The sequence below is a fragment of the Somniosus microcephalus genome, chromosome 8, assembly GCF_052327205.1.
Source record: "Somniosus microcephalus isolate GS21.2 chromosome 8, FLI_Smic_1.0, whole genome shotgun sequence".
NCBI classification, from domain to species: Eukaryota; Metazoa; Chordata; class Chondrichthyes; order Squaliformes; family Somniosidae; genus Somniosus; species Somniosus microcephalus.
The window spans coordinates 188,258,248-188,330,336 of NC_140994.1; positions in this window are offsets into that span (position 1 = coordinate 188,258,248).

The following is a 72,089-nucleotide window of genomic DNA, read 5'->3' on the forward strand; positions in this document are numbered from 1 at the left end:
ATTCTCCATGTCCCTCACTGATTCTCCATGTCCCTCACTGATTCTCCATGTCCTTCACCGAATCTCCATATTCCTCACTGATGCTCCATGTCCCTCACTGATTCTCCATGTCCCTCACTGATTCTCCATGTCCTTCACCGAATCTCCATATTCCTCACTGATTCTCCATGTCCCTCACTGATTCTCCATGTCCCTCACTGATTCTCCATGTCCTTCACCGAATCTCCATATTCCTCACTGATTCTCCATGCCCCTCACTGATTCCCCATGTTCCTCACTGATGCTCCATGTCCCTCACTGATTCTCCATGTTCCTCACTGATTCTCCATGTCCCTGACTGATTCCCCATATTCCTCACTGATTCTCCTTGTCCCTCACTGATTTTCCATATTCCTCAATGATTCTCCATGTCCCTGACTGATTCTCCATGTCCCTCACTGATTCTTCATATTTCTCACTGATTCTCCATGTTCCGCACTGATTCTCCATGTCCCAAACTGATTCTCCATGTTCCTCACTGATTCTGCACAACTCTCACTGATTATCCATGTCCCTCACTGATTCTCCATGTCCCTCACTGATTCTCGAAGTCCCTCACTGATTCTCCATGACCTTCACCGATTCTCCATATTCCTCACTGATTCTCCATGGTCCTCACTGATTCCCCATATTGCTCACTGATTCTCCATGTCCCTCACTGATGCTCCATGTTCCTCACTGATTCTCCATGTTTCTTGCTGATTCTCCATGTTCCTCACTGATTCTCCAGGTTGCTCACTGATTCTCCATGTCCCTCACTGATTCTCCATATTCCTCACTGATTCCCCATATTCCTCACTGATTCTCCATGTCCCTCACTGATTCTCCATGTTCCTCACTGATTCTCCATGTTCCTCACTGATTCTCCATGTTCCTCACTGATTCTTCACGTCCCTCACTGATTCTCCACGTCCCTCACTGATTTTCCACGTCCCTCATTGATTCTCCATGTTCCTGACTGATTCTCCACGTTCCTCAGTGATTCTCCATATCCCTCACTGATTCGCCATGACCCTCACTGATTCTCCATATCCCTCACTGATTCTCCATGTCCCTCACTGATTCTCCATGTCCCTCACTGATTCTCCATGTCCTTCACCGAATCTCCATATTCCTCACTGATTCTCCATGTCCCTCACTGATTCTCCATGTCCCTCACTGATTCTCCATGTCCTTCACCGAATCTCCATATTCCTCACTGATTCTCCATGCCCCTCACTGATTCCCCATGTTCCTCACTGATGCTCCATGTCCCTCACTGATTCTCCATCTTCCTCACTGATTCTCCATGTCCCTGACTGATTCCCCATATTCCTCACTGATTCTCCTTGTCCCTCACTGATTTTCCATATTCCTCAATGATTCTCCATGTCCCTGACTGATTCTCCATGTCCCTCACTGATTCTTCATATTTCTCACTGATTCTCCATGTTCCGCACTGATTCTCCATGTCCCAAACTGATTCTCCATGTTCCTCACTGATTCTGCACAACTCTCACTGATTATCCATGTCCCTCACTGATTCTCCATGACCCTCACTGATTCTCGAAGTCCCTCACTGATTCTCCATGACCTTCACCGATTCTCCATATTCCTCACTGATTCTCCATGGTCCTCACTGATTCCCCATATTGCTCACTGATTCTCCATGTCCCTCACTGATGCTCCATGTTCCTCACTGATTCTCCATGTTTCTTGCTGATTCTCCATGTTCCTCACTGATTCTCCAGGTTGCTCACTGATTCTCCATGTCCCTCACTGATTCTCCATGTCCCTGACTGATTCTCCATGTCCTTCACCGATTCTCCATATTCCTCACTGATTCTCCATGTCCCTCACTGAAACTCCATGTCCCTCACTGATTCTCCATGTCCTTCACCGATTCTCCATATTCCTCACTGATTCTCCATGTCCTTCACCGATTCTCCATATTCCCCACTGATCTCCATGTCCCTCCCCGATTCTCCATGTCCCTCACTGATTCTCCAGATTCCTCACTGATTCCCCACATTCCTCACTGATTCTCCATGTTCCTCACTGATTCTCCATGTCCCTGACTGATTCCCCATATTCCTCACTGATTCTCCTTGTCCCTCACTGATTTTCCATATTCCTCAATGATTCTCCATGTCCCTGACTGATTTTCCATGTCCCTCACTGATTCTTCATATTTCTCACTGATTCTCCATGTTCCGCACTGATTCTCCATGTCCCAAACTGATTCTCCATGTTCCTCACTGATTCTGCACAACTCTCACTGATTATCCATGTCCCTCACTGATTCTCCATGTCCCTCACTGATTCTCGAAGTCCCTCATTGATTCTCCATGACCTTCACCGATTCTCCATATTCCTCACTGATTCTGCATGGTCCTCACTGATTCCCCATATTGCTCACTGATTCTCCATGTCCCTCACTGATGCTCCATGTTCCTCACTGATTCTCCATGTTTCTTGCTGATTCTCCATGTCCCTCACTGATTCTCCATGTTCCTCACTGATTCTCCATGCTCCTCACTGATTCTCCATGTCCCTCACTGATTCTCCATGTTCCTCACTGATTCTCCATTTCCCTCACTGATTCTCCATGTCCCTCACTGATTCTCCATGTCCTTCACCGATTCTCCATATTCCTCACTGATTCTCCATGTCCCTCATTGATTCTCCATGTCCCTCACTGATTCTCCATGTCCTTCACCGATTCTCCATATTCCTCACTGATTCTCCATGTCCCTCACTGATTCTCCACGTTCCTCACTGATTCTCCATCTCCCTCACTGATTCTCCCTGTCCATCATTGATTCCCCATCTTCCTCACTGATTCTCCATGTTCCTCACTGATTCACCATGTCCCTGACTGATTCTCCATGACCCTCACTGATTCTCCATGTCCTTCACTGATTCTCCATTTTCCTCACTGATTCTCCATGTCCCTCATGGATTCTCCATGTCCCTCACTGATTCTCCATGTACCTTACTGATTCTCCATATTTCTCACTGATTCCCCATGTCCCTCACTGATTCTCCATGTCCCTCACTGATTCTCCAAGTCCCTCACTGAATCTCCATGTTCCTCACTGATTCTCCACAACTCTCACTGATTATCCATGTCCCTCACTGATTCTCCATGTCCCTCACTGATTCTCCATGTTCCTCACTGATTCTCCATGTCCCTGACTGATTCTCCATGTCCCTCACTGATTCTCCATGTTCCTCACTGATACTCCATGTCCCTCACTGATTCTCCATGTCCTTCACCGATTCTCCATATTCCTCACTGATTCTCCATGTCCTTCACCGATTCTCCATATTCCCCACTGATCTCCATGTCCCTCCCCGATTCTCCATGTCCCTCACTGATTCTCCATATTCCTCACTGATTCCCCATGTTCCTCACTGATTCTCCATGTCCCTCACTGATTCTCCATGTTCCTCACTGATTCTCCATGCTCCTCACTGATTCTCCATGTCCCTCACTGATTCTCCATGTTCCTCACTGATTCTCCATGTCCCTCACTGATTCTCCATGTCCCTCACTGCTTCTCCATGTCCTTCACCGATTCTCCATATTCCTCACTGATTCTCCATGTCCCTCACTGATTCTCCATGTCCCTCACTGATTCTCCATGTCCTTCACCGATTCTCCATATTCCTCACTGATTCTCCATGTCCCTCACTGATTCTCCATGTTCCTCGCTGATTCTCCATGTCCCTCACTGATTCCCCATGTTCCTCACTGATTCTCCTTGTCCCTCACTGATTCTCCATATTCTTCAATGATTCTCCATGTCGCTGACTGATTCTCCATGTCCCTCACTGATTCTCCACAACTCTCACTGATTATCCATGTCCCTCACTGATTCTCCATGTCCCTCACTGATTCTCCATGTTCCTCACTGATTCTCCATCTCCCTGACTGATTCTCCATGTCCCCCACTGATTCTCCATTTTCCTCACTGATTCTCCATATTTCTCACTGATTCTCCATGTCCCTCACTGATTCTCCATGTTCCTCACAGATTCTCCACGTCTATCACTGATTCTCCATGTTCCTCACTATTTCTCCACAACTCTCATTGATTATCCATGCCCCTCACTGATTATCCCTGTCCTTCACCGATTCTCCATATTCCTCACTGATTCTCCATGTCCCTCACTGATTCTCCATATTCCTCACTGATTCCCCATATTCCTCACTGATTCTCCATGTTCCTCACTGATTCTCCATGTTCCTCACTGATTCTCCACGTTCCTCACTGATTCTCCACGTTCCTCACTGATTCTCCACGTCCCTCACTGATTCTCCACGTCCCTCACTGATTATCCACGTCCCTCATTGATTCTCCATGTTCCTGACTGATTCTCCACGTTCCTCAGTGATTCTCCATATCCCTCACTAATTCTCCATGACCCTCACTGATTCCCCATCTTCCTCACTGATTCTCCATTTTCCTCACTGATTCACCATGTCCCTGACTGATTCTCCATGTCCCTCACTGATTCTCCATGTTCCTCACTGATTCTCCATGTCCCTCACTGATTCTCCATGTCCCTCACTGATTCTCCATGTCCTTCACCAATTCTCCATATTCCTCACTGATTCTCCATGCCCCTCACTGATTCCCCATGTTCCTCACTGATGCTCCATGTCCCTCATTGTATCTCCATGTTCCTCACTGATTCTCCATGTCCCTGACTGATTCCCCATGTTCCTCACTGATTCTCCTTGTCCCTCACTGATTCTCCATATTCCTCAATGATTCTCCATGTCCCTGACTGATTCTCCATGTCCCTCACTGGTTCTTCATATTTCTCACTGATTCTCCATGTTCCGCACTGATTCTGCACAACTCTCACTGATTCTCGAAGTCCCTCACTGATTCTCCATGTCCTTCACCGATTCTCCATATTCCTCACTGATTCTCCATGGTCCTCACTGATTCCCCATATTGCTCACTGATTCTCCATGTCCCTCACTGATACTCCATGTTCCTCACTGATTCTCCATGTTCCTTGCTGATTCTCCATGTTCCTCACTGATACTCCATGTTCCTCACTGATTCTCCATGTTCCTTGCTGATTCTCCATGTCCCTCACTGATTCTCCATGTCCCTCACTGATTCTCCATGTCCCTCACTGATTCTCCATGTCCCTGACTGATTCTCCATGTCCCTCACTGATTCTCCATGTTCCTCACTGATTCTCCATGTTCCTCACTAATCTCCATCACCCTCACTGACTCTCCATGTTCCTCACTGATTCTCCACGTTCCTCACTGATTCTCCATATCCCTCACTGATTCTCCATGTCCATCATTGATTCCCCATCTTCCTCACTGATTCTCCATGTTCCTCACTGACTCACCATGTCCCTGACTGGTTCTCCATGACCCTCACTGATTCTCCATGTCCCTCACTGAATCTCCATCTTCCTCACGGATTCTCCATGTTCCTCACTGATACTCCATTTTCCTCACTGATTCTCCACGTCCGTGACTGACTCTCCATTTTCCTCACTGATTCTCCATGACCCTCACGGATTCTCCATGTCCCTCACTGATTCTCCATGTACGTTACTGTTTCTCCATATTTCTCACAGATTCCCCATGTCCCTCACTGATTCTCCATGTCCCTCACTGATTCTCCAAGTCCCTCACTGAATCTCCATGTTCCTCACTGATTCTCCACAACTCTCACTGATTATCCATGTCCCTCACTGATTATCCATGTCCCTCACTGATTCTCCATGTTCCTCACTGATTCTCCATGTCCCTGACTGATTCTCCATGTCCCTCACTGATTCTCCATGTTCCTCACTGATTCTCCATATTTCTCACTGATTCTCCATGTCCCTCACTGATTCTCCATGTTCCTCACAGATTCTCCACATCTATCACTGATTCTCCATGTTCCTCACTATTTCTCCACAACTCTCATTGATTATCCATGCCCCTCACTGATTATCCATGTCCTTCACCGATTCTCCATATTCCTCACTGATTCTCCATGTCCCTCACTGATTCTCCATATTCCTCACTGATTCCCCATATTCCTCACTGATTCTCCATGTCCCTCACTGATTCTCTATGTTCCTCACTGATTCTCCATGTTCCTCACTGATTCTCCATGTTCCTCACTGATTCTCCACGTCCCTCACTGATTCTCCACGTCCCTCACTGATTTTCCACGTCCCTCATTGATTCTCCATGTTCCTGACTGATTCTCCACGTTCCTGTGATTCTCCATATCCCTCACTGATTCGCCATGACCCTCACTGATTCTCCATATCCCTCACTGATTCTCCATGTCCCTCACTGATTCTCCATGTCCCTCACTGATTCTCCATGTCCTTCACCGAATCTCCATATTCCTCACTGATTCTCCATGTCCCTCACTGATTCTCCATGTCCCTCACTGATTCTCCATGTCCTTCACCGAATCTCCATATTCCTCACTGATTCTCCATGCCCCTCACTGATTCCCCATGTTCCTCACTGATGCTCCATGTCCCTCACTGATTCTCCATGTTCCTCACTGATTCTCCATGTCCCTGACTGATTCCCCATATTCCTCACTGATTCTCCTTGTCCCTCACTGATTTTCCATATTCCTCAATGATTCTCCATGTCCCTGACTGATTCTCCATTTCCCTCACTGATTCTTCATATTTCTCACTGATTCTCCATGTTCCGCACTGATTCTCCATGTCCCAAACTGATTCTCCATGTTCCTCACTGATTCTGCACAACTCTCACTGATTATCCATGTCCCTCACTGATTCTCCATGTCCCTCACTGATTCTCGAAGTCCCTCACTGATTCTCCATGACCTTCACCGATTCTCCATATTCCTCACTGATTCCCCATGGTCCTCACTGATTCCCCATATTGCTCACTGATTCTCCATGTCCCTCACTGATGCTCCATGTTCCTCACTGATTCTCCATGTTTCTTGCTGATTCTCCATGTTCCTCACTGATTCTCCAGGTTGCTCATTGATTCTCCATGTCCCTCATGGATTCTCCATGTCCCTCACTGATTCTCCATGTCCCTCACTGATTCTCCATGTCCCTGGCTGATTCTCCATGTCCCTCACTGATTCTCCATGTTCCTCACTGATTCTCCAGGTTGCTCACTGATTCTCTATATTCCTCACTAATCTCCATCACCCTCACTGACTCTCCATGTTCCTCACTGATTCTCCACGTTCCTCACTGATTCTCCATATCCCTCACTGATTCTTCCTGTCCATCATTGATTCCCCATCTTCCTCACTGATTCTCCATGTTCCTCACTGATTCACCATGTCCCTGACTGATTCTCCATGACCCTCACTGATTCTCCATGTCCCTCACTGATTCTCCATCTTCCTCACGGATTCTCCATGTTCCTCACTGATTCTCCATGTACTTTCCTGATTCCCCATGTCCCTCATTGATTCTCCATGTCCCTCACTGATTCTCCATGTTCCTCACTGATTCTCCATTTTCCTCACTGATTCTCCAGGTCCGTGACTGACTCTCCATTTTCATCACTGATTCTCCATGTCCCTCGCGGATTCTCCATGCCCCTCACTGATTCTCCATGTACCTTACTGAATCTCCATGTTCCTCACTGATTCTCCACAACTCTCACTGATTATCCATGTCCCTCACTGATTCTCCATGTCCCTCACTGATTTTCCATGTTCCTCACTGATTCTCCATGTCCCTGACAGATTCTCCATGTCCCTCACTGATTCTCCATGTTCCTCACTGATTTCTCCATATTTCTCACTGATTCTCCATGTTCCTCACTGATTCTCCATGTCCCTGACTGATTCTCCATGTCCCTCACTGATTCGCAGTGTCCCTCACTGATTCTCCACGTTTCTCTCTGATTCTCCACGTTCCTCTCTGATTCTCCATGTTCCTCACTGATTCTCCATGTCCCTCACTGATTCTCCATGTTGCGCACTGATTCTCCACGTCTCTCACTGATTCTCCAGGTTGCTCATTGATTCTCCACGTTCCTCCCTGATTCTCCATGTTCCTCACTGATTCTCCATGTCCCTCACTGATTCTCCATGTTCCTCACTGATTCTCCATGTCCCTCACTGATTCTCCACGTCCCTGACTGATTTTCCATACTTCCCACTGATTCTCCATATGCCCCACTGATCTCCATGTCCCTCCCCGATTCTCCATGTTGCTCACTGATTCTCCATGTTCTTCACCGATTCTCCATATTCCTCACTGATTCTCCATGTCCCTCACTGATTCTCCATATTCCATCACTGATTCCCCATATTCCTCACTGATTATCCATGTCCCTCACTGATTCTCCATGTTCCCTCACTGATTCTCCATGCTCCTCACTGATTCTCCATATCCCTCACTGATTCTCCCATGACACTAAGTGATTCCGCATCTTCCTCACTGATTCTCCATTTTCCTCACTGATTCACCATGTCCCTCACTGATTCTCCATGTCCCCTCTCTGATTCTCCATGTTCCTCACTGATTCTCCATGTCCCTCACTGAATCTCATGTCCCTCACTGATTCTCCATGTTCCTCACTGATTCTCCATGTCCCTCACTGATTCTCCATGGCCCTCACTGATTCTCCATGTCCTTCACCGATCCTCCATATTCCTCACTGATTCTCCATGCCCCTCACTGATTCTCCATGTCCCACACTGATTCTCCGTGTCCTTCACCGATTCTCCATATTCCTCACTTGATTCTCCATGTCCCTCACTGATTCTCCATGTTCCTCACTGATTCTCCATGTCCCTCACTGATTCCCCAGTTCCTCGCTGATTCTCCTTGTCCCTCACTGATTCTCCATATTCCTCAATGATTCTCCATGTCCATGACTGATTCTCCATGTCCCTCACTGATTCTTTATATTTCTCACTGATTCTCCATGTTCCGCACTGATTCTCCATATCCCAAACTTGTTCTCCATATTCCTCACTGATTCTGCACAACTCTCACTGATTATCCATGTCCCTCACTGATTCTCCATGTCCCTCACTGATTCGCGAATTCCCTCACTGATTCTCCATGTCCTTCACCGATTCTCCATATTCCTCACTGATTCTCCATGGTCCTCACTGATTCCTCATATTGCTCACTGATTCTCCATGTCCCTCACTGATACTCCCATGCTTCCTCACTGATTCTCCATGTTCCTTGCTGATTCTGCATGTTCCTCACTGATTCTCCAGGTTGCTCACTGATTCTCCATGTCCCTCACTGAATCTCCATGTCCCTCACTGATTCTCCATGTCCCTAACTGATTCTCCATGTCCCTGACTGATTCTCCATGTCCCTGACTGATTCTCCATTTTCCTCACTGAATCTCCAGGTTGCCTCACTGATTCTCCATGTTCCTCGCTAATCTCCATCACCCTCACTGACTCTCCATGTTCCTCACTGATTCTCCATGTTCCTCACTGATTCTCCATATCCCTCACTGATTCTCCATGTCCATCATTGATTCCCCATCTTCCTCACTGATTCTCCATGTTCCTCACTGATTCACCATGTCCCTGACTGATTCTCCATGACCCTGACTGATTCTCCAAGTCCCTCACTGATTCTCCATCTTCCTCACGGATTCTCATGTTCCCTCACTGATTCTCCATGTTCCTCACTGATTCTCCATTTTCCTCACTGATTCTCCACGTCCGTGACTGACTCTCCATTTTCCTCACTGATTCTCCATGTCCCTCACGGATTCTCCATGTCCCTCACTGATTCTCCATGTACCTTACTGATTCTCCAGTATTTTCACTGATTCCCCATGTCCCCTCACTGATTCTCCATGTCCCTCACTGTTTCTCCAGGTCCCTCACTGAATCTCCATGTTCATCACTGATTCTCCACAACTCTCACTGATTATCCATGTCCCTCACTGATTCTCCATGTCCCTCACTGATTCTCCATGTTCCTCACTGATTCTCTCATGTCCCTGAATGATTCTCCATGTCCCTCACTGATTCTCCATGTTCCTCACTGATTCTCCATATTTCTCATTGATTCTCCATGTCCCTCACTGATTCTCCATGTTCCTCACAGATTCTCCACATCTATCACTGATTCTCCATGTTCCTCACTATTTCTCCACAACTCTCATTGATTACCATACCCTCACTGATTATCCATGTCCTTCACCGATTCTCCATATTCCTCACTGATTCTCCATGTCCCTCACTGATCTTCATATCCTCACTGATTCCCATAATCCTCACTTATTCTCCCATGTCCCTCACTGATTCTCCATGTTCCTCACTGATTCCCATGTTCCTCACTGATTCTCCGTGTTCCTCACTGATTCTCCAGGTTCCTCACTGATTCTCCCATGTCCTTCACTGATCCTCCACGTCCCTCACTGATTTTCCACGTCCCTCATTGATTCTCCATGTTCCTGACTGATTCTCCACGTTCCTCAGTGATTCTCCATATCCCTCACTGATTCTCCATGAGCCTCACTGATTCCCCATCTTCCTCACTGATTCTCCATTTTCCTCACTGATTTCACCATGTCCCTGACTGATTCTCCATGTCCCTCACTGATTCTCCATGTCCCTCACTGATTCTCCATGTTCCTCACTGATTCGTCCATGTCCCTCACTGATTCTCCATGTCCCTCACTAATCCTCATGTCTTCAACGATTCTCCATATTCCTCACTGATTCTCCATGCCCCTCACTGAATCCCCATGTTCCTCTCTGATGCTCCATGTCCGTCACTGATTCTCCATGTTCCTCACTGATTCTCCATGTCCCTCACTGATTCCCCATGTTCCTCACTGATTCTCCTTGTCCCTCACTGATTCTCCATATGTCCTCAATGATTCTCCATGTCCCTCACTGATTCTCCATGTCCCTCACTGATTCTTTCATGTCCCTCACTGATTCTCATATTCTCACTGATTCCCCATATTCCTCACTGATTCTCCATGTCCCTCACTGATTCTCCATGTTCCTCACTGATTCTCCATGCTCCTCACTGATTCTCCATATCCCTCACTGATTCTCCATGACACTAAGTGATTCCGCATCTTCCTCACTGATTCTCCATTTTCCTCACTGATTCACCATGTCCCTCACTGATTCTCCATGTCCCTCACTGATTCTCCATGTCCTTCACCAATTCTCCATATTCCTCACTGATTCTCCATGCCCCTCACTGATTCCCCATGTTCCTCACTGATGCTCTATGTCCCTCATTGTATCTCCATGTTCCTCACTGATTCTCCATGTCCCTGACTGATTCCCCATGTTCCTCACTGATTCTCCTTGTCCCTCACTGATTCTCCATATTCCTCAATGATTCTCCATGTCCCTGACTGATTCTCCATGTCCCTCACTGATTCTTCATATTTCTCACTGATTCTCCATGTTCCGCACTGATTCTGCACAACTCTCACTGATTATCCATGTCCCTCACTGATTCTCCATGTCCCTCACTGATTCTCGAAGTCCCTCACTGATTCTCCATGTCCTTCACCGATTCTCCATATTCCTCACTGATTCTCCATGGTCCTCACTGATTCCCCATATTGCTCACTGATTCTCCATGTCCCTCACTGATACTCTATGTTCCTCACTGATTCTCCATGTTCCTTGCTGATACTCCATGTTCCTCACTGATTCTCCAGGTTGCTCACTGATTCTCCATGTCCCTCACTGATTCTCCATGTCCCTCACTGATTCTCCATGTCCCTCAATGATTCTCCATGTCGCTGACTGATTCTCCATGTCCCTCACTGATTCTCCATGTTCCTCACTGATTCTCCATGTTCCTCACTAATCTCCATCACCCTCACTGACTCTCCATGTTCCTCACTGATTCTCCACGTTCCTCACTGATTCTCCATATCCCTCACTGATTCTCCATGTCCATCATTGATTCCCCATCTTCCTCACTGATTCTCCATGTTCCTCACTGACTCACCATGTCCCTGACTGATTCTCCATGACCCTCACTGATTCTCCATGTCCCTCACTGAATCTCCATCTTCCTCACGGATTCTCCATGTTCCTCACTGATACTCCATTTTCCTCACTGATTCTCCACGTCCGTGACTGACTCTCCATTTTCCTCACTGATTCTCCATGACCCTCACGGATTCTCCATGTCCCTCACTGATTCTCCATGTACGTTACTGTTTCTCCATATTTCTCACAGATTCCCCATGTCCCTCACTGATTCTCCATGTCCCTCACTGATTCTCCAAGTCCCTCACTGAATCTCCATGTTCCTCACTGATTCTCCACAACTCTCACTGATTATCCATGTCCCTCACTGATTCTCCATGTCCCTCACTGATTCTCCATGTTCCTCACTGATTCTCCATGTCCCTGACTGATTCTCCATGTCCCTCACTGATTCTCCATGTTCCTCACTGATTCTCCATATTTCTCACTGATTCTCCATGTCCCTCACTGATTCTCCATGTTCCTCACAGATTCTCCACATCTATCACTGATTCTCCATGTTCCTCACTATTTCTCCACAACTCTCATTGATTATCCATGCCCCTCACTGATTATCCATGTCCTTCACCGATTCTCCATATTCCTCACTGATTCTCCATGTCCCTCACTGATTCTCCATATTCCTCACTGATTCCCCATATTCCTCACTGATTCTCCATGTCCCTCACTGATTCTCCATGTTCCTCACTGATTCTCCATGTTCCTCACTGATTCTCCATGTTCCTCACTGATTCTCCACGTCCCTCACTGATTCTCCACGTCCCTCACTGATTTTCCACGTCCCTCATTGATTCTCCATGTTCCTGACTGATTCTCCACGTTCCTGTGATTCTCCATATCCCTCACTGATTCGCCATGACCCTCACTGATTCTCCATATCCCTCACTGATTCTCCATGTCCCTCACTGATTCTCCATGTCCCTCACTGATTCTCCATGTCCTTCACCGAATCTCCATATTCCTCACTGATTCTCCATGTCCCTCACTGATTCTCCATGTCCCTCACTGATTCTCCATGTCCTTCACCGAATCTCCATATTCCTCACTGATTCTCCATGCCCCTCACTGATTCCCCATGTTCCTCACTGATGCTCCATGTCCCTCACTGATTCTCCATGTTCCTCACTGATTCTCCATGTCCCTGACTGATTCCCCATATTCCTCACTGATTCTCCTTGTCCCTCACTGATTTTCCATATTCCTCAATGATTCTCCATGTCCCTGACTGATTCTCCATTTCCCTCACTGATTCTTCATATTTCTCACTGATTCTCCATGTTCCGCACTGATTCTCCATGTCCCAAACTGATTCTCCATGTTCCTCACTGATTCTGCACAACTCTCACTGATTATCCATGTCCCTCACTGATTCTCCATGTCCCTCACTGATTCTCGATGTCCCTCACTGATTCTCCATGACCTTCACCGATTCTCCATATTCCTCACTGATTCCCCATGGTCCTCACTGATTCCCCATATTGCTCACTGATTCTCCATGTCCCTCACTGATGCTCCATGTTCCTCACTGATTCTCCATGTTTCTTGCTGATTCTCCATGTTCCTCACTGATTCTCCAGGTTGCTCACTGATTCTCCATGTCCCTCATGGATTCTCCATGTCCCTCACTGATTCTCCATGTCCCTCACTGATTCTCCATGTCCCTGGCTGATTCTCCATGTCCCTCACTGATTCTCCATGTTCCTCACTGATTCTCCAGGTTGCTCACTGATTCTCTATATTCCTCACTAATCTCCATCACCCTCACTGACTCTCCATGTTCCTCACTGATTCTCCACGTTCCTCACTGATTCTCCATATCCCTCACTGATTCTTCCTGTCCATCATTGATTCCCCATCTTCCTCACTGATTCTCCATGTTCCTCACTGATTCACCATGTCCCTGACTGATTCTCCATGACCCTCACTGATTCTCCATGTCCCTCACTGATTCTCCATCTTCCTCACGGATTCTCCATGTTCCTCACTGATTCTCCATGTACTTTCCTGATTCCCCATGTCCCTCATTGATTCTCCATGTCCCTCACTGATTCTCCATGTTCCTCACTGATTCTCCATTTTCCTCACTGATTCTCCAGGTCCGTGACTGACTCTCCATTTTCATCACTGATTCTCCATGTCCCTCGCGGATTCTCCATGCCCCTCACTGATTCTCCATGTACCTTACTGAATCTCCATGTTCCTCACTGATTCTCCACAACTCTCACTGATTATCCATGTCCCTCACTGATTCTCCATGTCCCTCACTGATTTTCCATGTTCCTCACTGATTCTCCATGTCCCTGACTGATTCTCCATGTCCCTCACTGATTCTCCATGTTCCTCACTGATTCTCCATATTTCTCACTGATTCTCCATGTTCCTCACTGATTCTCCATGTCCCTGACTGATTCTCCATGTCCCTCACTGATTCACAGTGTCCCTCACTGATTCTCCACGTTTCTCTCTGATTCTCCACGTTCCTCTCTGATTCTCCATGTTGCTCACTGATTCTCCATGTCCCTCACTGATTCTCCATGTTGCGCATTGATTCTCCACGTCTCTCACTGATTCTCCAGGATGCTCATTGATTCTCCACGTTCCTCCCTGATTCTCCATGTTCCTCACTGATTCTCCATGTCCCTCACTGATTCTCCATGTTCCTCACTGATTCTCCATGTCCCTCACTGATTCTCCACGTCCCTGACTGATTTTCCATACTTCCCACTGAATCTCCATATGCCCCACTGATCTCCATGTCCCTCCCCGATTCTCCATGTTGCTCACTGATTCTCCATGTTCTTCACCGATTCTCCATATTCCTCACTGATTCCCCATGTCCCTCACTGATTCTCCATGTTCCTCACTGATTCTCCATGCTCCTCACTGATTCTCCATATCCCTCACTGATTCTCCATGACACTAAGTGATTCCGCATCTTCCTCACTGATTCTCCATTTTCCTCACTGATTCACCATGTCCCTCACTGATTCTCCATGTCCCTCACTGATTCTCCATGTTCCTCACTGATTCTCCATGTCCCTCACTGAATCTCCATGTCCCTCACTGATTCTCCATGTTCCTCACTGATTCTCCATGTCCCTCACTGATTCTCCATGGCCCTCACTGATTCTCCATGTCCTTCACCGATTCTCCATATTCCTCCATGATTCTCCATGACCCTCACTGATTCTCCATGTCCCACACTGATTCTCCGTGTCCTTCACCGATTCTCCATATTCCTCACTGATTCTCCATGTCCCTCACTGATTCTCCATGTTCCTCACTGATTCTCCATGTCCCTCACTGATTCCCCATGTTCCTCGCTGATTCTCCTTGTCCCTCACTGATTCTCCATATTCCTCAATGATTCTCCATGTCCCTGACTGATTCTCCATGTCCCTCACTGATTCTTTATATTTCTCACTGATTCTCCATGTTCCGCACTGATTCTCCATATCCCAAACTGATTCTCCATATTCCTCACTGATTCTGCACAACTCTCACTGATTATCCATGTCCCTCACTGATTCTCCATGTCCCTCACTGATTCGCGAAGTCCCTCACTGATTCTCCATGTCCTTCACCGATTCTCCATATTCCTCACTGATTCTCCATGGTCCTCACTGATTCCCCATATTGCTCACTGATTCTCCATGTCCCTCACTGATACTCCATGTTCCTCACTGATTCTCCATGTTCCTTGCTGATTCTGCATGTTCCTCACTGATTCTCCAGGTTGCTCACTGATTCTCCATGTCCCTCAGTGAATCTCCATGTCCCTCACTGATTCTCCATGTCCCTCACTGATTCTCCATGTCCCTGACTGATTCTCCATGTCCCTGACTGATTCTCCATTTTCCTCACTGAATCTCCAGGTTGCTCACTGATTCTCCATGTTCCTCGCTAATCTCCATCACCCTCACTGACTCTCCATGTTCCTCACTGATTCTCCACGTTCCTCACTGATTCTCCATATCCCTCACTGATTCTCCATGTCCATCATTGATTCCCCATCTTCCTCACTAATTCTCCATGTTCCTCACTGATTCACCATGTCCCTGACTGATTCTCCATGACCCTGACTGATTCTCCAAGTCCCTCACTGATTCTCCATCTTCCTCACGGATTCTCCATGTTCCTCACTGATTCTCCATGTTCCTCACTGATTCTCCATTTTCCTCACTGATTCTCCACGTCCGTGACTGACTCTCCATTTTCCTCACTGATTCTCCATGTCCCTCACGGATTCTCCATGTCCCTCACTGATTCTCCATGTACCTTACTGATTCTCCATATTTCTCACTGATTCCCCATGTCCCTCACTGATTCTCCATGTCCCTCACTGTTTCTCCAGGTCCCTCACTGAATCTCCATGTTCATCACTGATTCTCCACAACTCTCACTGATTATCCATGTCCCTCACTGATTCTCCATGTCCCTCACTGATTCTCCATGTTCCTCACAGATTCTCCATGTCCCTGAATGATTCTCCATGTCCCTCACTGATTCTCCATGTTCCTCACTGATTCTCCATATTTCTCATTGATTCTCCATGTCCCTCACTGATTCTCCATGTTCCTCACAGATTCTCCACATCTATCACTGATTCTCCATGTTCCTCACTATTTCTCCACAACTCTCATTGATTATCCATACCCCTCACTGATTATCCATGTCCTTCACCGATTCTCCATATTCCTCACTGATTCTCCATGTCCCTCACTGATTCTTCATATTCCTCACTGATTCCCCATAATCCTCACTTATTCTCCATGTCCCTCACTGATTCTCCATGTTCCTCACTGATTCTCCATGTCCCTCACTGATTCTCCATGTCCCTCACTAATCCTCCATGTCCTTCACCGATTCTCCATATTCCTCACTGATTCTCCATGCCCCTCACTGATTCCCCATGTTCCTCACTGATGCTCCATGTCCCTCACTGATTCTCCATGTTCCTCACTGATTCTCCATGTCCCTCACTGATTCCCCATGTTCCTCACTGATTCTCCTTGTCCCTCACTGATTCTCCATATTCCTCAATGATTCTCCATGTCCCTCACTGATTCTCCATGTCCCTCACTGATTCTTCATGTCCCTCACTGATTCTCCATATTCCTCACTGATTCCCCATATTCCTCACTGATTCTCCATGTCCCTCACTGATTCTCCATGTTCCTCACTGATTCTCCATGCTCCTCACTGATTCTCCATATCCCTCACTGATTCTCCATGACACTAAGTGATTCCGCATCTTCCTCACTGATTCTCCATTTTCCTCACTGATTCACCATGTCCCTCACTGATTCTCCATGTCCCTCACTGATTCTCCATGTTCCTCACTGATTCTCCATGTCCCTCACTGAATCTCCATGTCCCTCACTGATTCTCCATGTTCCTCACTGATTCTCCATGTCCCTCACTGATTCTCCATGGCCCTCACTGATTCTCCATGTCCTTCACCGATTCTCCATATTCCTCACTGATTCTCCATGCCCCTCACTGATTCTCCATGTCCCACACTGATTCTCCGTGTCCTTCACCGATTCTCCATATTCCTCACTGTTTCTCCATGTCCCTCACTGATTCTCCATGTTCCTCACTGATTCTCCATGTCCCTCACTGATTCCCCATGTTCCTCGCTGATTCTCCTTGTCCCTCACTGATTCTCCATATTCCTCAATGATTCTCCATGTCCCTGACTGATTCTCCATGTCCCTCACTGATTCTTTATATTTCTCACTGATTCTCCATGTTCCGCACTGATTCTCCATATCCCAAACTGATTCTCCATATTCCTCACTGATTCTGCACAACTCTCACTGATTATCCATGTCCCTCACTGATTCTCCATGTCCCTCACTGATTCGCGAAGTCCCTCACTGATTCTCCATGTCCTTCACCGATTCTCCATATTCCTCACTGATTCTCCATGGTCCTCACTGATTCCCCATATTGCTCACTGATTCTCCATGTCCCTCACTGATACTCCATGTTCCTCACTGATTCTCATGTTCCTTGCTGATTCTGCATGTTCCTCACTGATTCTCCAGGTTGCTCACGGATTCTCCATGTTCCTCGCTAATCTCCATCACCCTCACTGACTCTCCATGTTCCTCACTGATTCTCCACGTTCCTCACTGATTCTCCATATCCCTCACTGATTCTCCATGTCCATCATTGATTCCCCATCTTCCTCACTGATTCTCCATGTTCCTCACTGATTCACCATGTCCCTGACTGATTCTCCATGACCCTGACTGATTCTCCAAGTCCCTCACTGATTCTCCATCTTCCTCACGGATTCTCCATGTTCCTTACTGATTCTCCATGTTCCTCACTGATTCTCCATTTTCCTCACTGATTCTCCACGTCCGTGACTGACTCTCCATTTTCCTCACTGATTCTCCATGTCCCTCACGGATTCTCCATGTCCCTCACTGATTCTCCATGTACCTTACTGATTCTCCATATTTCTCACTGATTCCCCATGTCCCTCACTGATTCTCCATGTCCCTCACTGTTTCTCCAGGTCCCTCACTGAATCTCCATGTTCATCACTGATTCTCCACAACTCTCACTGATTATCCATGTCCCTCACTGATTCTCCATGTCCCTCACTGATTCTCCATGTTCCTCACTGATTCTCCATGTCCCTGAATGATTCTCCATGTCCCTCACTGATTCTCCATGTTCCTCACTGATTCTCCATATTTCTCATTGATTCTCCATGTCCCTCACTGATTCTCCATGTTCCTCACAGATTCTCCACATCTATCACTGATTCTCCATGTTCCTCACTATTTCTCCACAACTCTCATTGATTATCCATACCCCTCACTGATTATCCATGTCCTTCACCGATTCTCCATATTCCTCACTGATTCTCCATGTCCCTCACTGATTCTTCATATTCCTCACTGATTCCCCATAATCCTCACTTATTCTCCATGTCCCTCACTGATTCTCCATGTTCCTCACTGATTCTCCATGTTCCTCACTGATTCTCCGTGTTCCTCACTGATTCTCCAGGTTCCTCACTGATTCTCCATGTCCCTCACTGATCCTCCACGTCCCTCACTGATTTTCCACGTCCCTCATTGATTCTCCATGTTCCTGACTGATTCTCCACGTTCCTCAGTGATTCGCCATATCCCTCACTGATTCTCCATGAGCCTCGCTGCTTCCCCATCTTCCTCACTGATTCTCCATTTTCCTCACTGATTCACCATGTCCCTGACTGATTCTCCATGTCCCTCACTGATTCTCCATGTCCCTCACTGATTCTCCATGTTCCTCACTGATTCTCCATGTCCCTCACTGATTCTCCATGTCCCTCACTAATCCTCCATGTCCTTCACCGATTCTCCATATTCCTCACTGATTCTCCATGCCCCTCACTGATTCCCCATGTTCCTCACTGATGCTCCATGTCCCTCACTGATTCTCCATATTCCTCACTGATTCTCCATGTCCCTCACTGATTCCCCATGTTCCTCACTGATTCTCCTTGTCCCTCACTGATTCTCCATATTCCTCAATGATTCTCCATGTCCCTCACTGATTCTCCATGTCCCTCACTGATTCTTCATATTTCTCACTGATTCTCCATGTTCCGCACTGATTCTCCATGTCCCAAACTGATTCTCCATGTTCTTCACTGATTTTCCGCAACTCTCACTGATTATCCATGTCCCTCATTGATTCTCCATGTCCCTCACTGCTTCTCGATATTCCTCACGGATTCTCCATGGCCCTCACTGATTCCCCATATTGCTCACTGATTCTCCATGTCCCTCACTGATTCTCCATGTTCCTCACTGATTCTCCATGTGTCTCGCTGATTCTCCATGTTCCTCACTGATTCTCGAAGTTGCTCACTGATTCTCCATGTCCCTCACTGTTTCTCCATGTCCCTCACTGATTCTCCATGTCCCTCACTGATTCTCCATGTCCCTCACTCATTCTCCATGTTCCTCGCTGATTCTCCATGTTCCTCACTGATTCTCGAAGTTGCTCACTGATTCTCCATGTCCCTCACTGTTTCTCCATGTCCCTCACTGATTCTCCATGTGCCTGACTGATTCTCCATGTCCCTCACTTATTCTCCATGTTCCTCACTGATTCCCCATGTTGCTCACTGATTCTCCATGTCCCTCACTGATTCTCCATGTACCTCAATGATTATCCATGTCCCTCACTGATTCTCCACGTAACTCACTGATTCTCCACGTCTCTCACTGACTCTCCACATTCCTCCCTGATTCTCCATGTTCCTCACTGATTCTCCATGTCCCTGACTGATTCTCCATGTCCCTCAATGATTCTCAGTGTCCCTCACTGATTCTCCACGTCTCTCTCTGATTCTCCACGTTCGTCCCTGATTCTCCATGTTCCTCACTGATTCTCCATGTCCCTCACTGATTCTCCATGTTGCTCACTGATTCTCCACGTCTCTCACTGATTCTCCACGTTCCTTCCTGATTCTCCATGTTCCTCACTGATTCTCCATGTCCCTCACTGATTCTCCATGTTCCTCACTGATTCTCCATGTCCCTCACTGATTCTCCACGTCCCTTACTGATTTTCCATACTTCCCACTGATTCTCCATATTCCCCACTGATCTCCATGTCCCTCCCCAATTCTCCATGTTCCTCACTGATTCTCCATGTTCCTCACCGATTCTCCATATTCCTCACTGATTCTCCATGTCCCTCACTGATTCTCCATATTCCTCACTGATTCCCCATATTCCTCACTGATTCTCCATGTCCCTCACTGATTCTCCATGTTCCTCACTGATTCTCCATGTTCCTCACTGATTCTCAATGCTCCTCACTGATTCTCCACGTTCCTCACTGATTCTCCACGTCCCTCACTGATTCTCCACGTCCCTCACTGATTCTCCATGTCCCTCACTGATTCTCCATGTTCCTGACTGATTCTCCACGTTCCTCACTGATTCTCCATATCCCTCACTGATTCTCCATGACACTAAGTGATTCCCCATCTTCCTCACTGATTCTCCATTTTCCTCACTGTTTCACCATGTCCCTGACTGATTCTCCATGTCCCTCACTGATTCTCCATGTCCGTCACTGATTCTCCATGTTCCTCACTGATTCTCAATGTCCCTCACTGATTCTCCATGTCCCTCACTGATTCCCCATGTTCCTCAATGATTCTCCATGTCCCTCACTGATTCTCCATGTCCATCACTGATTCTTCATATTTCTCACTGATTCTCCATGTTCCGCACTGATTCTCCATGTCCCAAACTGATTCTCCATGTTCCTCACTGATTCTCCATGTCCCTCACTGATTCTCGAAGTCCCTCACTGATTCTCCATGTCCTTCATCAATTCTCCATATTCCTCACTGATTCTCCATGGCCCTCACTGATTCCCCATATTGCTCACTGATTCTCCATGTCCCTCACTCATTCTCCTTGTTCCTCACTGATTCTCCATGTTCCTTGCTGATTCTCCATGTTCCTCATTGATTCTCCATGTTGCTCACTGATTCTCCATGTCCCTCATTGATTCTCCATGTCCCTGACTGATTCTCCATGGCCTTCACCAATTCTCCATATTCCTCACTGATTCTCCATGGCCTCACTGATTCCCCATATTCCTCACTGATTCTCCATGGCCCTCACTGATTCCCCATATTGCTCACTGATTCTCCATGTCCCTCACTCATTCTCCATGTTCCTCACTGATTCTCCATGGTCCTTGCTGATTCTCCATGTTCCTCACTGATTCTCCATGTTGCTCACTGATTCTCCATGTTCCTCACTGATTCTCCATGTCCCTGACTGATTCTCCATGTCCCTCACTGATTCCCCATGTTCCTCACTGATTCCCCATGTTCCTCACTGATTCTCCATGTTGCTCACTGATTCTCCATGTCCCTCACTGATTCTCCATGTCCCTCACTGATTCTCCATGTTCCTGACTGATTCTCCACGTTCCTCACTGATTCTCCATATCCCTCACTGATTCTCCATGACACTAAGTGATTCTCCATTTTCCTCACTGATTCACCATGTCCCTGATTGATTCTCCATGTCCCTCACTGATTCTCCATGTCCCTCACTGATTCTCCATGTTCCTCGGTGATTCTCCATGTCCCTCACTGATTCTCCATGTCACAGAATCACAGAATCACAGAATCTACAGTGCAGATAGAGGCCATTTCAGCCCATCGAGCCTGCACCGACACATATCCCACCCTATCCCCGTAACCCCATGTATTTAATCCCCTAACACTCAGGGCCAATTTATCATAGCCAAATCAACCTAACCTGCACATCTTTGGACTGTGGGAGGAAACCGGAGCACCCGGAGGAAACCCATGCAGACACAGGGAGAATGTGCAAACTCCACACAGACAGTCGCCCGAGGCCAGATTTGAACCCGGGTCCCTGGCGCTGTGAGGCAACAGTGCTAACCACTATGCCACTGTGCCCCCCGCCTCACTGATTCCCCATGTTCCTCACTGATTCTCCATGTCCCTCACTGATTCACCATATTCCTCAATGATTCTCCATGTCCCTCACTGATTCTCCATGTCCCTCACTGATTCTTCATATTTCTCACTGATTCTCCATGTCCCTCACTGATTCTCCATGTCCCAAACAGATTCTCCATGTTCCTCACTGACTCTGCACAACTCTCACTGATTATCCATGTCCCTCACTGATTCTCCATGTCCCTCACTGATTCTCGAAGTCCCTCACTGATTCTCCATGTCCTTCACCAATTCTCCATATTCCTCACTCATTCTCCATGGCCCTCACTGATTCCCCATATTGCTCACTGATTCTCCATGTCCCTCACTGATTCTCCATGTTCCTCACTGATTCTCCATGTTCCTTGCTGATTCTCCATATTCCTCACTGATTCTCCATGTTGCTCACTGATTCTCCATGTCCCTCACTGATTCTCCATGTCCCTCACTGATTCTCCATGTCCCTCCCTGATTCTCCATGTCCCTGACTGATTCTCCATGTCCCTCACTGATTCTCCATGTTGCTCACTGATTCTCCATGTCCCTCACTGATTCTCCATGTCCCTCACTGATTATGCATGTCCCTCACTGATTCTCCACGTAACTCACTGATTCTCCACGTCTCTCACTGATTCTCCACGTTCCTCCTGATTCTCCATGTTCCTCACTGATTCTCCATGCCCCTGACTGATTCTCCATGTCCCTCACTGATTCTCAGTGTCCCTCACTCATTCTCCACACCTCTCACTGATTCTCCACGTTCCTCCCCGATTCTCCATGTTCCTCATGATTCTCCATGTCCCTCACTGATTCTCCATGTCCCTCACTGATTCTCCATATTCCTCCCTGATTTTCCATGTCCATCACTGATTCCCCATATTCCTCACTGACTCTCCATGTTTCTCACTGATTCCCGATGTTCTTCACTGATTCCCCAGGTCCTTTACTGATTCTCCATGTCCCTCACTGATTCTCCATATTCCCCACGAATTCTCCATGTCCCTCACTGATTCTCCATGTTCCTCACTGATTCTCCACGTCCCTCACTGATTCTCCATATTCCTCATTCTCCATATTCCTCACTGATACTCCATGTCCCTCACTGATTCTCCATATTCCTCATTCTCCACATCCCTCACTGATTCTCCATGTTCCTCATTAATTCTCCATGCTCCTCACTGTTTCTCTACATCACTCACTGATTCTCCATGTCGCTCACTGATTCTCCATGTCAGTCACTGATTCTCTATGACCCTCACTGTTTCTCTATGTTCTTCACTGATTTTCACTGTTCCTCACTGTTTCTCCATGTTCCTCATTGATTCCTCATGTCCCTCACTGATTCTCCATGTCCCTCAATGATTCTCAGTGTCCCTCACTGATTCTCCACGTCTCTCTCTGATTCTCCACGTTCGTCCCTGATTCTCCATGTTCCTCACTGATTCTCCATGTCCCTCACTGATTCTCCATGTTCCTCACTGATTCTCCATGTCCCTCACTGATTCTCCACGTCCCTTACTGATTTTCCATACTTCCCACTGATTCTCCATATTCCCCACTGATCTCCATGTCCCTCCCCAATTCTCCATGTTCCTCACTGATTCTCCATGTTCTTCACCGATTCTCCATATTCCTCACTGATTCTCCATGTCCCTCACTGATTCTCCATATTCCTCACTGATTCCCCATATTCCTCACTGATTCTCCATGTCCCTCACTGATTCTCCATGTTCCTCACTGATTCTCCATGTTCCTCACTGATTCTCCATGCTCCTCACTGATTCTCCACATTCCTCACTGATTCTCCACATCCCTCACTGATTCTCCACGTCCCTCACTGATTCTCCATGTCCCTCACTGATTCTCCATGTTCCTGACTGATTCTCCACATTCCTCACTGATTCTCCATATCCCTCACTGATTCTCCATGACACTAAGTGATTCCCCATCTTCCTCACTGATTCTCCATTTTCCTCACTGTTTCACCATGTCCCTGACTGATTCTCCATGTCCCTCACTGATTCTCCATGTCCGTCACTGATTCTCCATGTTCCTCACTGGTTCTCAATGTCCCTCACTGATTCTCCATGTCCCTCACTGATTCCCCATGTTCCTCAATGATTCTCCATGTCCCTCACTGATTCTCCATGTCCATCACTGATTCTTCATATTTCTCACTGATTCTCCATGTTCCGCACTGATTCTCCATGTCCCAAACTGATTCTCCATGTTCCTCACTGATTCTGCACAACTCTCACTGATTATCCATGTCCCTCACTGATTCTCCATGTCCCTCACTGATTCTCGAAGTCCCTCACTGATTCTCCATGTCCTTCACCAATTCTCCATATTCCTCACTGATTCTCAATGGCCCTCACTGATTCCCCATATTGCTCACTGATTCTCCATGTCCCTCACTCATTCTCCATGTTCCTCACTGATTCTCCATGTTCCTTGCTGATTCTCCATGTTCCTCACTGATTCTCCATGTCCCTCACTGATTCTCCATGTCCCTGACTGATTCTCCATGTCCCTCACTGATTCCCCATGTTCCTCACTGATTCTCCATGTCCCTCACTGATTCTCCATGTCCCTCATTGATTCTCCATGTCCCTCAATGATTATCCATGTCCCTCACTGATTCTCCACGTAACTCACTGATTCCCCACGTCTCTCACTGATTCTCCACATTCCTCCCTGATTCTCCATGTTCCTCACTGATTCTCCATGTCCCTGACTGATTCTCCATGTCCCTCACTGATTCTCAGTGTCCCTCACTGATTCTCCACGTCTCTCTCTGATTCTCCACGTTCCTCCCTGTTTCTCCATGTTCCTCACTGATTCTCCATGTCCCTCACTGATTCTCCATGTTGCTCACTGATTCTCCACGTCTCTCACTGATTCTCCATGTTCCTTCCTGAATCTCCACGTTCCTTCCTGAATCTCCATGTCCCTCACTGATTCTCCATGTCCCTCACTGATTCTCCATGTTCCTCAGTGATTCTCCATGTCCCTCACTGATTCTCGACGTCCCTTACTGATTTTCCATACTTCCCACTGATTCTCCATATTCCCCACTGATCTCCATGTCCCTCCCCGATTCTCCATGTTCCTCACTGTTTCTCCATGTTCTTCACCGATTCTCCATATTCCTCGCTGATTCTCCATGTCCCTCACTGATTCTCCATATTCCTCACTGATTCCCCATATTCCTCACTGATTCTCCATGTCCCTCACTGATTCTCCATGTTCCTCACTGATTCTCCATGTTCCTCACTGATTCTCCATGCTCCTCACTGATACTCCATGTTCCTCACTGATTCTCCACATCCCTCACTGATTCTCCACGTCCCTCACTGATTCTCCATGTCCCTCACTGATTCTCCATGTTCCTGACTGATTCTCCACGTTCCTCACTGATTCTCCATATCCCTCACTGATTCTCCATGACACTAAGTGATTCCCCATCTTCCTCACTGATTCTCCATTTTCCTCACTGATTCACCATGTCCCTGATTGATTCTCCATGTCCCTCACTGATTCTCCATGTCCCTCACTGATTCTCCATGTTCCTCGGTGATTCTCCATGTCCCTCACTGATTCTCTATGTCACAGAATCACAGAATCACAGAATCTACAGTGCAGATAGAGGCCATTTCAGCCCATCGAGCCTGCACCGACACATATCCCACCCTATCCCCGTAACCCCATGTATTTAATCCCCTAACACAAAGGGCCAATTTATCATAGCCAAATCAACCTAACCTGCACATCTTTGGACTGTGGGAGGAAACCGGAGCACCCGGAGGAAACCCATGCAGACACAGGGAGAATGTGCAAACTCCACACAGACAGTCGCCCGAGGCCAGATTTGAACCCGGGTCCCTGGCGCTGTGAGGCAACAGTGCTAACCACTATGCCACTGTGCCCCCCGCCTCACTGATTCCCCATGTTCCTCACTGATTCTCCATGTCCCTCACTGATTCTCCATATTCCTCAATGATTCTCCATGTCCCTCACTGATTCTCCATGTTCCTCACTGATTCTTCATATTTCTCACTGATTCTCCATGTTCCGCACTGATTCTCCATGTCCCAAACAGATTCTCCATGTTCCTCACTGACTCTGCACAACTCTCACTGATTATCCATGTCCCTCACTGAATCTCCATGTCCCTCACTGATTCTCGAAGTCCCTCACTGATTCTCCATGTCCTTCACCAATTCTCCATATTCCTCACTGATTCTCCATGGCCCTCACTGATTCCCCATATTGCTCACTGATTCTCCATGTCCCTCACTGATTCTCCATGTTCCTCACTGATTCTCCATGTTCCTTGCTGATTCTCCATATTCCTCACTGATTCTCCATGTTGCTCACTGATTCTCCATGTCCCTCACTGATTCTCCATGTCCCTCACTGATTCTCCAGATCCCTCCATGGTTCTCCATGTCCCTGACTGATTCTCCATGTCCCTCACTGATTCTCCATGTTGCTCACTGATTCTCCATGTCCCTCACTGATTCTCCATGTCCCTCACTGATTATCCATGTCCCTCACTGATTCTCCACGTAACTCACTGATTCTCCACGTCTCTCACTGATTCTCCACGTTCCTCCTGATTCTCCATGTTCCTCACTGATTCTCCATGCCCCTGACTGATTCTCCATGTCCCTCACTGATTCTCCATGTCCCTCACTGATTCTCCATGTTCCTCAATGATTCTCCATGTCCCTCACTGATTCTCCATGTCCATCACTGATTCTTCATATTTCTCACTGATTCTCCATGTTCCGCACTGATTCTCCATGTCCCAAACTGATTCTCCATGTTCCTCACTGATTCTGCACAACTCTCACTGATTATCCATGTCCCTCACTGATTCTCCATGTCCCTCACTGATTTTCGAAGTCCCTCACTGATTCTCCATGTCCTTCACCAATTCTCCATATTCCTCACTGATTCTCCATGGCCTCACTGATTCCCCATATTCCTCACTGATTCTCCATGGCCCTCACCGATTCCCCATATTGCTCACTGATTCTCCATGTCCCTCACTGATTCTCCATGTTCCTCACTGATTCTCCATGTTCCTTGCTGATTCTCCATGTTCCTCACTGATTCTCCATGTTGCTCACTGATTCTCCATGTCCCTCACTGATTCTCCATGTCCCTGACTGATTCTCCATGTCCCTCACTGATTCCCCATGTTCCTCACTGATTCTCCATGTCCCTCACTGATTCTCCATGTCCCTCACTGATTCTCCATGTCCCTCAATGATTATCCATGTCCCTCACTGATTCTCCACGTAACTCACTGATTCTCCACGTCTCTCACTGATTCTCCACATTCCTCCCTGATTCTCCATGTTCCTCACTGATTCTCCATGTCCCTGACTGATTCTCCATGTCCCTCACTGATTCTCAGTGTCCCTCACTGATTCTCCACGTCTCTCTCTGATTCTCCACGTTCCTCCCTGATTCTCCATGTTCCTCACTGATTCTCCATGTCCCTCACTGATTCTCCATGTTGCTCGCTGATTCTCCACGTCTCTCACTGATTCTCCACGTTCCTTCCTGAATCTCCACGTTCCTTCCTGAATCTCCATGTTCCTCACTGATTCTCCATGTTCCTCACTGATTCTCCATGTCCCTCACTGATTCTCCATGTCCCTCACTGATTCTCCATGTTCCTCAGTGATTCTCCATGTCCCTCACTGATTCTCAACGTCCCTTACTGATTTTCCATACTTCCCACTGATTCTCCATATTCCCCACTGATCTCCATGTCCCTCCCCGATTCTCCATGTTCCTCACTGATTCTCCATGTTCTTCACCGATTCTCCATATTCCTCGCTGATTCTCCATGTCCCTCACTGATTCTCCATATTCCTCACTGATTCCCCATATTCCTCACTGATTCTCCATGTCCCTCACTGATTCTCCATGTTCCTCACTGATTCTCCATGCTCCTCACTGATTCTCCATGCTCCTCACTGATTCTCCATGTTCCTCACTGATTCTCCACATCCCTCACTGATTCTCCACGTCCCTCACTGATTCTCCATGTCCCTCACTGATTCTCCATGTTCCTGACTGATTCTCCACGTTCCTCACTGATTCTCCATATCCCTCACTGATTCTCCATGACACTAAGTGATTCCCCATCTTCCTCACTGATTCTCCATTTTCCTCACTGATTCACCATGTCCCTGATTGATTCTCCATGTCCCTCACTGATTCTCCATGTCCCTCACTGATTCTCCATGTTCCTCGGTGATTCTCCATGTCCCTCACTGATTCTCCATGTCACAGAATCACAGAATCACAGAATCTACAGTGCAGATAGAGGCCATTTCAGCCCATCGAGCCTGCACCGACACATATCCCACCCTATCCCCGTAACCCCATGTATTTAATCCCCTAACACTAAGGGTCAATTTATCATAGCCAAATCAACCTAACCTGCACATCTTTGGACTGTGGGAGGAAACCGGAGCACCCGGAGGAAACCCATGCAGACACAGGGAGAATGTGCAAACTCCACACAGACAGTCGCCCGAGGCCAGATTTGAACCCGAGTCCCTGGCGCTGTGAGGCAACAGTGCTAACCACTATGCCACTGTGCCCCCCGCCTCACTGATTCCCCATGTTCCTCACTGATTCTCCATGTCCCTCACTGATTCTCCATATTCCTCAATGATTCTCCATGTCCCTCACTGATTCTCCATGTTCCTCACTGATTCTTCATATTTCTCACTGATTCTCCATGTTCCGCACTGATTCTCCATGTCCCAAACAGATTCTCCATGTTCCTCACTGACTCTGCACAACTCTCACTGATTATCCATGTCCCTCACTGATTCTCCATGTCCCTCACTGATTCTCGAAGTCCCTCACTGATTCTCCATGTCCTTCACCAATTCTCCATATTCCTCACTGATTCTCCATGGCCCTCACTGATTCCCCATATTGCTCACTGATTCTCCATGTCCCTCACTGATTCTCCATGTTCCTCACTGATTCTCCATGTTCCTTGCTGATTCTCCATATTCCTCACTGATTCTCCATGTTGCTCACTGATTCTCCATGTCCCTCACTGATTCTCCATGTCCCTCACTGATTCTCCAGGTCCCTCCTTGGTTCTCCATGTCCCTGACTGATTCTCCATGTCCCTCACTGATTCTCCATGTTGCTCACTGATTCTCCATGTCCCTCACTGATTCTCCATGTCCCTCACTGATTATCCATGTATCCTCACTGATTCTCCACGTAACTCACTGATTCTCCACGTCTCTCACTGATTCTCCACGTTCCTCCTGATTCTCCATGTTCCTCACTGATTCTCCATGCCCCTGACTGATTCTCCATGTCCCTCACTGATTCTCCATGTCCCTCACTGATTCTCCATGTTCCTCAATGATTATCCATGTCCCTCACTGATTCTCCATGTCCCTCACTGATTCCCCATATTCCTCACTGATTCTCCATGGCCTCACTGATTCCCCATATTGCTCACTGATTCTCCATGTCCCTCACTCATTCTCCATGTTCCTCACTGATTCTCCATGTTCCTTGCTGATTCTCCATGTTCCTCACTGATTCTCCATGTTGCTCACTGATTCTCCATGTCCCTCACTGATTCTCCATGTCCCTGACTGATTCTCCATGTCCCTCACTGATTCTCCACGTCCCTCACTGATTCTCCATGTCCCTCACTGATTCTCCATGTCCCTCACTGACTCCCCATGTTCCTCACTGATTCTCCATGTCCCTCACTGATTCTCCATGTCCCTCACTGATTATCCATGTCCCTCACTGATTCTCCTCGTAACTCACTGATTCTCCACATCTCTCACTGATTCTCCACGTTCCTCCTGATTCTCCATGTTGCTCACTGATTCTCCATGTCCCTCACTGATTCTCCACGTCCCTCACTGATTCCCCATGTTCCTCACTGATTCCCCATGTTCCTCACTGATTCTCCACGTCCCTCACTGATTCTCCATGTCCCTCACTGATTCTCCATGTCCCTCAATGATTATCCATGTCCCTCACTGATTCTCCACGTAACTCACTGATTCTCCATGTCCCTCACTGATTCTCCAGGTCCCTCCATGGTTCTCCATGTCCCTGACTGATTCTCCATGTCCCTCACTGATTCTCCATGTTGCTCACTGATTCTCCATGTCCCTCACTGATTCTCCATGTCCCTCACTGATTATCCATGTCCCTCACTGATTCTCCACGTAACTCACTGATTCTCCACGTCTCTCACTGATTCTCCACGTTCCTCCTGATTCTCCATGTTCCTCACTGATTCTCCATGCCCCTGACTGATTCTCCATGTCCCTCACTGATTCTCCATGTCCCTCACTGATTCTCCATGTTCCTCAATGATTCTCCATGTCCCTCACTGATTCTCCATGTCCATCACTGATTCTTCATATTTCTCACTGATTCTCCATGTTCCGCACTGATTCTCCATGTCCCAAACTGATTCTCCATGTTCCTCACTGATTCTGCACAACTCTCACTGATTATCCATGTCCCTCACTGATTCTCCATGTCCCTCACTGATTTTCGAAGTCCCTCACTGATTCTCCATGTCCTTCACCAATTCTCCATATTCCTCACTGATTCTCCATGGCCTCACTGATTCCCCATATTCCTCACTGATTCTCCATGGCCCTCACTGATTCCCCATATTGCTCACTGATTCTCCATGTCCCTCACTGATTCTCCATGTTCCTCACTGATTCTCCATGTTCCTTGCTGATTCTCCATGTTCCTCACTGATTCTCCATGTTGCTCACTGATTCTCCATGTCCCTCACTGATTCTCCATGTCCCTGACTGATTCTCCATGTCCCTCACTGATTCCCCATGTTCCTCACTGATTCTCCATGTCCCTCACTGATTCTCCATGTCCCTCACTGATTCTCCATGTCCCTCAATGATTATCCATGTCCCTCACTGATTCTCCACGTAACTCACTGATTCTCCACGTCTCTCACTGATTCTCCACATTCCTCCCTGATTCTCCATGTTCCTCACTGATTCTCCATGTCCCTGACTGATTCTCCATGTCCCTCACTGATTCTCAGTGTCCCTCACTGATTCTCCACGTCTCTCTCTGATTCTCCACGTTCCTCCCTGATTCTCCATGTTCCTCACTGATTCTCCATGTCCCTCACTGATTCTCCATGTTGCTCGCTGATTCTCCACGTCTCTCACTGATTCTCCACGTTCCTTCCTGAATCTCCACGTTCCTTCCTGAATCTCCATGTTCCTCACTGATTCTCCATGTTCCTCACTGATTCTCCATGTCCCTCACTGATTCTCCATGTCCCTCACTGATTCTCCATGTTCCTCAGTGATTCTCCATGTCCCTCACTGATTCTCGACGTCCCTTACTGATTTTCCATACTTCCCACTGATTCTCCATATTCCCCACTGATCTCCATGTCCCTCCCCGATTCTCCATGTTCCTCACTGATTCTCCATGTTCTTCACCGATTCTCCATATTCCTCGCTGATTCTCCATGTCCCTCACTGATTCTCCATATTCCTCACTGATTCCCCATATTCCTCACTGATTCTCCATGTCCCTCACTGATTCTCCATGTTCCTCACTGATTCTCCATGCTCCTCACTGATTCTCCATGCTCCTCACTGATTCTCCATGTTCCTCACTGATTCTCCACATCCCTCACTGATTCTCCACGTCCCTCACTGATTCTCCATGTCCCTCACTGATTCTCCATGTTCCTGACTGATTCTCCACGTTCCTCACTGATTCTCCATATCCCTCACTGATTCTCCATGACACTAAGTGATTCCCCATCTTCCTCACTGATTCTCCATTTTCCTCACTGATTCACCATGTCCCTGATTGATTCTCCATGTCCCTCACTGATTCTCCATGTCCCTCACTGATTCTCCATGTTCCTCGGTGATTCTCCATGTCCCTCACTGATTCTCCATGTCACAGAATCACAGAATCACAGAATCTACAGTGCAGATAGAGGCCATTTCAGCCCATCGAGCCTGCACCGACACATATCCCACCCTATCCCCGTAACCCCATGTATTTAATCCCCTAACACTAAGGGTCAATTTATCATAGCCAAATCAACCTAACCTGCACATCTTTGGACTGTGGGAGGAAACCGGAGCACCCGGAGGAAACCCATGCAGACACAGGGAGAATGTGCAAACTCCACACAGACAGTCGCCCGAGGCCAGATTTGAACCCGAGTCCCTGGCGCTGTGAGGCAACAGTGCTAACCACTATGCCACTGTGCCCCCCGCCTCACTGATTCCCCATGTTCCTCACTGATTCTCCATGTCCCTCACTGATTCTCCATATTCCTCAATGATTCTCCATGTCCCTCACTGATTCTCCATGTTCCTCACTGATTCTTCATATTTCTCACTGATTCTCCATGTTCCGCACTGATTCTCCATGTCCCAAACAGATTCTCCATGTTCCTCACTGACTCTGCACAACTCTCACTGATTATCCATGTCCCTCACTGATTCTCCATGTCCCTCACTGATTCTCGAAGTCCCTCACTGATTCTCCATGTCCTTCACCAATTCTCCATATTCCTCACTGATTCTCCATGGCCCTCACTGATTCCCCATATTGCTCACTGATTCTCCATGTCCCTCACTGATTCTCCATGTTCCTCACTGATTCTCCATGTTCCTTGCTGATTCTCCATATTCCTCACTGATTCTCCATGTTGCTCACTGATTCTCCATGTCCCTCACTGATTCTCCATGTCCCTCACTGATTCTCCAGGTCCCTCCCTGGTTCTCCATGTCCCTGACTGATTCTCCATGTCCCTCACTGATTCTCCATGTTGCTCACTGATTCTCCATGTCCCTCACTGATTCTCCATGTCCCTCACTGATTATCCATGTATCCTCACTGATTCTCCACGTAACTCACTGATTCTCCACGTCTCTCACTGATTCTCCACGTTCCTCCTGATTCTCCATGTTCCTCACTGATTCTCCATGCCCCTGACTGATTCTCCATGTCCCTCACTGATTCTCCATGTCCCTCACTGATTCTCCATGTTCCTCAATGATTATCCATGTCCCTCACTGATTCTCCATGTCCCTCACTGATTCCCCATATTCCTCACTGATTCTCCATGGCCTCACTGATTCCCCATATTGCTCACTGATTCTCCATGTCCCTCACTCATTCTCCATGTTCCTCACTGATTCTCCATGTTCCTTGCTGATTCTCCATGTTCCTCACTGATTCTCCATGTTGCTCACTGATTCTCCATGTCCCTCACTGATTCTCCATGTCCCTGACTGATTCTCCATGTCCCTCACTGATTCTCCACGTCCCTCACTGATTCTCCATGTCCCTCACTGATTCTCCATGTCCCTCACTGACTCCCCATGTTCCTCACTGATTCTCCATGTCCCTCACTGATTCTCCATGTCCCTCACTGATTATCCATGTCCCTCACTGATTCTCCTCGTAACTCACTGATTCTCCACGTCTCTCACTGATTCTCCACGTTCCTCCTGATTCTCCATGTTGCTCACTGATTCTCCATGTCCCTCACTGATTCTCCACGTCCCTCACTGATTCCCCATGTTCCTCACTGATTCCCCATGTTCCTCACTGATTCTCCACGTCCCTCACTGATTCTCCATGTCCCTCACTGATTCTCCATGTCCCTCAATGATTATCCATGTCCCTCACTGATTCTCCACGTAACTCACTGATTCTCCACGTCTCTCACTGATTCTCCACATTCCTCCCTGATTCTCCATGTTCCTCACTGATTCTCCATGTCCCTGACTGATTCTCCATGTCCCTCACTGATTCTCAGTGTCCCTCACTGATTCTCCACGTCTCTCTCTGATTCTCCACATTCCTCCCTGATTCTCCATGTTCCTCACTGATTCTCCATGTCCCTGACTGATTCTCCATGTCCCTCACTGATTCTCAGTGTCCCTCACTGATTCTCCACGTCTCTCTCTGATTCTCCACGTTCCTCCCTGATTCTCCATGTTCCTCACTGATTCTCCATGTCCCTCACTGATTCTCCATGTTGCTCGCTGATTCTCCACGTCTCTCAATGATTCTCCACGTTCCTTCCTGAATCTCCACGTTCCTTCCTGAATCTCCATGTTCCTCACTGATTCTCCATGTCCCTCACTGATTCTCCATGTCCCTCACTGATTCTCCATGTTCCTCAGTGATTCTCCATGTCCCTCACTGATTCTCGACGTCCCTTACTGATTTTCCATACTTCCCACTGATTCTCCATATTCCCCACTGATCTCCATGTCCCTCCCCGATTCTCCATGTTCCTCACTGAGTCTCCATGTTCTTCACCGATTCTCCATATTCCTCGCTGATTCTCCATGTCCCTCACTGATTCTCCATATTCCTCACTGATTCCCCATATTCCTCACTGATTCTCCATGGCCCTCACTGATTCTCCATGTTCCTCACTGATTCTCCATGTTCCTCACTGATTCTCCATGCTCCTCACTGATTCTCCATGTTCCTCACTGATTCTCCACATCCCTCACTGATTCTCCACGTCCCTCACTGAGTCTCCATGTCCCTCACTGATTCTCCATGTTCCTGACTGATTCTCCACGTTCCTCACTGATTCTCCATATCCCTCACTGATTCTCCATGACACTAAGTGATTCCCCATCTTCCTCACTGATTCTCCATTTTCCTCACTGATTCACCATGTCCCTGATTGATTCTCCATGTCCCTCACTGATTCTCCATGTCCCTCACTGATTCTCCATGTTCCTCGGTGATTCTCCATGTCCCTCACTGATTCTCCATGTCCCTCACTGATTCTCCAGGTCCCTCCCTGGTTCTCCATGTCCCTGACTGATTCTCCATGTCCCTCACTGATTCTCCATGTTGCTCACTGATTCTCCATGTCCCTCACTGATTCTCCATGTCCCTCACTGATTATCCATGTCCCTCACTGATTCTCCACGTAACTCACTGATTCTCCACGTCTCTCACTGATTCTCCACGTTCCTCCTGATTCTCCATGTTCCTCACTGATTCTCCATGCCCCTGACTGATTCTCCATGTCCCTCACTGATTCTCCATGTCCCTCACTGATTCTCCATGTTCCTCAATGATTCTCCATGTCCCTCACTGATTCTCCATGTCCATCACTGATTCTTCATATTTCTCACTGATTCTCCATGTCCCAAACTGATTCTCCATGTTCCTCACTGATTCTGCACAACTCTCACTGATTATCCATGTCCCTCACTGATTCTCCATGTCCCTCACTGATTCTCGAAGTCCCTCACTGATTCTCCATGTCCTTCACCAATTCTCCATATTCCTCACTGATTCTCCATGGCCTCACTGATTCCCCATATTCCTCACTGATTCTCCATGGCCCTCACTGATTCCCCATATTGCTCACTGATTCTCCATGTCCCTCACTCATTCTCCATGTTCCTCACTGATTCTCCATGTTCCTTGCTGATTCTCCATGTTCCTCACTGATTCTCCATGTTGCTCACTGATTCTCCATGTCCCTCACTGATTCTCCATGTCCCTGACTGATTCTCCATGTCCCTCACTGATTCCCCATGTTCCTCACTGATTCTCCATGTCCCTCACTGATTCTCCATGTCCCTCACTGATTCTCCATGTCCCTCAATGATTATCCATGTCCCTCACTGATTCTCCACGTAACTCACTGATTCTCCACGTCTCTCACTGATTCTCCACATTCCTCCCTGATTCTCCATGTTCCTCACTGATTCTCCATGTCCCTCACTGATTCTCCATGTTGCTCACTGATTCTCCACGTCTCTCACTGATTCTCCACGTTCCTTCCTGAATCTCCACGTTCCTTCCTGAATCTCCATGTTCCCCACTGATTCTCCATGTTCCTCACTGATTCTCCATGTTCCTCAGTGATTCTCCATGTCCCTCACTGATTCTCGACGTCCCTTACTGATTTTCCATACTTCCCACTGATTCTCCATATTCCCCACTGATCTCCATGTCCCTCAATGATTCTCCATGTTCCTCACTGATTCTCCATGTTCTTCACCGATTCTCCATATTCCTCGCTGATTCTCCATGTCCCTCACTGATTCTCCATATTCCTCACTGATTCCCCATATTCCTCACTGATTCTCCATGTCCCTCACTGATTCTCCATGTTCCTCACTGATTCTCCATGTTCCTCACTGATTCTCCATGCTCCTCACTGATTCTCCATGTTCCTCACTGATTCTCCACTTCCCTCACTGATTCTCCATGTCCCTCACTGATTCTCCATGTCCCTCACTGATTCTCCATGTTCCTGACTGATTCTCCACGTTCCTCACTGATTCTCCATATCCCTCACTGATTCTCCATGACACCATGTGATTCCCCATCTTCCTCACTGATTCTCCATTTTCCTCACTGATTCTCCATGTCCCTCACTGATTCTCCATGTTCCTGACTGATTCTCCACGTTCCTCACTGATTCTCCATATCCCTCACTGATTCTCCATGTCACTAAGTGATTCCCCATCTTCCTCACTGATTCTCCATTTTCCTCACTGATTCACCATGTCCCTGATTGATTCTCCATGTCCCTCACTGATTCTCCATGTCCCTCACTGATTCTCCATGTTCCTCGGTGATTCTCCATGTCCCTCACTGATTCTCCATGTCACAGAATCACAGAATCACAGAATCTACAGTGCAGATAGAGGCCATTTCAGCCCATCGAGCCTGCACCGACACATATCCCACCCTATCCCCGTAACCCCATGTATTTAATCCCCTAACACTAAGGGCCAATTTATCATAGCCAAATCAACCTAACCTGCACATCTTTGGACTGTGGGAGGAAACCGGAGCACCCGGAGGAAACCCATGCAGACACAGGGAGAATGTGCAAACTCCACACAGACAGTCGCCCGAGGCCAGATTTGAACCCGGGTCCCTGGCGCTGTGAGGCAACAGTGCTAACCACTATGCCACTGTGCCCCCCGCCTCACTGATTCCCCATGTTCCTCACTGATTCTCCATGTCCCTCACTGATTCTCCATATTCCTCAATGATTCTCCATGTCCCTCACTGATTCTCCATGTTCCTCACTGATTCTTCATATTTCTCACTGATTCTCCATGTTCCGCACTGATTCTCCATGTCCCAAACAGATTCTCCATGTTCCTCACTGACTCTGCACAACTCTCACTGATTATCCATGTCCCTCACTGATTCTCCATGTCCCTCACTGATTCTCGAAGTCCCTCACTGATTCTCCATGTCCTTCACCAATTCTCCATATTCCTCACTGATTCTCCATGGCCCTCACTGATTCCCCATATTGCTCACTGATTCTCCATGTCCCTCACTGATTCTCCATGTTCCTCACTGATTCTCCATGTTCCTTGCTGATTCTCCATATTCCTCACTGATTCTCCATGTTGCTCACTGATTCTCCATGTCCCTCACTGATTCTCCATGTCCCTCACTGATTCTCCAGGTCCCTCCCTGGTTCTCCATGTCCCTGACTGATTCTCCATGTCCCTCACTGATTCTCCATGTTGCTCACTGATTCTCCATGTCCCTCATTGATTCTCCATGTCCCTCACTGATTATCCATGTATCCTCACTGATTCTCCACGTAACTCACTGATTCTCCACGTCTCTCACTGATTCTCCACGTTCCTCCTGATTCTCCATGTTCCTCACTGATTCTCCATGCCCCTGACTGATTCTCCATGTCCCTCACTGATTCTCCATGTCCCTCACTGATTCTCCATGTTCCTCAATGATTCTCCATGTCCCTCACTGATTCTCCATGTCCATCACTGATTCTTCATATTTCTCACTGATTCTCCATGTTCCGCACTGATTCTCCATGTCCCAAACTGATTCTCCATGTTCCTCACTGATTCTGCACAACTCTCACTGATTATCCATGTCCCTCACTGATTCTCCATGTCCCTCACTGATTCTCGAAGTCCCTCACTGATTCTCCATGTCCTTCACCAATTCTCCATATTCCTCACTGATTCTCCATGGCCTCACTGATTCCCCATATTCCTCACTGATTCTCCATGGCCCTCACTGATTCCCCATATTGCTCACTGATTCTCCATGTCCCTCACTCATTCTCCATGTTCCTCACTGATTCTCCATGGTCCTTGCTGATTCTCCATGTTCCTCACTGATTCTCCATGTTGCTCACTGATTCTCCATGTCCCTCAATGATTCTCCATGTCCCTGACTGATTCTCCATGTCCCTCACTGACTCCCCATGTTCCTCACTGATTCTCCATGTCCCTCACTGATTCTCCATGTCCCTCAATGATTATCCATGTCCCTCACTGATTCTCCACGTAACTCACTGATTCTCCACGTCTCTCACTGATTCTCCACATTCCTCCCTGATTCTCCATGTTCCTCACTGATTCTCCATGTCCCTGACTGATTCTCCATGTCCCTCACTGATTCTCAGTGTCCCTCACTGATTCTCCACGTCTCTCTTTGATTCTCCACGTTCCTCCCTGATTCTCCATGTTCCTCACTGATTCTCCATGTCCCTCACTGATTCTCCATGTTGCTCGCTGATTCTCCACGTCTCTCACTGCTTCTCCACGTTCCTTCCTGAATCTCCACGTTCCTTCCTGAATCTCCATGTTCCTCACTGATTCTCCATGTCCCTCACTGATTCTCCATGTCCCTCACTGATTCTCCATGTCCCTCACTGATTATCCATGTCCCTCACTGATTCTCCTCGTAACTCACTGATTCTCCACGTCTCTCACTGATTCTCCACGTTCCTCCTGATTCTCCATGTTGCTCACTGATTCTCCATGTCCCTCACTGATTCTCCACGTCCCTCACTGATTCCCCATGTTCCTCACTGATTCCCCATGTTCCTCACTGATTCTCCACGTCCCTCACTGATTCTCCATGTCCCTCACTGATTCTCCATGTCCCTCAATGATTATCCATGTCCCTCACTGATTCTCCACGTAACTCACTGATTCTCCACGTCTCTCACTGATTCTCCACATTCCTCCCTGATTCTCCATGTTCCTCACTGATTCTCCATGTCCCTGACTGATTCTCCATGTCCCTCACTGATTCTCAGTGTCCCTCACTGATTCTCCACGTCTCTCTCTGATTCTCCACATTCCTCCCTGATTCTCCATGTTCCTCACTGATTCTCCATGTCCCTGACTGATTCTCCATGTCCCTCACTGATTCTCAGTGTCCCTCTCTGATTCTCCACGTCTCTCTCTGATTCTCCACGTTCCTCCCTGATTCTCCATGTTCCTCACTGATTCTCCATGTCCCTCACTGATTCTCCATGTTGCTCGCTGATTCTCCACGTCTCTCAATGATTCTCCACGTTCCTTCCTGAATCTCCACGTTCCTTCCTGAATCTCCATGTTCCTCACTGATTCTCCATGTCCCTCACTGATTCTCCATGTCCCTCACTGATTCTCCATGTTCCTCAGTGATTCTCCATGTCCCTCACTGATTCTCGACGTCCCTTACTGATTTTCCATACTTCCCACTGATTCTCCATATTCCCCACTGATCTCCATGTCCCTCCCCGATTCTCCATGTTCCTCACTGAGTCTCCATGTTCTTCACCGATTCTCCATATTCCTCGCTGATTCTCCATGTCCCTCACTGATTCTCCATATTCCTCACTGATTCCCCATATTCCTCACTGATTCTCCATGGCCCTCACTGATTCTCCATGTTCCTCACTGATTCTCCATGTTCCTCACTGATTCTCCATGCTCCTCACTGATTCTCCATGTTCCTCACTGATTCTCCACATCCCTCACTGATTCTCCACGTCCCTCACTGATTCTCCATGTCCCTCACTGATTCTCCATGTTCCTGACTGATTCTCCACGTTCCTCACTGATTCTCCATATCCCTCACTGATTCTCCATGACACTAAGTGATTCCCCATCTTCCTCACTGATTCTCCATTTTCCTCACTGATTCACCATGTCCCTGATTGATTCTCCATGTCCCTCACTGATTCTCCATGTCCCTCACTGATTCTCCATGTTCCTCGGTGATTCTCCATGTCCCTCACTGATTCTCCATGTCCCTCACTGATTCTCCAGGTCCCTCCCTGGTTCTCCATGTCCCTGACTGATTCTCCATGTCCCTCACTGATTCTCCATGTTGCTCACTGATTCTCCATGTCCCTCACTGATTCTCCATGTCCCTCACTGATTATCCATGTCCCTCACTGATTCTCCACGTAACTCACTGATTCTCCACGTCTCTCACTGATTCTCCACGTTCCTCCTGATTCTCCATGTTCCTCACTGATTCTCCATGCCCCTGACTGATTCTCCATGTCCCTCACTGATTCTCCATGTCCCTCACTGATTCTCCATGTTCCTCAATGATTCTCCATGTCCCTCACTGATTCTCCATGTCCATCACTGATTCTTCATATTTCTCACTGATTCTCCATGTCCCAAACTGATTCTCCATGTTCCTCACTGATTCTGCACAACTCTCACTGATTATCCATGTCCCTCACTGATTCTCCATGTCCCTCACTGATTCTCGAAGTCCCTCACTGATTCTCCATGTCCTTCACCAATTCTCCATATTCCTCACTGATTCTCCATGGCCTCACTGATTCCCCATATTCCTCACTGATTCTCCATGGCCCTCACTGATTCCCCATATTGCTCACTGATTCTCCATGTCCCTCACTCATTCTCCATGTTCCTCACTGATTCTCCATGTTCCTTGCTGATTCTCCATGTTCCTCACTGATTCTCCATGTTGCTCACTGATTCTCCATGTCCCTCACTGATTCTCCATGTCCCTGACTGATTCTCCATGTCCCTCACTGATTCCCCATGTTCCTCACTGATTCTCCATGTCCCTCACTGATTCTCCATGTCCCTCACTGATTCTCCATGTCCCTCAATGATTATCCATGTCCCTCACTGATTCTCCACGTAACTCACTGATTCTCCACGTCTCTCACTGATTCTCCACATTCCTCCCTGATTCTCCATGTTCCTCACTGATTCTCCATGTCCCTCACTGATTCTCCATGTTGCTCACTGATTCTCCACGTCTCTCACTGATTCTCCACGTTCCTTCCTGAATCTCCACGTTCCTTCCTGAATCTCCATGTTCCCCACTGATTCTCCATGTTCCTCACTGATTCTCCATGTTCCTCAGTGATTCTCCATGTCCCTCACTGATTCTCGACGTCCCTTACTGATTTTCCATACTTCCCACTGATTCTCCATATTCCCCACTGATCTCCATGTCCCTCAATGATTCTCCATGTTCCTCACTGATTCTCCATGTTCTTCACCGATTCTCCATATTCCTCGCTGATTCTCCATGTCCCTCACTGATTCTCCATATTCCTCACTGATTCCCCATATTCCTCACTGATTCTCCATGTCCCTCACTGATTCTCCATGTTCCTCACTGATTCTCCATGTTCCTCACTGATTCTCCATGCTCCTCACTGATTCTCCATGTTCCTCACTGATTCTCCACTTCCCTCACTGATTCTCCATGTCCCTCACTGATTCTCCATGTCCCTCACTGATTCTCCATGTTCCTGACTGATTCTCCACGTTCCTCACTGATTCTCCATATCCCTCACTGATTCTCCATGACACCATGTGATTCCCCATCTTCCTCACTGATTCTCCATTTTCCTCACTGATTCTCCATGTCCCTCACTGATTCTCCATGTTCCTGACTGATTCTCCACGTTCCTCACTGATTCTCCATATCCCTCACTGATTCTCCATGTCACTAAGTGATTCCCCATCTTCCTCACTGATTCTCCATTTTCCTCACTGATTCACCATGTCCCTGATTGATTCTCCATGTCCCTCACTGATTCTCCATGTCCCTCACTGATTCTCCATGTTCCTCGGTGATTCTCCATGTCCCTCACTGATTCTCCATGTCACAGAATCACAGAATCTACAGTGCAGATAGAGGCCATTTCAGCCCATCGAGCCTGCACCGACACATATCCCACCCTATCCCCGTAACCCCATGTATTTAATCCCCTAACACTAAGGGCCAATTTATCATAGCCAAATCAACCTAACCTGCACATCTTTGGACTGTGGGAGGAAACCGGAGCACCCGGAGGAAACCCATGCAGACACAGGGAGAATGTGCAAACTCCACACAGACAGTCGCCCGAGGCCAGATTTGAACCCGGGTCCCTGGCGCTGTGAGGCAACAGTGCTAACCACTATGCCACTGTGCCCCCCGCCTCACTGATTCCCCATGTTCCTCACTGATTCTCCATGTCCCTCACTGATTCTCCATATTCCTCAATGATTCTCCATGTCCCTCACTGATTCTCCATGTTCCTCACTGATTCTTCATATTTCTCACTGATTCTCCATGTTCCGCACTGATTCTCCATGTCCCAAACAGATTCTCCATGTTCCTCACTGACTCTGCACAACTCTCACTGATTATCCATGTCCCTCACTGATTCTCCATGTCCCTCACTGATTCTCGAAGTCCCTCACTGATTCTCCATGTCCTTCACCAATTCTCCATATTCCTCACTGATTCTCCATGGCCCTCACTGATTCCCCATATTGCTCACTGATTCTCCATGTCCCTCACTGATTCTCCATGTTCCTCACTGATTCTCCATGTTCCTTGCTGATTCTCCATATTCCTCACTGATTCTCCATGTTGCTCACTGATTCTCCATGTCCCTCACTGATTCTCCATGTCCCTCACTGATTCTCCAGGTCCCTCCCTGGTTCTCCATGTCCCTGACTGATTCTCCATGTCCCTCACTGATTCTCCATGTTGCTCACTGATTCTCCATGTCCCTCATTGATTCTCCATGTCCCTCACTGATTATCCATGTATCCTCACTGATTCTCCACGTAACTCACTGATTCTCCACGTCTCTCACTGATTCTCCACGTTCCTCCTGATTCTCCATGTTCCTCACTGATTCTCCATGCCCCTGACTGATTCTCCATGTCCCTCACTGATTCTCCATGTCCCTCACTGATTCTCCATGTTCCTCAATGATTCTCCATGTCCCTCACTGATTCTCCATGTCCATCACTGATTCTTCATATTTCTCACTGATTCTCCATGTTCCGCACTGATTCTCCATGTCCCAAACTGATTCTCCATGTTCCTCACTGATTCTGCACAACTCTCACTGATTATCCATGTCCCTCACTGATTCTCCATGTCCCTCACTGATTCTCGAAGTCCCTCACTGATTCTCCATGTCCTTCACCAATTCTCCATATTCCTCACTGATTCTCCATGGCCTCACTGATTCCCCATATTCCTCACTGATTCTCCATGGCCCTCACTGATTCCCCATATTGCTCACTGATTCTCCATGTCCCTCACTCATTCTCCATGTTCCTCACTGATTCTCCATGGTCCTTGCTGATTCTCCATGTTCCTCACTGATTCTCCATGTTGCTCACTGATTCTCCATGTCCCTCAATGATTCTCCATGTCCCTGACTGATTCTCCATGTCCCTCACTGACTCCCCATGTTCCTCACTGATTCTCCATGTCCCTCACTGATTCTCCATGTCCCTCAATGATTATCCATGTCCCTCACTGATTCTCCACGTAACTCACTGATTCTCCACGTCTCTCACTGATTCTCCACATTCCTCCCTGATTCTCCATGTTCCTCACTGATTCTCCATGTCCCTGACTGATTCTCCATGTCCCTCACTGATTCTCAGTGTCCCTCACTGATTCTCCACGTCTCTCTTTGATTCTCCACGTTCCTCCCTGATTCTCCATGTTCCTCACTGATTCTCCATGTCCCTCACTGATTCTCCATGTTGCTCGCTGATTCTCCACGTCTCTCACTGCTTCTCCACGTTCCTTCCTGAATCTCCACGTTCCTTCCTGAATCTCCATGTTCCTCACTGATTCTCCATGTCCCTCACTGATTCTCCATGTCCCTCACTGATTCTCCATGTTCCTCAGTGATTCTCCATGTCCCTCACTGATTCTCAACGTCCCTTACTGATTTTCCATACTTCCCACTGATTCTCCATATTCCCCACTGATCTCCATGTCCCTCCCCGATTCTCCATGTTCCTCACTGATTCTCCATGTTCTTCACCGATTCTCCATATTCCTCGCTGATTCTCCATGTCCCTCACTGATTCTCCATATTCCTCACTGATTCCCCATATTCCTCACTGATTCTCCATGTCCCTCACTGATTCTCCATTTTCCTCACTGATTCCCCATATTCCTCACTGATTCTCCATGTCCCTCACTGATTCTCCATGTTCCTCACTGATTCTCCATGTTCCTCACTGATTCTCCATGCTCCTCACTGATTCTCCATGTTCCTCACTGATTCTCCACATCCCTCACTGATTCTCCACGTCCCTCACTGATTCTCCATGTCCCTCACTGATTCTCCATGTTCCTGACTGATTCTCCACGTTCCTCACTGATTCTCCATATCCCTCACTGATTCTCCATGACACTAAGTGATTCCCCATCTTCCTCACTGATTCTCCATTTTCCTCACTGATTCACCATGTCCCTGATTGATTCTCCATGTCCCTCACTGATTCTCCATGTCCCTCACTGATTCTCCATGTTCCTCGGTGATTCTCCATGTCCCTCACTGATTCTCCATGTCACAGAATCACAGAATCACAGAATCTACAGTGCAGATAGAGGCCATTTCAGCCCATCGAGCCTGCACCGACACATATCCCACCCTATCCCCGTAACCCCATGTATTTAATCCCCTAACACTAAGGGCCAATTTATCATAGCCAAATCAACCTAACCTGCACATCTTTGGACTGTGGGAGGAAACCGGAGCACCCGGAGGAAACCCATGCAGACACAGGGAGAATGTGCAAACTCCACACAGACAGTCGCCCGAGGCCAGATTTGAACCCGGGTCCCTGGCGCTGTGAGGCAACAGTGCTAACCACTATGCCACTGTGCCCCCCGCCTCACTGATTCCCCATGTTCCTCACTGGTTCTCCATATTTCTCACTGATTCTCCATGTTCCGCACTGATTCTCCATGTCCCAAACAGATTCTCCATGTTCCTCACTGACTCTGCACAACTCTCACTGATTATCCATGTCCCTCACTGATTCTCCATGTCCCTCACTGATTCTCGAAATCCCTCACTGATTGCCCATATTGCTCACTGATTCTCCATGTCCCTCACTGATTCTCCATGTTCCTCACTGATTCTCCATGTTCCTTGCTGATTCTCCATATTCCTCACTGATTCTCCATGTTGCTCACTGATTCTCCATGTCCCTCACTGATTCTCCATGTCCCTCACTGATTCTCCATGTCCCTCCCTGATTCTCCATGTCCCTGACTGATTCTCCATGTCCCTCACTGATTCTCCATGTTGCTCACTGATTCTCCATGTCCCTCACTGATTCTCCATGTCCCTCACTGATTATGCATGTCCCTCACTGATTCTCCACGTAACTCACTGATTCTCCACGTCTCTCACTGATTCTCCACGTTCCTCCTGATTCTCCATGTTCCTCACTGATTCTCCATGCCCCTGACTGATTCTCCATGTCCCTCACTGATTCTCAGTGTCCCTCACTCATTCTCCACACCTCTCACTGATTCTCCACGTTCCTCCCCGATTCTCCATGTTCCTCATGATTCTCCATGTCCCTCACTGATTCTCCATGTCCCTCACTGATTCACCATATTCCTCTCTGATTTTCCATGTCCATCACTGATTCCCCATATTCCTCACTGACTCTCCATGTTTCTCACTGATTCCCCATGTTCTTCACTGATTCCCCAGGTCCTTTACTGATTCTCCATGTCCCTCACTGATTCTCCATTTTCCCCACGAATTCTCCATGTCCCTCACTGATTCTCCATGTTCCTCACTGATTCTCCACGTCCCTCACTGATTCTCCATATTCCTCATTCTCCATATTCCTCACTGATACTCCATGTCCCTCACTGATTCTCCATATTCCTCATTCTCCACATCCCTCACTGATTCTCCATGTTCCTCATTAATTCTCCACGTCCCTCACTGATTCTCCACATCCCTCACTGATTCTCTATGTTCCTCACTGATTCTCCATGTTCCTCACTGTTTCTCTACATCACTCACTGATTCTCCATGTCGCTCACTGATTCTCCATGTCAGTCACTGATTCTCTATGACCCTCACTGTTTCTCTATGTTCTTCACTGATTTTCACTGTTCCTCACTGTTTCTCCATGTTCCTCATTGATTCCACATGTTCCTCACTGATTCACCATGTCCATCACTGATTCTCCATGTCCCTCACTGATTCCCCATGTCCATCATTGATTCTCTATGGCTCTCACTCTCTCTCTTTGTTCCTCCCTGATTTTCACTGTCCCTCACTGATTCTCTATGGCTCTCACTGATTCTCCATGTTCCTCATTGATTCACCGTGTCCCTCACTGATTCTCCATGTCGCTCACTGATTCCCCATGTCAGTCACTGATTCTCTATGTCTCTCACTGTTTCTCTATGTTCCTCACTGATTTTCACTGTCCCTCACTGATTCTCCTTGTGCCTCATTGATTCTCCATGTCCCTCATTGATTCTCCATGTCCCTCACTGATTCTCCATGTCCTTCATTGCTTTCTTTGTGGTCCAATCACTCTATTGGGAACCTTTTGGCCTAGTTAAAGCTGCTCCCTGGTTGGTCTAACTTCACAAAAAATTGGCGGCCTTAATTAGCAATCCTCCAGGTCCAGCAAATTGAAACAGCTGAGGCTGCTGGGGTTACTGTGCATGTGAACAAAGAAGAATGAACCTGACTAGGACTTAGCAAGCTCAGTAATGGCAGGGTGACTATACCATGGGTGGGGGGAGGGAGGAGGGTAGGTGGCAGGGCAATGTGGCATGTGCACTGGTCCTTGTCTGTGGTGGCGGAAGTAGGTAGCATTTGTGTCAGGGAGTTTTGTGTCCATGCTTTATCTCCATTTGTAGTGTCCGTGTGTTGATAGAGACACTGAAGACAGGAGTTCGTTCATAGGTGTTTACTAAGCAAAGTCTGGAGGGGTACTAACGGATATAACACAATATACAGGCTTATATAGCCTGAGTGACCATTACCGGCATTACAGCACACATGGGGCTCTTAAAGGCACATACACTACAATTCCTCCCCTTTTAGCTAACCAGTACATCATATTTTAAGTAATTATTAATTACATATGATAAGAAAAATAATATACACATTGCTGTAGTTAATTAATTGTAAGTCAGTCTCTCTGGAGGCTTCCTGACTCGGTCCGGATAATGCCTCGGTGGTGTAGTAATTTCTGGTGGTGTAGTAGGTTCTTTTGGCAAGGTTGATTTGGCTTGAATGCCAGTATCAGGTTCATCGGGTTCCAGTATCACCGGATCGGAGGTAGATATGGGTATCTCTACTTCATCGTTAGGCGTATAGAGTTGTGGTGTAGGTTGTCCCTTTTCAGATGACTCTATGATTTGGTCAGCATGGCGCCTTATTATGCTTTCTCTGATGTCCACGGTATACATCAGTGGTCCTAGTCGTGTGCAGATAGTTCCAGGCTGCCATTTCTCGGTACGGTAGTCCCGGGCCAAAACTTGTTGACCTATCTGGAAGGTTCTAGTTGGCCTTTCATTCATGCCTTGAAACTGCCGGTTCTCCACGTCCCTTCTGATGTTGGGCTTGACCAAATCCAGCCGGCATCTTAGGTTTCTACTGAAGAACATCATGGCGGGAGTTTGGTTGGTAACCATATGTGTTGCATTCCTGTATGCGAACAAGAAGTTATCCACCTTGTGCTGAAGTTTTATGTCTTCATTACCCATGGTCTTTATGGCCTTCTTGAAGGTCTGGACAAACCTTTCAGCCAATCCATTGGTGGCAGGATGGTATGGGGCGGACGTGTAGTGCTTAACCCCATTGTTTTTTAAGAACTTCCTGAATTCTTCGGACACAAATTGCGGTCCATTATCAGAACAGATCTGTTCCGGCAGCCCATTCCTGGCAAATATGGTTCTTAATACTGTGATGGTTTTTTCCGTGGTGGTGGAGGACATCTTTATTATCTCCAGCCACTTGGAGTGTGCATCAACCGCGATTAAGAACATTGAGTCCATAAATGACCAGCAAAGTCGATCTGTACTCTTTGCCAGGGAGAGGAGGGCCACTCCCATGGATGTAGAGGGGCTTGTGGTGGAGCGTGTTGGACCTTCTGGCACCCTAGGCAGCTCTTGGTCATTTCTTCGATGTCTCCATCGATACCTGGCCACCATACAAACGCCCTGGTTAGGTTCTTCATTTTCACTCCACCCAGGTGCCCCTCGTGAAGCTCCTTTAGTACTTTATCCTGGAGTTTGGGTAGAATCACCACTCTGGATCCACACATCAAGGTTCCTCGGCACACTGACAGCTGTTCTCTTCTTTGCGAGAATGCTGACAACAGTGGTTCGCCATGTGCTGGCCATCCCTTCACTGTTAAATCGTAGACCCGTGAGAGAGTCGGGTCATTTCTCGTCTCCCTTTCAATGGCAGAATTTGTTACTGGTAGACATTCCACTATGGTAGAGTGGAACATCTCCACTGGGTCTACTGTAGGTGCCTCTTCTACCGTTGGCAACGGTAGGCGCGATAAACCGTCAGCATTCCCATGCTGTTTTGATCCTTTGTATTCTATGTTGTATTGGTGTGCCCCTAGAAAAAGGGACCACCTCTGTAGCCTTTGCGCTGTCATAATGGGAACACCCTTTTTAGGATTGAATATGGAGATGAGGGGTTGATGGTCAGTCAACAAGGTAAATTTTTGTCCGTGTAGGTAATGGTTGAATTTCTTCACTCCCCATACCAGGCTGAGTGCTTCCCTGTCGATCTGGGCAAAGTTACGCTCAGCTGAGTTCAATGAGCATGACGCAAAAGCTATCGGCCGTTCCGAGCCATCAGGGAATTTATGCGATAATACTGCTCCTATGCCATAAGGGGATGCATCGCATGCCAGTCTGATTGGCAGTGATGGGTTGTAATGAGCCAAAACTTCTTCGGATGTGATTAAGTCTTTGCATTTATGGAAGGCACGTTTACAGTCTTCGTTCCATTTCCAAATTACTCCTGTTTGTAGCAGTTCATTAAGAGGGTGGAGAAGAGTTGATAAGTTCGGTAAAAATTTATGATAGTAATTTACTAATCCCAGGAACGACCTTAATTGTGAAACATTTTCAGGTGCTGGGGCTTTTATGACCGCTTCAATTTTTTCAGGTGACTTATGCAACCCTTCCTTATTTATTTTGTGGCCACAATATGATATTTGATTTCGGAAAAATTCGCACTTGGGGCGATTTGCTCGTAGGCCCCATTCTCTCAGCCTAGTGAGCACCTGCTCCAAATTGGCAAGGTGCTCGTTGTCGTTTTCTCCTGTTACAAGGATGTCGTCCAGGTAGCATTGAGTACCCGGAATCCCTTGGAGGACTTGCTCCATAGCTCTTTGCCAGATAGCTGGAGCGGATGCTACTCCGAAAACTAGTCGATTGTACTGGTACAGACCTTTGTGTGTATTTATCGTGAGATTTTTTTTAGAGGCCTCTTCAACCTCCATCTGTAGATATGCCTGTGCCAAGTCAATTTTGGTGAAATGTTTCCCTCCGGATAGTGAGGCGAAAATATCTTCTATCCTCGGAAGTGGATAATGTACCGTGTGAAGGACCGGGTTTACCATCACCTTGAAGTCTCCACAGATGCGAATTTTTCTCTGTTCTTCAGATTTATTATTATTCAATGCTTTCTTCATGACTGGAACGATAGGTGTTGCCCACTCGCTCCAATCTATTTTGGATAATACGCCTGCATTTTCCAAATTCTCCAGCTCTGCCTCGACTGCTGGACGAATTGCATATGGCACTGGTCTTGCTTTAAAAAACTTGGGAATTGCTGCATCTTCCACTTTTATTGAGGCGGTGATGCCTTTCAAGGTACCTAGTTTCTCTTGAAACACTTCTTTGGCGTTGGCCAAGATATCTTTTAATCATTCAGGTATGATGTCATCATCGTTTTTTTTCTTACTGGTCACCGTCAGTGCCTGAATGGAGTGCCAGTCTAAACGTATTTTCCTGATCCATTCATGTCCTAACAGCGGTGGGCCACCATCTTGTAGAATGTATAAATACAACTTTTGTATTTCCTTGCCGTTGTATACAACAGGCACCTTTATTTTTCCTTTGGGGTATACTTTTTGCCCCGTATATGTTTTTAAGATAATGGATGTGTCTTTTAAAGGTATATGCGGCAATAGCCTCTCGTAATCCCGTTGATTTATTACGGTCAGAGCTGATCCTGTATCTAGCTCCATTTTAACTGGGGACCCTGCTATCGTGAGGGTAACCCAAATGGTCTGGTAATCATCTTTGGCAAGTACATTATGTAATTTGAGACAGCTTAGTCTCTTGTTTTCGGAGTCGCTATCGCTCTTCTGGTCTTCGGAGCTACTGTCCGTCATCATTTGTACCTTTCTGTACTTTTCTTTATTGATTTTTTTTTTCCTGTCTGTGGATTTATTTTGTCCAGATCGGCATACCCGTGCAATGTGTCCAATCTTTCCGCATTGCCTGCATGCTTTGTCCTTGAACCAGCAGTCCCTCTGGTTATGGGTGGATCTGCCACAGCGATAACATCTTTCAAAACCCTGTGTCATTTCATGGGTGCCGAAGTCCTGTGTCTTTTGTTGTATCTCTGCAGCTCCTCTTGCTGCTGCTTCGTATGATACAGCCATACTGAAAGCCTTGTCCAGTGTTAAGTCTTTTTCAGAAAGCAGCCTTTTTTGTGTTCCTTCACTTAAGAGACCGCAGACGAATTTGTCTCGAAGATAATCTGATAGTCCTGCCCCGAATTGGCAGTGTTTTGATAGCTTTCTTAATTCGGTGAGGTAATCAGCGTTACTTTCATTCTTGTGTTGATTTCTCTTGAAGAATTTGAATCGTTCCGCTATCAGCAGCGGTGTTGGGTTTAAGTGCTCCTGCAGGGTATCAACAGTTTCTTTAAAATCCTTGTCCTTTGGTTTGGCTGGAGTGATTAAATTTCGTAACAGCCCGTATGCCTTTGCGCCCATTAGGTTCAGCAGTACTGAAGCTTTTTTTCATCTTCTATTCCATTTGCAGTGCAATATACCTCTACTCTTTCCTCATATGTGGTCCAATCCTCTATTTTGCTATCAAAAGCATCAATATTGCCAGACTTAGGCATCTTAGAAAAGATATGGCACTTCCCGCGCTTTCCCGCCGCTGCTGCCGATGACAACGCTGTTTCCCGCGGTTTCCGTTCTTTTTTTAAAACATTTATTTACAGTTGGAGACTCGTTCCCGCCGGACTTTCTCTCTAGGTCTGAGCGCCGACATGCTTGCAGCGCCGGCCGTCTCCCGAGTGCTCCCTCCCCGTCTGTTATTGCTTGCCTCCGATTTCGCTGCTTGTCCCAGCTGTAGAGCCAGCCACTGGAGCCCCAGCCTGATGCCCAGGAAGGATTAGCGCAGTACCTGCCACCAGCTTGGCCAGCTGGTGAAACCACAGCTTCTTTCCCTTTCTTGAGTCTTCTGGACGCCCGAGGAATCGATGTCCTTGAGGTGCTGCCGAATTGCAGGTAAGTCCGTTTCCACTTCATCGCCACTGTAGTGTCCGTGTGTTGATAGAGACACTGAAGACAGGAGTTGGTTCATAGGTGTTTACTAAACAAAGTCTGGAGGGGTACTAACGGATATAACACAATATACAGGCTTATATAGCCCGAGTGGCCATTACCGGCATTACAGCACACATGGGGCTCTTAAAGGCACATACACTACACCATTGAGTAATGACTTTTCTCTCCCTTTTACACAACTATCACCATCTTTGCGATCATCTTCACAATTTAATACTGAAATACACTAAATTGCTTTAAATCTGTTGTCTGTAAAACAAGGGGCACTGGTTGTAACATGAGACTGTAACATTCTTTTAGAATGCCTTTACAATTTTGCTAGAAATACCAAAGGAAATCTTCACAAACATACTTATTGTGTCCTTACCCAGAGCAACAACAGGGATTCCTGCCCATTGTGTTCCTGTTAGTAAGTTCCTACTTTCAATTACTATTGAAGTGATTGTTTTAGAATTAATTTGTGGAGATCTTTGCTGAGCTCTGTCTGGTGCCTTTTATTCATGTGAAACTATATACAGTACTTGTGGCCTTTTCTTGTTTGTTCAATAAAATAAAACTGTAACACAGTGTTTGTATGTGCAAGAGATAGATCAGCATCAAAAGGGACCCTGCAATTTACCGCATTCATATCTGCCGGTCTTCTCAAACTAAGATTCTCCTGATAACATGCAATTCAATTATTTTTTTCTTTAAGTAGATAGCTTGCAAAGCGTAGAGGACCATTTCTTGAGGCTTTGATCAATTGCAAATCAACTGTCAGATTGATGTCATGCCAAATGAAATGAAAATGAAGGCAGTGTAAATTACAGTATTCCAAAGGGAAGAACTCCTTTCTGTGAAAGTGAAAATGGTCCAGTTGCCAAACTGGGAAATAAAGAACGCAATGCTGTAATACTTTGCAAACTGTAGGATCGACGTGCATTGGAACTCAACTCTATGACTTCAGCAGAGCAAAACCATGGCCATAACTGTTACCATTGCACACCACTCTCTCATTTGCTACTTTTGCTCTGCTTAACATTCATAACGTAACAAAATTGCTTGAATCATATGGTTCCCTGCAGTAGTAGAGACATGGATACCAATCACAAGTGTCACTCAGTCCAGTGAGGAATTTTCAATGCCTCTCTTTGAACAGTACCAGGTTGTTTAAATAAGCACAAGTTGAGGGTCATTCCTCCAGATGTAAACTATCACCTCCGATACAAATAAATTCAATCTGATTCCTCCAGATGTAAACTATCACCTCCGATACAAATAAATTCAATCTGATGCTCACCAGGGGTAAGATTCTAGGAAATTTCGGAAATCATGAGAGATGCTCTACAATCATTGAGCGGAATCAGTCACAGAACAGGAATCAATATGATGAAAGCATGTATTTATGGAAATAGTATTAGACATACCACATTTTTAATCAACATCAATGTTACTGTAAAGGAAGCTGCAATCCACTGCATTACACTTTAAAGGATCATGTACTGAAAGCCACGGGCAGAAGGAGTGCTATGTCTGCACTACTAACGTTTGTGGGCGGCAGACAAAACTCAAACAGGAAGGTAGGACTGCACAGAGCTGGAATTTTTTAGGGGGCGGTGGGGATACGAAAAAGAGAACCGCGGGTGTTCACTCAGAACAAGAAGACATTAACTAGGATTCACACTAACTAGAATTAGTGGGGGAGGGTCTACATAGATGAACTAAAATTTGTTAATCAGACAGATGGCAATTTTCAGGGTAAATAATGTGACACACAACAACAACTTGTATTTATATAGTGCCTTTAACATCATAAAACATCCCAAGGCGCTTCACAGGAGCGTTGTAATATAAAATTTAACACCGAGCCAAGTAAGGAGATATTAGGGCAGGTGAGGTAGGTTTTAGGGAGCATCTTAAAGGAGGAAAGAGAGGTAGAGAGGCGGAGAGGTTTAGGAAGGGAATTCCAGAGCATAGAGCCTTGGCAACAGAAGGCACGGCCGCCAATGGTGGAGTGATTAAATTCAGGGATGCTCAAGGGGCCAGAATTAGAGGAGCAAAGATATCTCAGAGGGTTGTTGGGTTGGAGGAGATTACAGAGATAGGGAGAGGTGAGGCCATGGAGGGATTTGAAAATAAGGATGAGGATTTTAAAATCGAGGCATTGTTTAACTGGGAGCCAATGTAGGTCAGCGAGCACAGGGGTGATGGGCGAACAGGACTTGGTGCGAGTTAGGACATGGCAGCAGAGTTTTGGATGACCTCAAGTTGATGGAGGGTAGAATGTGGGAGGCCAGCCAGGAGTGTGTTGAAGTGACGGGGTCCTTTGTAGTACTGAAAAACAGATGTTATTACACCAAAAATCTCATATTGTCTGGGAGCTTGAGAGGCGTATAAGAAAAAAGAAAGTGTGAATAACTAGCATAAGAAAAGCTTCAGGACATATATGAGTTTCATATATCTGGGTATGAAAGGTATGGAACAAATAAATTGGGGGGAGGGGTACCATTGTTAGTAAAGCAGGGCCTGAAAGTTTTTTTGCTGAATTTTGGTTCCTTAAGGTGAGCTTACAAGTTGCTCAGCACTTAAATGTAGAAGCAAGATGATATATCCCTAAGGTGTGACTCCACATAAACTTCTCCTTCCCCTATAGCCTCTATATAAATACAAGTGTTGTTGTTGTTGTTGTAATGCCTCTGCTATCCCTTCCCTAGATTATTTTAAAATGCTCGGATGTAATCCAGGGATTTTATCCTCTTTGAGTTTGATTCGTTTATTTAATATTACTTCTCTTTTTATTTTAAATGTAGTTATCTCATTTCTAACCTCATCATCCGATATCATGTCCACCTGTTCTGGCTCCCTGGTAAATACTGAAGCAAAGTAATTATTAAATATTTCTGCCATCTCTCTATCGCTACCTGTGATATGATCCTGTCCATCCCTTATTGGCCCTATTCCCATCCCGACTTTCCTCTTTTTATTTATGTACCAGTAAAATATTTTACTGTTTTGTTTTATGTTCCTTGATAATTTAATTTCATAGTTCCTTTTTACCTTTCTAATTGTTTTTTGACTTCTCTCCTAATCTCTTTGTATTCTCTCTTGTCATGCTCTCCCCTGCTGTCCATGTACTTAGTGTATGCCTCTTTCCTTACCCTCAATTTTTTCCTTCTGTCTTTATTCATCCATGGTGTCTCATTAGTGTTTAGCTTGTTCTTGTTTATTAGTGGAATATATTTTTCCCAGACTCTGTTGAACACTATTTTAAATATTTCCCATTGCTGTTCTACATCATTGTTTGCTAATATTGTTGCCCATTTTATTTTCCCAAGTTCTATTCTCATCCCTGCAAAATTGGCCTTTCTCCAATCTATTACCCTAGCCTTCATCATACTTATGTCCTTCTCAATTATTATCTTAAAGCGTATTATATGATGGTCACTATTACCTAGATGTTCCCCTACTTTTACTTCTATTATCTGCTCTGGTTCATTTCCCATTACTAGATCCAATAGTGAATCCTCCCTTGTTGGACTTTTTACATATTGGGTTAGAAAGGAATAACTCCATTGTAGGAACTCCATTCCCTTATCCCCTTTACCTATCTCTTCTGGCCAATTAATATCAGGGTAGTTGAAATCCCTCAGGATTATTATTCTATGTTTTTTACTCATTTCCCTAATTTGTTTGCATATTTTTTCCTCACCTCCGTTCCATAATTAGGTGATCTGTAAACTACCCCGATGTGTGTGATTGATCCTTTATTATCTTTTATCTCTATCCACATGGATTTTATTTTTGTCTTGCTGATAGCTGCGTCAATTTATTCCACTGCCATTATGTTATCCCTAATAAGTACAGCTACTCCAGCTCCCGTTTTCCCCTCACTATCTTTTGTAAATATGTTATACCCTGCAATGTTTCATTCCCAGTCCTGATTTTTCTGTAGCCATGTCTCAGTAATCCCTACTATGTCTGGTTCCTTGCAATGTATTATTGCCCCCAGACCGCACCTTGAGTACTGTGTGCAGTTTTGGTCGCCTTACCTGAGGAAGGACGTTCTTGCCATGGAAGGAGTGCAGCGAAGATTCACCAGGCTGATACCTGGGATGGCAGGAATGACGTATGAGGAGAGATTGTGTCGATTGGGCTTATACTCACTGGAGTTTAGAAGATTGAGAGGGGATCTCATCGAAACTTATAACATTCTGTCAGGCCTGGACAGACTAGATGCAGGAAGGATGTTTATGATGGCCGGGGAGTCCAGAACCAGGGGTCATAGTCTAAGAATAAGGGGTAAGACATTTAGGACTGAAATGAGGAGGAATTTCTTCACCCAGAGAGTGGTGAACCTGTGGAATTCTCTGCCACAGAGGGCGGTGGAGGCCAGTTCATTAAATATATTCAAAAAAGAGTTGGATATATTTCTTAAGGCTAAAGGGATCAAGGGATATGGGGAGAAGGCAGGGGCAGGGTACTGAATTTGGATGATCAGCCATGATCTCATTGAATGGCGGAGCAGGCTCGAAGGGCCGAGTTGCATACTCCTGCTCCTATCTTCTGTGTTTCTATGTTTCTATGTTCCCCTGTTTTATTGCGAACACTGTGTGCATTGCTGTTCAGACAGTTTAACTCATTTTTAATAGCAGTTCCTCTCACTTTATTGTTAACCATCTTTTTACACTCCTGTTCTATAACTCTATTTATTCCCTGGCCATCAATGTCCTCCCTTACTTTATTCTTTCCTATACTCCCCTTTCTAGTTTTTTTTATATTTAGGCTGGTTTCATTCCTTGTAGATCCCTGCCCCCGTCTTACTAGTTTAAAGCCTTTGCCACCTCTCTATTTACCCTTTCCACTAGGACACGGGTCCCATCCTGGTTCAGGTGGAGCCTGTCCCATCGGTACAGTTCCTTCCTGTCCCAGTACTGGTGCCAGTGTCCCATGAAAAGGAACCTCTCTTTCCCACACCAGCCCTTTAGCCACGTGTTAATTCTCCTGATCTGACTGTTTCTATGCAAATTTGCTCATGGCTTGGGCAATAATCCAGAGATTATTACCCTTGAGAACCTGCTTTTTAATTTCGCTCCTAACTCCTGATACTCCCTCAGCAGGACCTCCTCCCTATTCCTACATATGTCGTTTGTTCCACGACAACTGGATTTACCTCCTTCCTTTCCAAATTCCTCTCCAGCTACCTCGAGATATCCCTTACCCTGGCACCGGGTAGGTAACACACCCCTTGGGATTCTCATTCATGGCTGCAGAAGACACTATCTACCTCCCTAATTATAGAATTTCCTATCACTACCATACTTCTACTCTGCTATTCCCCATCTTGGACAGCCTTCTGAGCCACGGTGCCTTGGTCTGCATTGTGGCTGTCCGCCCCAGTCTTTCTCCTTGAACTCACAGGTAGCGAGTACATTGTGCCTGTTGGACAGGACCAGTGTCTGCGGGACCTCCTTCTCAACCTCCCCTAAGTCCTCGTTATGTGGCTCCCTAACAGTCATACCCTCCCTTTGTCTGGAATGTGTAATTAGATCCTGCCTGCCTGAGTAATCAAGATATTTGCAATGTGTAATTGCAGACGACACAAAGCTGGGTGCACGTGTGTGCTGTGAGGAGGATGCCGAGAAACTCCAGGATGATTTGGACAGGTTGGGTGATTGGGCAAAAGCATGGCAGATGCAATATAACGTGGATAAATGCGGGGTTATCCACTTTGGTGGCAAAAATAGGAAGGCAGATTATTATCTGAATGGCAATAGATTGGGAGAAGGGGAAGTGCAACAAGACCTGGGTGTCCTTGTGCACCAGTCGCTGAAGGTAAGCATGCAGGTGCAGCAGACGGTTAAGAAGGCAAATGGCATGTTGGCATTCGTAGCGAGAGGGTTTGAGTACAGGAGCAAGGATGTCTTGCTGCAGTTGTACAGGGCCTTGGTGAGACCACATCTTGAGTATTGTGTGCAGTTTTGGTCGCTTTATCTGAGGAAGGATGTTCTTGCCATGGAAGGAGTTAGGCAAAGATTCACCAGGCTGATACCTGGGATGGCAGGAATGACGTATGAGGAGAGATTGGTTCGATTGGGCTTGTACTCGCTGGAGTTTAGAAGAATGAGAGGGGATCTCATTGAAACTTATAAAATTCTGACAGGACTGGACAGACTAGATGCAGGAAGCATGTTCCCGATGGTCGGGGAGTCCAGAACCAGGGGTCACAGTCTAAGGACAAAGGCTAGGCCATTTAGGACAGGAATGAGGAGGAATTACTTCACCCAGAGAGTGGTGAACCTGTGGAATTCTCTACCACACAAGGCAGTAGAGGCCAATACATTAAGTATATTCAAGAAGGAGTTGGATATATTTCTTAAGGCTAAAGGGATCAAGGGGTATGGGGAGAAAGCAGGGACTGGGTACTGAATTTGGATGATCAGCCATGATCGCATTGAATGGCGGAGCAGGCTCGAGGGGCCGAATGGCCTACTCCTGCTCCTATCTTCTATGTTTCTATGTTTCTATGTCTATGTTTCTATGGATCCATTCATTGTGACAACCAGACCTAGCTTACCGTGCTAACACTACTGTTTTCAGAAAACAGACAGGGCTCAACTCCTCCCCCCACCCCCCCATAGATGGTGCATTGTGTGTGGGTCACGGATTGTTAATAGGTTTACTGGGTATGAAGTGAATAGTGACAGTGTCATGACTTCTGGATTTCATCCAGTCCAAAGATTTCACTTGCCGCACATTTGCCGGGCTTTCTGAGAAATCAACCAGGTCTAGTGGGAGGAGAGGGGAATGTGGTGCAGGTGTAAAGGGGGTGGGATGGGATTGGAAGAACGTGATCCACGTCTCACAGAGGGGGGAGAATGTGATCCGTCTTCCCATCTGGATCACATTCTCGCTCTCATCCCCCAACTTTAGACCTGGATCACATTCTTACCCCATCCCCACCGTTCTCTCCGTGCTCTTCTGCAACCCCCCACCCCCCGCCCGAGTTCCTGACCTTCTCCCTCCCACCGATTTCCTGACCTTTCCTCTCCCCAAGTTCCTAACCTACTCCCCACCCCGATCTCCTGACCTTCTCTGCCCCCCCCCCGAGTTCCTGAAATTCTCTCCCCGAGCTCCTACCCTTCTCCCTCCTTCGAGCTTCTCTCCTTCCCTCCCCCGAGTTCCTAACCTTCTCCCCGCCACAAGCTCCTCTCCTTCCCTCCCCCGAGTTCCTAACCTTCTCCCCGCCACAAGCTCCTGACCTTCTCTGCCCTCCCCAAGTTCCTGAACTTCTCTCCTCCCGAGCTCCTGCCCTTCTGTCCCCTCCAAGCTCCACCCCCTTATCCCCCCTCCTTTCCCCCTCTGATCCCCTCCTTTCTCCCTCCAATCCGCTCTCCTCTCCTTCCCGATCTCATCTCCTCTCACCCCTCTGATCCCCTCGCCTCTTCCCCCCCGATCCCCTCTCCTCTTCCCCCCTCTGATCCCCTCTCCTCTCCCCACCACCCCCAGCCCCTCTCTTCTTCCCCCCAGCCCCTCTCCTCTCCTCACCACCACCCCAGCCCCTCTCCTCTCCCCACCTCCGATCCTCTCTCCTCTCCCACCACCCCCCGATCCCCTCTCCTTTTCCCTCCTCTGATCCCCTCTCCTCTCCCCACCACCCCCTCTTCTCTCCCCACCTCTGATCCACTCTCCTCTCCCCACCACACCCCCAGCCCCTCTCCTCTACCCCCCCGATCCCCTCTCTTCTCCCCACCCCCCCAGCCCCTCTCCTTCCCCCTCCAATCCCCTCTCCTCTTCCGTCCTCTGATTCCCTCTCCTCTCCCCACCATCCCCCCAGCCCCTCTCCTCTTCCCCCCAGCCCCTCTCCTCTCCCCACATCCCCTCCCCTCTCCCCACCGCCCCACCGATCCCCTCTCCTCTCCCCGCCCCCCCAGCCCTTCTCCTCTTCCGCCCCTCTGATCCCCTCTCCTCTTCCCCTCCTCCGATCCTCTCTCCTCTCCCCACCACCCCCTCTCCTCTCCCCAACTCCGATCCACTATCCTCTCCCCACCACCCCTCCAGCCCCTCTCCTCTTCCCCCATCCAATCCCCTCTCTTCTCCCCACCACCCCCCCAGCCCCTCTCCTTCCCCCCATCCAATCCCCTCTCCTCTCCCCACCAACCCCCCAGCCCTTCTCCTCTTCCCCCATCCCATCTCCTCACAACCCCCCTCCCCCTCCCCCCGCCCCTCTCCTCTCCCCGCCTCCAATCTCCTGACCTTCTCCCCAAACACGTGCGGCACAAACCGGCATCTCCACCCAGGGGTGGCGGGAGGGAACGATCACTTCAGAAATACCCACACAGGCAGTAAGTGGCTCACAACTGTAGAGCCTGAGCCTGGTCCCCACACCCAGACTCCCACCCCGAGGCCATGGCCTACTGCTCCCCCTCCGATCAGACAAGAGCCCTCCGGTGCACATGCGCAGCCACAACGTTGGGTGTGCGTGTGCGGCTCCGGTGGAGACAGGGTGGTGTTTAGGCTCCACCCCCATGTTCATGCAAATAACCACTTTGTTCTTTTTAGTACACCAGCATGTCTGTCTCTTTGTCTCTGTCCATCCTCTCTCTGTCTCTACATTTGGTACAGTGGTCAGTGGAGTGTGGTGAAAAACAACTTTTATTCATCATAAAATTATTTCATGGTACCCAGACCATGCTACATACGTCACACAAACAAACTGTTAGGAAATAGGCGCTTCTCAGTAAACTAAAATAATCTGCCTTTGCTGTATGAAAGGAGGTACATCATATAATGTCACAACATAATTAATACAAATGTCTTAATAGTTTTCAGAGAGAAATAGATTTATAAGGCCTTACCAATATTTATTAAGTAAGCAGACCAGGTCATTGGGTTAGCTGGATTTTATAATAAGGACCAAACCCCCAAAATTTAGATAAATATTCAACTAACTGTCATTTTTTTTTCACCACAAGTTGCTGCCACAGCACTTGCTGTTATCAAACAATGGGCCAAAATTTGCTGTGACAGGGCAACAAATGGCATCTGCCGTTAGTTAGACTTCCCTTTGCCTATTTAACTACGATGATATTTTGCGTGGCAAGTTGCTGAACGCATGAGCTGATAATGGCGCAGTGAGGGAAACCAGGCATCTGGGACCTGAGTGAACAGGGCAAGTGGCTGTGTATCTCCTTAACCAATCAGATTGAAGGATTGTGACATGAATAGCTCAAGGACTGAGAAAGAAGTGTAAATTAGAGTGGGTGATTTCAATCTCAAATCAGGTACAGTATGAGAAATAAAGAGAGGGACAGAAAGATTGGATTAAGAGACAGAGAAAAAAGAGACAGAAAGGAAAAGTAAAAAAAATTATATTTTACAATTAAAAGCTGAAGGAATGAGATTCCACACTTTTAATAATTAATTTTCAGTGACAAAGAAGTTGTTTGGCAGTATTTAACAATTATCATCTTGTTAAAAGAAACTTAGACGGAAATGGACAAGACTTAACTTTCTGTGTCGAGCTTACTTCGTATCTACAGTGCAAGTACAGGAACTTCAGGCCATTCAATGCAGTTCAATGGTGAGGCAAACAGTGAGATGCCTTTTTTGTGAAGCTAATGGTGGAGTGGCGCATCTCGGACAGCAACTTTTGGATATCTGAGTTTAACCACGCATCTGGTGCTCGCCTGAAGTTGCTGTAGCATTTGTGCATAAATAACAGTGAGCGCTATTAGCCTCGCCATTATTTTGACAGCAAATTATGGCCTATTATCAAATTAACAGTATCAAATGGATACTACATAATATCATGGATAAATTGAGGACTTCTTAATTTAGAACTCCCTCATTGAATTGTGGACCATCCTTTCAAGATGTTCCTCTTTTAAGTTAACCCTTTCTATGCTGTTCTTGTCTTCACGGTTTCTCTCAGACACACAAATAGAATGTTCAACCTTTCAGAATACATTACAATATAAACAAGCAATACAACACTTCAAATGCAAGGTTTCACTCATCACACTACCTTCCCTCGTTCCTCTAAACATATACTCAATGGTTGCGCTAATTATCTGGGGTTTTTGCAAATCTTCTGCCGAAGTTACAGTGGATAATTGGGAGAACCTCTGCGAAAACTCAGCCCCACAGAATTTGCAGAAGTTACCCCTGTTGTGCCCCCTCTCACTCCACAATCCAGATAAAACTCACCATTACTCCACATGACAGTAGAAAGACTGCCTTACTTTACTGCAGCTTTCATATTACTCATTAGTTTAAGACAGAAACCCAGCAATAGCCTAATAAGCCAATGATATTCAAGTCACTTTCATGAGGAATGTAGCTCTTATTTCAAAAGCAGATAAGTTAGAATCACTTTGGAATCCAAGTGATAGTTGTAAGGCGAGGTTCGGTGGAATCAATAGGCAGACATGCAAGTAGTTCACCAGCTGCAGAATGTGAACCCTACAGCACAAGGGAAGATGATAGAACAGACTAGATGAAAGTGGTTGTTGTGGATGAACTGCTGGCATTAGTGGCCACCAGGGTTAGGAAAGCTATTACAACAGGTCAAAGAAAATAGCAGTCATTCTGTTTCATCTTCTCCTCCCACTACTTTCATCTAATTCTGACCCTAGTAACACTCTCCCCATGACAATTGACTAAAGTGTCTAAATTTAATTCTGGGCTAGCCACTGTTTCTATCACAGCTAGAAAGTTGATGGGAAAGAGCAATCCATTGACCTCACATCACAATCTATTGTAGGTGTTGCTGATGCTGACAAACCGATTGATGAACACACATTAGCTCTTTGAAGCGTCTAACCAATGCTTCTCCTGCATGCCATGAAAGGATGATGAGGGGAGAACCAGAACACTCACCCACCAGCACATTGCAACAAGCTCAATGTAGAGAGTATTCCGCTTGTTAGTGGCAGCTGGTACACTACAATAGGCGAAAAGCAAATGCCAGTGTAGGCCCAGTAAAAGAGCTGACAAGTTACTAAGCCTTAGATTGAATGATGGTATAGTCGGCCACTTGAGTTACTTTTAAAATTTACCACCAAATATTTAAAAGGAGACAGTTATGCTGCCTGATCATATTGTCATTAGGCTGAAGAAGGCCTTGGAACACGGATACGCAAATACAACGGCCCCAGTATTTAAGGGGAGGTGGGGAGGGTGAAGAACCCAGCAAGTCCAGGGATGTGGAGGTCCTGCCGAACTTAATGGATCTCATTATCACTTCTTAGTTCCATTTCCCATCCTGCAGCCATCCAAATGGACAGCCTGGTCAGTGGCCGGGAGGGAACACCAGCAGCAGGAGGTTGCAGCCGAGGCCCTTTGGGGACTATCCCTGGCAATAGGGAGCAGGGAGAGAGGCCACGATTGGGAGAAAAGGCAAAGGTTGGCAATCAAAAGGGCTGGGGGTAAGGCAGAGGTGAATGATCAGGGCTGGGGAAGGCCAAAGGCTTCCTTGAGGGGCCGAGGGGAGTGCTCCTGCTCCTCCTGGCCCACAAGAAGTGCTGAAAATGGCACGTTGTGGGGCCAGTAGCTCCCATCTCCCATTCACTGTTGGGTGTCCCGATAATTTTAAATTGTGCTCCCAATTGCACTGTGGGACCCCGATTTAAATATATTAATGAAGTGTCCTGCCTCTCCATGGTGGGACTCTCAGATGCCCTGATATCCACTGCCATAAAAAAGAGGGTGTGCATGGCGTGTTGGAGACGTGTTCCCTGTATTTAACTCTTTACCTCCCGACCCTCTCCTGCCCGTCGTGCGGTGTTAATAGCAAGGCCAATGTCCTGTGTTGATGACCCAACACCAACTGCCAGCACTGGAAAGAGCTGACAAGATACTCAGCCCTAGATGAAATGCTGGTATAGTCAGCCAGCTGAGTTACTTTTAACCTTTAACACCTTTACGTAAACAGGCTGTGGACTGGCTGCACCTCTTCCCTATGATCTCATTATCATCACCAAGCTTCACATTTTTATAAATCAGCAACGCTAGATTGGAAATCTGGTGGTAATGCACTGCAAAAGATGGTGTCATAGAAGTGCCAAGCATACAGTAAAACAATGCACTCCTTCACCAATTATCCCCCAACTTACAAATCTATTTGGAACCATGGAAAATTTGAACGTTTTTAATAACAGAAGGTAAACTCAGCAAATTTTAGACTGTATACAGCACCTTTCATGACTTAAGGATGTCGCAAAGCATTTCACAGCCACTGAAGTACTTTTGTAGTAAAGTTGTAAAGAATCATAGAATCATAGAAATTTATGGCACAGGAGGCCATTTGACCCAGTGTGACTGTGCCGGCCAAAAAAGAGCTATCCAGCCTAATCCCACTTTTCAGCTCTTGGTCTGTAACCTTGTAGGTTATGGCACTTCAAGTGCACCGCCACTCGATCTCACACTTGCAGCCACCAGCTCATATACTGACACACCACATAATTTAGAGGATTGCTTAGACACAGGATCTGCATGTGGTGAGACACCAGGCACGAGTGGCCTGGGCCCAGGGCAGGGGACAAGGGTAGCGCAGGTGCCAGTTCAACAGAGGGCAAGGTCGTGCACGAGTTCTGTTGCAGAGTACTCAGATGAGCACATCAGTGGAGCGGGCTACAGAAGAAGGCTGATGGGTATGCACAATGAAATGCTTGGTGCATTGGTAGGCCTGCCTGAATGCCTGCATCAAGGAGCATGGAGGAGTCCGGCACCAAATAGGCACAGGGCTTTGCACAGGGCTTGGAGACCATTCTTTCCAGCATAGAAGTGGTGGCCAACTCCATTAGCACACTTGCAAACCCAACCGTGATGTAATGTCTGATGGCCAATGTCTCAGCTTCCATTGCAGCACAAGCAGAAACCATCCAATGTCTAGATGCTACCGTGGAAGCTCAGACCTTCATCATGCAAGCTCAGCTTGCTGCCACGCAAGTTCAAGACTGTTGCTATCGTGGCTGTGGTTGCCAGTGTTGAAAGGTGCTTGCAGGATGTCACAGCAGTCCAGCAATCTGACCTCCAACAGATGTCTAGGAATGCTGAGGCGCCACCCCGAAGGAGTGGCAGTGACTCCGTGGAGCACAGATCTGCTGTACTCTCTCAGGATGATAATATTCATCCTCCCACCACTGCCACTCCACCAGTGCACTTGCTGTTGCCCATCAGCCAGCCAGCCCAGACAGCTGCCACCCATGCCGAAATGGTACAGTCTGCAGCCACATCTTCTAGGCCCAGAGCTGCTCGAGGTCGTCCTCCAAGGCCATCTGCAGTCTCCTCCACTGAAAGTCAGCAGCCTTCCACCAGCCAAGTTGCAGCCACTGGGGTAGCATTGCGTAAGAGCACTAGGACAGGCAAAGGCAAATGGAAGACAGGCACTAAGAGAATGCACAGGGGTGATTAGTTGACATTTTTATGCAATATGGCATGCTTTGCTTTATAAATTTGGTTTGAAATGTTTTTTATTATGGCTTTTATTTTTGCATTGTGGTCAAGTGGATGCTGTGATGGTCAGTAATAGAGGGAAGGTAAGGTGTGGGACTGTTGGTGAATGGGGAATTGGGGTTGCGTTTACTGGAATCACAGCCGGATGAGTCGGTCATGGACAGCCCAGCCAGAAAGGGGTTGTCTGGGTTGCCTCATCTCTTCCTCTTCATGCACCTCCTCCTCCTCTTCCTCCTCTTCCCACTCCTCCTGAGCTGGTCATCGTGTAGCTGGTGGCAAGGGCTGTGCCCTCAAGATGGCGAGTTTGTACAGCATGCAGTAGACCACCATGAATCTCGATGCCCACTCTGCCAAGTATGGCTGGGCTCCTCCAAAGCAGTCCAGGTAGTGGAAACATTGCTTCAGCACGCCAATGGTGTGCTCGATGATGTTTCGTGTAGCAACATGGCTTTTGCTTATGAATGCAGCCCACATGTGCGTGGGTTGCGCACTGGAGTCATGAGCCATGTTGTTAATGGCTAGCCCTTGTCGCTCAGTAGCCACCCTCTGGTTTGTCGTGGTGGCACAAATGTAGACGGGACAGAAGACTGCCACAGGATGAAGGCATCATGACTGCTGCCAGGATACCGGGCATTCACCTGCATGATTCATTGAGTATGGCCGCATACCAGCTGGATATTGTGGGAGTGGAATCCCTTTTGGTTGCGGTACATCTAAGAGTTGAGATGTAACACCCGCGGTGTGTGCAGTCAATGGCACCCTGCGCCATGCCTGCATTCCTCGCAAAGCCGTGTGCTCACTCCACCTGCTGCTCTCTGGCCAGAGAGAATGAAATGTATTTAGCTTTCTTGGAATACAGAACCTCAATGACTTCCCTTACGCAACAGTGGACAGAAAACTGCGAGATGTTACAAATATCTCGAGCTTCAGCCTGGAAGTAGCCAGGCCTATAAAAGTTCATGGCCACCGTGACCTTCACAGCTACTGGCAATAGCCCTGCTCTGAGGTTGCAAGTGTGGTTGCAGCACATGGCAAATTTCAATGGGAGCATCCTTAGTGAATTGCAGACGTCTGACACGCTGTTCCTCGCTGAGGTTCAGGTAGGAGTATTGCTCCCTGAATACCCTGGGCAGATATGGCCACCTATTGAGAGAGCTTCTCCCCCTCCTCCTCCTCCCTCTTCCAGCAGCTTGTCCTGCTCTGTGTCACCTCTGCTCATTCTCCCTGTCATGCTGTAGGCCAAGTAGAATGCACCAATGTCTGAGAGCAAGTGGTCTGTGCAGAATCCTTGAAGTCAGGACAAAGTTCTTCAGCAGCTGCCACACCACTCCCAGTAGACTTCAGTAACTTTAAATAACTCGAGAAACCACCAAACTCTTCTACAAATGCAGCACGAGCTAGTAGAAATCAATCAGCAACTAACCTGTAAGTAGCTGATAATCCCTTTAAGTAGTGCTGGTGGGGGGTCCTTCCTGCTGTTGAACGCATGCTCAGTTGTGCGAGCTTAAGGGAGGCTGTTAACTGGAGCGTTGAGCTCCAAAATGGCTATCTTGTAAACATAAGAACATAAGAAATAGGAGCAGGAGTAGGCCAATCGGCCCCTCGAGCCTGCTCCGCCATTCAATAAGATCATGGCTGATCTGATCCTAACTGCCAATCCACTATCACAGAACCATCTCCTGCATCTAACAGAATTAGACACACGAAATAGGAGCAGGATCAGGCTACATGGCCCCTGGGCCCGCTCCGCTACCCACAGGGCCATGACCGATCCGAACCTAGACTCATGTCCAAATTCCTGCCCTTTCCCCGTAACCCTTAATTCCCTTTACTTCTAGGAAACTGTCTATTTCTGTTTTAAATTTATGTAATGATGTAGCTTCTACAGCTTTTTGGGGCAGCATGTTCCATGGACCTACCACCCTCTGAGTGAAGTAGTTCCCCCTCATCTCAGTTTTGAAAGAGCAGCCCCTTATTCTAAGACTATGCCCCCTAGTTCTAGTTTCACCCATCGTCGGGAACATCTTCCCTGCATCCACCCGATCCAACCCCTTCACAATCTTATATGTTTCAATAAGATCGCCTCTCATTCTTCTGAACTCCAATGAGTAGAGTCCCAATCTACTCAACCTCTCCTCATATGTCCATCCCCTCATCCCCGGGATTAACCGAGTGAACCTTCTTTGTACTGACTCGAGAGCAAGTATGTCCTTTCTTAAGTATGGACACCAAAACTGTACGCAGTATTCCAGGTGCTGTCTCACCAATACCTTGTACAACTGAAGCAATACCTCCCTATTTTTATATTCTATCCCCCTAGCAATGAAAGCCAACATTCCATTGGCCTTCTTAATCACTTGCTGCACCTGCATACTAACCTTTTGAGTTTCGTGCACCAGGACCCCCAGATCCCTTTGTACTTCAGTACTTTCCAGTTTCTTGCCATTAAGATAATAACTTGCTCTACGATTTTTCCTGCCAAAGTGCATAACCTCACACTTTCCAGTATTGTATTCCATCTGCCAAATCTCTGCCCACTTACTTAGCCTGTCTATGTCCCCTTGAAGGTTATTTACGTCCTCCTCACTCACTATTTTCCCCCCCATCTTAGTATCATCTGCAAACTTTGATATGTTACACTTGGTCCCCTCCGCCAAATCGTTAATATAGATTGTAAAGAGTTGGGGACCCAGCACTGACCCCTGCGGAACACCACTAGTTACTGATTGCCAGTCTGAGAATGAACCATTTATCCCAACTCTCTGCCTTCTGTTAGATAGCCAATCCTCTATCCATGCCAGAATATTACCCCCAATCCCGTGATTTTTTATCTTAAGCAATAATCTTTTGTGTGGCACCTTGTCAAATGCCTTTTGGAAGTCTAAATACACGACGTCCACTGGTTCCCCTTTATCCACCCTATATGTTACTTCCTCAAAGAACTCCAGCAAATTCGTCAAACATGACTTCCCCTTCATAAAACCATGCTGACTTTGTCCTATTAAATTATGATTATCCAAATGTCCTGTTACTGTCTCCTTAATAATGGACTCCAAAATTTTACCTACCACCGATGTTAGGCTAACCGGTCCATAGTTTCCAGCCTTCTGTCTACTGCCCTTTTTAAATAAGGGTGTTACATTAGCAGTTTTCCAGTCTGCCGGGACCATTGCCGAGTCCAGGGAGTTTTGGAAAATTATTACCAATGCATCCACAATCCCTACCGCCACTTCCCTCAAGACCCTAGGATGTAAGCCATCAGGTCCAGGTGATTTATCCGCCTTGAGTCCCATTATTTTACCGAGTACCACTTCCTTAGTGATTTTGATCGTGTTTAGCTCCTCCCCCCCTTTAGCCCCCTGTTTGTCCAATGTTGGGATATTCTTAGTGTCTTCTACTGTAAAGACTGATATAAAATATTCATTCATTGTAGAGCCTCTCTCCCCTTAGCTATAAAGATATGCAAATGGCACTGCAAACTACAGCAGGAGCGTCTCTGGAGGAGAAGCTGTCAGTTTGTCTTAGCTAGTAGCATGGTCACCTCTAAAGCAGATGTGTACAGATTCAAAGCCAGGACTTGAGCATATAATCTAGGTTGACACTCCAGTGCTAAGGGAGTACTGCACTCTTGGAGGTGCCATTCTTCAGATGAGACATTAAAGTTAAATCCTCTCTGTCTGGTCGATGATTCATGTGAACATTAAAGATCCAATGGCACTATATAAAGAAGAGCAGGGGCTCCTCCCAGTCTCCTGTCTAACATTCCGAACTCAAACAATTACAATGAGAATAAAAGATTAAATAGTCATTCACCTCATTGATATTTGTGGTATCTCACTATGCACAAAATGGTTGCTATGTATCTCTACATAACAACAGTCTATGCATTTCAAAGTAATTCATAATTCATTTTATGTGAAGCACTTTGATAAGATTCTCAGAGCCATGATAAGGTACTATATAAATACAAGTCATTCTCTCTTATGTCCTGTTATTCCCAGGACTATGGCACAAACTGACATTCATTAAGCAACGTAATATGACTTGAAACCAGCTGGGTTGCAGTGTACAGAGTCAGTGGCATTCTGATTTCTTCCCAAACTCAGGCCACCACTGATATACACAGGCCTATATGGACAACAGATTGCACGTATATTGGTGTACATATACTTTAGATGCTACAAGTTTTAGAGGAAATATAAGCACCTAATGTATGTGGCCCATCTCACCTGCTCAATTTACTCACCAGTACAAGTTTCCAGTAAAAATTGTGATTCAGACTTGTACTGATGAGTAGATCGAGCCATTTTGTTGAATCTCATGATTCTGAATGGCTTCTGGGGAACTGTGCCATCTCCAGGTCCCAGCTGTAGTTGAATTTTTCCAACTGGGAACCAGTACTAAATTTATGCTGCTAATGGGTGGCAATAAGGCACAAAAATCCTAACCTATCAAGAGCAGTAGATTATATTATTATTTTGAAAGTTCATTTTAAACTGCCTTCTATGTCAACTCTCAAATCAAACTGTCAAAGTATTTTCATTGTCAAAAGGGATGGGGGTGAACCAGGAATTAAGAGGTATCATGATCATTCATAGATTTCCAGACAGATCCATCACTCTGCAAAGAATCACAGGGCAGTTGTAACAGAACATATTAACCTTGACAGCCAATCTCAGAATGGATTTCATAACTACAGTATAATCACACCATAACAGAATTTATGTAATAATACAGACCTTTAAGTTTGTTACCCCTGTGGAATAATTATGACTTTGCAGCATTATCTATATTTCAAAGCAAGAATGATGTTGCCAAGCAGATGAACTGCAATAGTTCTAATTTCATTTTAAAGGAGTATTTTCTAATAATGAGAAAGAATTGTTCTAGTTGCTACATGTAGCGAAACTGTAAGCATATTCTTTTTCAATGCATTAGTGTTGCCATTTATTTTTTTTTAAACTGAAGTGATCTTTGTTTTACAATTTCCACAAAGGCGACCTTTTTGAATTTTGTGATTCCGTAGCAAATACATGATGGGATTGCCTACATATTGGCAGTCCTGATTTCAAAATGGTAGCACTAGCTGTAACGTTGTCTCCAACTCACAACTTACTTGATAGCGTTTTTTTGTTCTAGCTAGTGGCTTCTTTATTTCTGCATTAAAAAAATACATACTGTAAAAACCAGGGCAGATTGTACAAATTTGCACTCCTGATGCAGAGTTTCGCGCATCGGGAGCACACATTGGGAATTTGGGCACGGAAATCAGCGGGTCCCACAGGATTTTCCACCTGACAACTGGGCGAAACATGCCACAGAGTCCACTGACCTCCGTGCTGAAACTCCTGATGCGTGCACCAATGAGTGAACCTTTCTTGCCAAGAGTGTGAACTTGTAAAATCTACACTTCTGTATCTGAGAATTGTTCAAAGCGACTGTGTACTTAACTGACATATGTCATGTCATGAACTCTAGCAGCTACACAGAACATAACGATCCCAGGTGCTTGTCTCTTAAGTGTTTTGAAAATATTATGCTGGCAACGTTGGAGTGATTATCAGGCAAATCTAATCTTTTTTTAAAGTAATAATGCAAGCAAAAATATATAATTAATGATTTTTGACAGTATATAGTTCTTTTCAAATTCAGCCAGCTGGATAAAAATGAGCACATCACACTTATGTAACTACACTGGGATAGAAAGGTCACTGAATAGTTCAATGAAGTCTCTTTAATATTCAGCTGCAGTATGTGTCCTCCAAATAGGCTGCTGCACTCTGAAAGTCTTTGGGCGAGAAATTCATATATTTCCCACATTACAACAGTGTCTCCACTTCAAAAGTACTTCTTTAGCTGTAAAGCGCTTTGAGACGTCCGGTGGTCGTGAAAGGCGCTATATAAATGCAAGTCTTTCTTTTTTCTTTCTTTTTACCACCATGTGTTAGTGCCAACAATTCTTGAAAAAATGGCAGCTGCCACTCTTGCGCCAGCTGGAGGCGGTCCCCTTTGCGCTGTCAGTAACCGGCAGCGCCCTGTGAAAAGAAATGGCGGCATGGTGACATCAGTCGGCGTGCAACGCTGACTTAACGCCACCTATGTGAACTTTGACCCTAGCGCTCAATTCAGCGCTGAGTCCTAAGCACTCCAGGTTAACTTGCCGTGCAAGCAGACTGACAGATACTGACAGGGGCGATATCTGCAGCTGTTAAAGAGACACACACATCAATCAGGTAAGTTTGAATGGAGGGATTTAGCCTTGGTTTTTTGGATTTTATTGAAGTAGTGGCTTGCTGCAATAGATGTGAAAAGTTTTTTAAGTGTTTTGGGAGTGCTGCTGGACACTTGCAAGGGCTTGGATTGTATGTGAACACCTTTGAGAAG